At 44.7% G+C, this 71,834-nt stretch overlaps 2 protein-coding genes across 18 annotated transcripts; both read right to left on the bottom strand.

Moving 5' to 3' along the window:
- Positions 1-33,272: 33,272 nt before the first annotated feature.
- On the bottom strand, positions 33,273-50,890 carry LOC140627325 (melanoma-associated antigen 8-like). 15 transcript variants are annotated; one of them, XM_072815512.1, is made up of 3 exons: positions 50,867-50,890; positions 35,070-35,144; positions 33,273-34,889 (listed from the first exon to the last, which is right to left on the bottom strand). In XM_072815512.1, exon 3 carries the CDS (start codon positions 34,867-34,869, stop codon positions 33,784-33,786), a length of 1,086 nt encoding a protein of 361 aa, XP_072671613.1. In that variant the 5' UTR covers positions 34,870-34,889; positions 35,070-35,144; positions 50,867-50,890; the 3' UTR covers positions 33,273-33,783. The 15 variants fall into 15 exon arrangements, with proteins under 15 accessions (XP_072671613.1, XP_072671612.1, XP_072671616.1 ...); XM_072815511.1 differs by lacking the exon at positions 50,867-50,890 and adding an exon at positions 40,542-40,566; XM_072815515.1 differs by lacking the exon at positions 50,867-50,890 and adding an exon at positions 40,049-40,141 and having other exon boundaries at positions 35,051-35,144.
- Positions 44,158-50,937, bottom strand: LOC140627324 (uncharacterized). 3 transcript variants are annotated; one of them, XM_072815502.1, is made up of 3 exons: positions 50,801-50,937; positions 46,232-46,304; positions 44,158-46,070 (listed from the first exon to the last, which is right to left on the bottom strand). In XM_072815502.1, exon 3 carries the CDS (start codon positions 46,048-46,050, stop codon positions 44,626-44,628), a length of 1,425 nt encoding a protein of 474 aa, XP_072671603.1. In that variant the 5' UTR covers positions 46,051-46,070; positions 46,232-46,304; positions 50,801-50,937; the 3' UTR covers positions 44,158-44,625. The 3 variants fall into 3 exon arrangements, with proteins under 3 accessions (XP_072671603.1, XP_072671602.1, XP_072671604.1); XM_072815501.1 differs by lacking the exon at positions 50,801-50,937 and adding an exon at positions 49,591-49,702; XM_072815503.1 differs by lacking the exon at positions 50,801-50,937 and adding an exon at positions 49,539-49,697.
- Positions 50,938-71,834: the final 20,897 nt, after the last annotated feature.

The raw sequence follows: 71,834 nt of genomic DNA, 5'->3' as shown, positions 1-71,834 counted from the left end.
TTTCTCCACTGTCTTAACTTTGTAGCTTTATTGAAAATCAGTTGTCCTTACATATGTAAGGGTTTATTTCTAGACTCTTCAGCTCCATTGACTTGGTTGTCAATACTGATGCTAACGATACACTGTCTTGATTGCTTTTGCTTTATAATAAATCTTGAAATTGGAAAGTGCAAGTCTTCTTTGTTCTTCTTCATCAAAATTATTTTGGCTACTCCAGGTAATTTGTGTTTCCATATGAATTTTAGAATTAGCTTGTCAAGTCTGCAAAAAAAAAAATGCTTACTGTCATTTTGATTTGAATTGTAGTAAATCTATAGAACAATTTGGGAAAATTAATATCTTATCGATATTTTGTCTTGAGACCTACCAGCAGAATATATTTCTCCATTATGTAGGTCTTTTTTAATTTATCTCGACAATGTTTTAGAGTTTTCAGTATATATGTCTTTTTTTTTAAGATTTTATTTATTTATCTGACAGAGAGAGAGAGCACAAGTAGGCACTGTGGCAGGTAGAGGGAGAGGGAGAAGCAGGCTCCCTGCTGAGCAGAAAGCCAAATGTGGGGCTTCATCCCAGGACCCTGAGATTGTGACCTGAGCCCAAGGCAGGCGCTTAACCAACTGAGCCACCCAGGTGCCCTTTTTCAGTATATATATCTTGTCCATACTTTGTGATATTTTCCCCCAAATGTTTCATAATTTGATTTGTTGTAATTAATATTATATTTGTACATTTCAATTTCTGATTGTTAATTAGTAGTACATAGAAATAAAATATATTTTTGTAATGGTATTATATCTTGCAATCTTGCCAAACTTATGTTTTACTTATAGTAACAGTTTTAAAGATTTCATCAGATTATAAGAGTAGGGATGCCTGGGTGGCTCAGTGGTTGAGGATCTGCCTTCAGCTCAGGGTGGGATCCCAGGGTCCAGGGATCAAGTCGCACATCAGGTTCCCTGAAGGGAGCCTGCTTCTGCCTCTGTCTATGTCTCTGCCTCTTTCTCTGTGTCTCTCATGAATAAACAAATAAAATCTTTTTTTAAAAAAGATTATAAGCGTAGATGATTATGTTTTCTGTGAATACAGTTGTATTATTTCCTTTCAAAAATGGATGCCTTTCATTTCTTTTTCTTGCTTATTTGGCAGAGGTAGAACCTTCAGTACAATGTTAATTAGAAGTGGTGAGAGTGGATGTCCTTGCTTTGTTCCTGATCTTAGAAGGAAACCATTCAGTCTTTCACCATTAAGTATTATGGGCTTTTCAGAGATGGTCATCATCCAATTGAGGAAGTTTCCTCTTCTATTCCTAGTTTGTAGAATGTTTTTATCATAAAAGAATGTTAAATTTCTCAAATATTCTTTTCTTTTCTAGCGAGAGGGCTATACCACCTTTCATTTTGTCGTTAATATGGAGACTTATTTGATTTTCAAATGTTGAATCAACTTTGCATCTCTGACATAAATCAAGGTTGTACCAGGTCTATTATTATTTTTTATGTTGTTGAATTCAATTTGTTAAAATGTTGTTTCAAATCAGTGCACTGGGACTCCTGAGTGGCTCAGTGGTTGTGCGTCTGCCTTTGGCTCAGGGCATGATCCCAGTCTGGGGATTGAGTCCCACATCGGGTTCCCTGCAAGGATCCTGCTTCTCCCTCTGCCTATGTCTCTGCCTCTTTCTGTGTCTCTCATGGCTAAATAAATTCTTTTAAAAAAAAGAAATCAGTGCACCGATGTTAATAAAGGACATATGTCAATAGATTCCTTTTCTTGTAATGTCTTTTTCTGTTTGGGGCAAGGAGAGTTTAATATAATGAGATGGAAAGTATTTTCTTCTCATCAATTTTCTGTAAGAATTTTTGTGAAAGTGCTATTATTTTTCTAACAACTGTTTGATAAAATTCATCAGTAGAACCATCTATACCTGAAAGAGTTAAACCACAGTTATGTACTTTGGACAGAAGACCACAGAGATAAAGTGCCATAGTCATCACATCCTATCAAGGGTACATATTATCAACATGACTTGATATTAACTTTCATCATCTGGCTAAGGTAATGGTTGTCAGATTTCTCCACTATGAAATTATTCTTGTTTTCCCCTTCCCAGACTTTGAAAGGAAGCCACTATTCACAGCCCATACTTAGGGAATGAGGATTTATACTCCCTCTCCTTGAGGTTGAAATATCTACAAATATTCTTTGGAATTCTTCTGCAAGGATTATTTATCTCTTCTCTCCCACCTATTTATTTATTCAATAACTTATATCAATATGGACTCATTAAAACTTATTTTATGCTTTAGGTTATAATCTAATACTAGCTTATTTTGTTGTTCAAATAGTAGCCTTGAACATTGGGAGCTCTTTCAGTTGGCTAATTTGTTCCTTTGACATACCCTTATCAATGTAGATTTATTTACTTATTTTTTAATATTTTATTTAAGTTCAATTTGCCAACATATAGTATAACACCCAGTGCTCATCTCATCATGTGTCCTCCTTAATGCCTGTCACCCAGTTACTTCATCCCCCCACCAACCTCCCCTTCTGCAACCCTTTGTGTGTTTCCCAGAGTTAGGAGTCTTTCAGGGTATGCCTTCCTCTCTGAATTTTCTCCACTCAGTTTTCCTCCATTCCCTTATGGTCCCTTTTACTATTTCTTATATTGCACATATGAGTGAAACCATATGGTAATTGTCCTTCTCTGATTGACTTATTTCACTCAGCATACTACCCTCCAGCTTCATCCACATTGAAGCGAATGGTAGGTATTCATCCTTTCTGATGGTTAAGTAATATTCCATTATGTATATATGCCACATCCTTATCCATTCATTTGTGGAAGGACATTGTGGCTCTTATTGTGGACATTGCTGCTATGAACATTGGGATGCAGATGTTTTGTTGTTTCACTACATCTGTGTCTTTGGGGTAAATATCCAGTAGTGCAATTGCTGGGTTGTAGGGTGCTCTATGTTCTACTTTTTGAGGAACCTCCACACTGGTTTAAAAAGTGGCTGAACCATTTTGCATCCCCACCAACAGCGTAGGAGGGTTCCCCTTTCTCCACATCCTCTCCAACATTTGTTGTTTCCTGTCTTGTTAATTTTCACCATTCTCCCTGGTATGAGGTGGTATCTCATTGTGGTTTTGATTTGTATTTCCCTGATGGCAAGTGATGTGGAGCATTTTCTCATGTGTTTTGGCCATGTGTTATGTCTTCTTTGGTGGAATTTCTGTTCATGTATTCTGCCCATTTCATGATTGGATTTTTTGTTTCTTGGGTGTTGAGTTTGATAAGTTCTTTATAGATCTTGGATACTAGCCCTTTGTCTGATATGTCATTTGCAAATATCTTCTCCCATTCTGTAGGTTGTACTTTAGGTTTGTTGACTGTTTCTTTTGCTGTGAAGAAGCTTTTTATCTTTATTAGATCCCAATAATTCATTTTTGCTTTTGTTTCCCTTGCCTTCATGGATGTATCTTGCAAGAAGTTGCTATGGCCAAGTTCAAAAAGGGTGTTGCCTGTGTTCTCCTCTAGGATTTTGATGGATTCTCACATTCAGACCTTTCATCCATTTTGAGTTTATCTTTGTGTATGGTGTAAGAGAATGGTCTAGTTTCATTCTCCTGAACATGGCTGTCCAATTTTCCCAGCACTATTTATTTGTTTTTTTTTGGTTTATTTATTTATTTATTTATTTATTTTTTTAGTTGCATCCCACATGTTTATTTATTTATTTTTATTTATTTATTTATTTATTTTATTGGTGTTCAATTTACTAACATACAGAATAACCCCCAGTGCCCGTCACCCATTCACTCCCACCCCCCGCCCTCCTCCCCTTCCAACACCCCTAGTTCGTTTCCCAGAGTTAGGAGTCTTTACGTTCTGTCTCCCTTTCTGATATTTCCCACACATTTCTTCTCCCTTCCCTTATATTCCCTTTCACTATTATTTATATTCCCCAAACGAATGAGAACATATAATGTTTGTCCTTCTCCGACTGGCTTACTTCACTCAGCATAATACCCTCCAGTTCCATCCACGTTGAAGCAAATGGTGGGTATTTGTCATTTCTAATAGCTGAGTAATATTCCATTGTATACATAAACCACATCTTATTTATTTATTTATTTATTTATTTATTTATTTATTTATTTTTATTTTTTGCAAACACACGAGGGTTTATTTACAAGCTCGAGCTTGGGCCCAAGTGTACCCGACACAGCGGAGCAGGGACTTGGACCCCGAGGTGGGTTTCAGCTTAGTTTTAAGGGCTGGTCTAGGGGACCCCCAGAAGGGGTGGAGGAATTTCTCAAGTTCTGTTTACATTCTGATATGGGGGTTTCAAGTGCATTGAGCTCTGTTCTTATTCTAATAGGGGCTTCCTGCCCTTGGCTTGGGGTGTTTTTATTCTAATATGAGGCTTTCTAGGACATTAAGCTGTAAGCTGTTTTCTTCCTGTAACTGAAGTAAGGTAAAGTTCAGTGCTTATTCCCAGGGGCCTGGGATGGCTGTACTTGTGCTAACGCTGAACTTAAAGTGGAATGGCCTTAATTTTCTCAGCCCCACATTTCCCCCTCTCAGAGGAACCTAAGGAAGGACCCAATCATGGGTCCAGGTTGCTCTCAGAGTGAGCCAGGGGGAATGATTAAACCTGGATTCTAACCAACCTTGTTGCTGTTCTCGCTCCCATTTACATTCCAGTGAAGAAGCAACATCCTAGTTTAAGGCAGCACATAACCCCCCCCACCCTTTGTTGTAAGAAGACTAAGTCTAATCCCCTTTTATTTTGAAGGACAACCTCAGACTAGGGAGTCTTGGAGGTGGGAAATAAGTGAGAACGGCGCAGTCTTAGCTTTAGGGGATTGTCCTTGTTCAGTTGGCTTTTCCATTCTGGAGCAAAGTCCTCGAAAACGGCGTGTGGGTCAGCTGGCCTGATGTAGGTGTAGTGGACCCAGGGAGTAATCCCGTTAACCTTGAGAGTGATGGGAGTGGTCAGATTGGAAATTACATTGTGCATATAGGCTCCAAAGCTCAGGACAGGTAGAGAGGATGAACAGAACATTAAAGGAGACCTAAACTAAATTAGCCCTGGAGACTGGAGGAGACTGGGTGACTCTCCTCCCCTTCACCCTATATAGGGTGAGGAATTCCCCATATAAGATGGGACTGACTCCCTATGAGATCATGTTCGGTCTTCCTCCACCTATTATCCCCAATTTAAAACCTGAGGTGCTTGCTGAGTTTGATGATCACCAACTTCTTTTCTCCCTCCAAATGTTACAACGAACCTATGAGCAGGTGTGGCCTAAGCTGAGGGCCCTCTATGAGACTGGGCCACCCTCGGATCCCCATTGATATCAGCCAGGTGACTGGGTGTACCTGCGGAGATACCAACACCAGACACTTCAACCTCGCTGGAAAGGGACCTTACATCGTGATTCTGACCACTCCCATCACTCTCAAGGTCGACGGGATTACTCCCTGGGTCCACTACACCCACGTCCAGCCAGCTGACCCAGCACTATTTACTGAAGAGACTGTCCTTTTTCCAGTGGATAGTCTTTCCTGCTTTGTCGAATATTAGTTGACCATAGAGTTGAGGCCCATTTCCGGATTCTCTATTCTGTTCCATTGATCTATGTGTCTGTTTTTGTGCCAGTACCACACTGTCTTGATGATCACAGCTTTGTAATACAGATTGAAGTCAGGCATTGTGATGCCCCCAGCTTTGGTTTTCTTTTTCAACATTCCTCTGGCTATTCAGGGTATTTTCTGGTTCCATACAAATCTTAGGATTATTTGTTCCAACTCTGTGAAGAAAGTTATTGGTATTTTGACAGAGATTGCATTAAATGTGTACATTGCTCTGGGTAGCATTGACATATTCACAATATATATTCTTCCAATCCATGAGCATGGAAATTTTTTCATCTCCTTGCATCTTCCTTGATTTTTTCATAAGTGTTCTGTAGTTTTTAGAGTATAAATCATTTATCTCTTCAGTTCGATTTATTCTTAGGTATCTTATGGGTTTTGGGTGCAATTGCAAATGGGTTTGATTCCTTAATTTCTCTTTTTTCAGTCTCATTGTCAGTGTGTAAAAATGCGACAGACTTCTGTTCATTGACTTTGTATCCTGCCACATTGTTAAATTGCTGTATGAGTTCTAGAAATTTGGGGGCAGAGTCTTTTGGGTTTTCTATATACAATAGCATATCATCTGCAAAGAGGAGAGTTTTTCTTCGTCTTTGCCGATTTGAATGCCTTTTATTTATTTTTTTGTCTGATTGCTGATGCTGAGACTTCTAGTACTATGTTGAACAAAAGTGGTGAGAGTGGGCATCCCTATTATGTTCCTGACCTAAGGGGAACAGCTTGCAGTTTTTTGCCATTGAGAATGATAATCGCTGTGGGCTTTTCATAGTTGGCTTTTATGATATAGAGATATGTTCCATCTATCCCTAAACTTTGTAGTTTTAATCAGGAATGGGTGCTGTATTTTGTCAAATGCTTTTTCTATGCATCTATTAAGAGGATCATATGGTTCTTGTCTTTTCTTTTATTTTTTTAATTTTTATTTATTTATGATAGTTACAGAGAGAGAGAGAGAGAGGCAGAGACACAGGCAGAGGGAGAAGCAGGCTCCATGCACCGGGAGCCTGATATGGGATTCGATCCCAGGTCTCCAGGATCGCGCCCTGGGCCAAAGGCAGGCGCCAAACCGCTGCGCCACCCAGGGATCCCTGTCTTTTCTTTTATTGATGTGATCTATCATGTTGATTGTTTTATGAATGTTGAACCACCCTTGAATCCCAGGTATAAATCCCACTTGGTAAATAATCATTTTAATGTACTGTTGGATCCTACTGGCTACTATCTTGGTGAGAATTTTTGCATCCATGCTCATCAGGGATTTTGGTCTATAATTCTCCTTTATGGTGGGGTCTTTGGTTTTGGGATCAGGTTAATCGTTGCCTCATAGAACGAGTTTGGAAGTATTCCTTGCATTTCTATCCTTTGAAACAGCTTTAGTAGAAGAGGGATTATTTCTTCTTTAAATGTTTGGTAGAATTCCCCATGGAAAGCCATCCGGCCCTGGAATTTTGTTTCTCGGGAGGTATTTGATGACTGCTTCAATTTCTTCGCTGATTATTGGTCTGTTCAGATTTTCTATTTCTTTGTGTTTCAGTTTTGGTAATTTATAGGTTTCGAGCAATGCATCCATTTCTTCCAGATTGCCTAATTTGTTGGCATATAGCTGCTCATAATACATTTTTATTTTATTTTTTAAAGATTTTATTTATTCATTCATGAGAGACACACACACACACACACACAGAGGCAGAGACACAGGCAGAGGGAGAAACAGGCTCCATGCAGGGAGCCCGATGTGGGACTCGATCCTGGGACTCCAGAATCATGCCCTGGGCCAAAGGCAGGCGCTAAACTGCTGAGCCACCCCGGGATCCCCTCATAATACATTTTTAAAATCGTTTGTATTCACTTGGTATCAATTGTGATCTCTCCTCTTTCATTTATGATTTTATCAATTTGAGTCTTTTTTCTTTTAAGTAAGTCTGGCTAGGGGTTTATCTAATTAATTCTTTCAAAGAACCAGCTCCTGGTTTTGTTGATCTGTTCTACAGTTCTTCTGGTCTCTATTTCATTGATTTCTGCTCAAATCTTTATTATCTCCCTTCTTCCTCCTGGTGTAGGTTTTACTTGCTGTTCTTTCTCCACTTCATTTAAGTGTAAGCTTAGCTTGTGTATTTGAGATTTTTCCAATTTTTTGAAGGAGTCTTTTATAGAGATGTATTTTACTCTTAGGACTGCCTTTGCTGTATCCTAAAGATTTTGAACAGTTGTGCTTTCATTTCATTAGTTTCCATAAATCTTTTAAATTCTTCTCTAATTTCCTGGTTGATCCATTCATCTTTTAGTAGGATGCTCTTTAACCACCATGTGTTTGAGTTCCTTCAAGTTTCTTCTTGTGATTGAGTTCTAGTTTCAAAGCATTGTGGTCTGAAGACATGCAAGGAATAGCCCCAATCTTTTGGTATAGGGTGAGCCCTGATCTGTGACCCAGTATGTGGTCTATTCTGGAGAAAGTTCCATATGCACTAGAATGTGTATTCAGTTGCATTAGGATGGAATGTTCTGTATATATCTGTGAAATCCATTTGGCTCAGTGTGTCATTCAAAGCTCTTGTTTCTTTGATGATCTTCTGCTTAGAAGATATGTCCTTTGCTAAGAGTGCCATGTTGAAGACTCCTATTATTAATGTATTATCTATGTGTCTCTTTACTTTGGTTATTAATTGGTTGATATAATTGGCTGCTCCCACATTAGGGGCATAAATATGCACAGTTGTTAGATCCTCTTGTTGGATAAATCCTTAAAGTATAATACAGTGTCCCTCTTCATCTCTTATTGCAATCTTTGGTTTAAATCCAAATTTATCTGATATGAGGATTGCTACCCCAGCTTTCTTTTGAGGACCATTTGAGTGGTAAATGGTACTCCACCCCCTCATTTTCAGTCTCAAGGTGTCTTTAGTTCTAAAACGAGTCTCTTGTAGATAGCATATAGATGGGTCTTGTTTTTTTTTATCCAGTCTGATACCCTGTCTTTTTACTGGATCATTTAGCCCATTCACGTTCAGAGTAACTATTGAAAGATATGAATTTAGTGTCTTACTATTACCTATACAGTCCCTGTTTCTTCAGATTATTTCCTTTTTTAAAAAATATGTTATTTATTCATAAGAGACACACACAGAGAGAGGCAGAGACACAGGCAGAGAGAGAAGCAGGCTCCATGCAGGGAGCCTGATGTGGAACTTGATCCCTGGACTCCAGGATCACACCCTGGGCTAAAGGCAGGTGCTCAACAGCTGAGCCACCCAGGCGTCCCTCTTCAGATTATTTATTTGGGTTCCCTCTTTACTTACAGGGTGCTCATTAATATTTCTTCCAGTGTCGGTTTGGTGGTGGTTCTTTCAGTTTCTGTCTATCCTAGAAGCTCTTTACCTCTCATTCTATTCTGAATAACAGGCTTGCTGCATAAAGTATTCTTGGCTGCATATCTTTTTCATTTGGTACCTTGAAGATATCATGCCAGTCCTTCTGGCCTGCCAGGTCTCTGTGGATGATGGATCTGCTTTTTATCTGATATTTCTTCCTATGTAAGTTAGGAATCTCTTGTCTCAAGCTGCTTTTAGGATTTTCTCTTTATCTCTGAAATTCGCAAGCTTCACTATTATATGTTGGGGTGTTGATCGGTTTTTGTTGATTTTGGGAGGTTGGGAGGAGTCCTCTCTATCTCTTGGATATGAATGCCTGTTTTCTTCCCCAGATGAAGGAAGTTCTCCGCTATGATTTGTTCAAACACACTTTCTGGTCCAGTCTCTCTCTCCACAGCCTCACGAATCCCAATGAGATGAATATTATTCTTTCTCAAACTATCACTTAACTCCCAGAGTCTCTCCTCCTGGTTCTTTTTATTTTTCTTTTTAGTATTACTTTTTTAACTTTATTTTTTTAAGATTTTGTTTATTTCTTTTTTTATTGGAGTTCAATTTGCCAACATATAACATAACACCCAGTGCTCATCCCGTCAAGTGCCCCCGTCAGTGCCCATCACCCAGTCACCCCAACCCCCCACCTACCTCCCTTTCCACCACCCCTTGTTCATTTCTCAGAGTTAGGTGTCTCTCATGTTCTGTCACCCTCACTGATATTTCCCACTCATTTTCTCTCCTTTCCCCTTTATTCCCTTTCACTATTTTTTATATTCCCCAAATGAATGAGACCATATAATGTTTGTCCTTCTCTGATTGACTTACTTCACTCAGCATAATACCCTCCAGCTCCATCCACGTTGAAGCAAATGGTGGGTATTTGTCATTTCTAATGGCTGAGTAATATTCCATTGTATACATAGACCACAGCTTCTTTATCCTCAAAGAGTTAAAAATAGAGCTGCCCTAGGACCCAGCAATTGCACTGCTGGGGATTTACCCCAAAGATAGAGATGCAGTGAAATGCCGGGACACCTGCACCCCAATGTTTATAGCAGCAATGTCCACAATAGCCAAACTGTGGAAGGAGCCTCCGTGTCCATCTCCTCCTGATTCTTAATTGTTTTTCTCTGTTTTCCTCAGTTTCTTTCCTTTCCATCAACTTTTCTTCTATGTCAGTCACTCTCTCTTCTGCCTCATTAACACTGGCTGTTAGAGCATCCAGTTTAAACTGCATCTCAGTTAAAGTACTTATAATTTCGGCCTGATTTGATCTCAATTCTGCAGTAAGAGAATCTCTAGAGTCTTTTATGCTTTTTTCAAGAGCCACTAGTAATTTTATAATTGTAATCCTGAATTCTATCTCCAAGATTTTACTTAAATCCATACCATTAGATCTGTGGCAGAGAGTATTTCTTCTGGTTCTTTCTTTTGTGGTGAATTCTTCCTTCTAGTTTTCTCCAGTACAAAATGGCTGTATGAGTGAGCAGAGTCAAAAATATCTACAACCTAAATAAAATACTCCCTAGACAATTCTGAAGAGTCTAGGGACAAGAAAATAAAAGTGAAAAACAAATTTTAAAAAAGTAGTAAAAAATTTTTAAATGTGGTGGTGGGGGTGGGAAAATGGTGAGAGACAGAGCATATAGTCTCACATAATGAACCAAGATGGTGATCCTCTTGGTTCTGAGTGTATTTTGGTCCATATGTTAGAAGATACTAAATTCCAAATTTATATAAAAAAACAAAACTTATAGAGGAAACAAGAAAACAAAAGACGAGGCAGAATGGGAAGGAAGAGAGAATATATTCTCACAGAGTGGACCAACATGACACTCCACTTGGTTCTGAGTGTATTTTGGTCCATATGTTAGAAGGTACTAAATTCCAAAAGTATAAAATAAAACAAAACAAACCCCCCCAAACCCAAAAGCTTATGTATCTACAAAAATTAAATTGAATATGTTGAAAGGAAGCCAAAAATGAAGAATATATCTATGACATGTAATTGTAAAAATATGAAAGTCAAAATTTAAAAAAAACACCTTAAAAACAAAGAGTTGATTAAAATATTGTAGTTAAGACAGGAAAAAAGAAAGCATATTGGAAATTTTTAACCTGAAAGATAATGAATCATAAGGAAAAACCCTCGAGTTCTATTCTATTTTCCCTCAGTCCTGGAGCTTTTCAGTGCTGCTTGGTCAGTAAACCTGCTGTTCCTTTGTTCTTCCAGCTGTTCTTCTGGGGGAGGGACCTGCTGCACTGATTCTCAGGTGCCTGTGCCTGGGTGGAAATGCCCCGCCCCTTGCCAGGTGGCTGGGCTCAGTGTGAATCTGTTTGCCCTATAAGACCTTTGTTTTCTAGAGGCCATACCTCTCCAGGGTGAAAGGGGAAAAAATGGCCACAGCCAGATCTCCAGCCCCAGAGCCAACAGCTTCCAGTGAGTACCGAACTGTAGTCTCTTAGTGTGCACTGGTTCAGATCTTCCTGGGGGCAAGCGTGGGGGCACTGATTTCTACAATTTGAAGGATACCTGGTAGAGGGAGAGCTTTTACCGTCTTGTGCACTCTCTGCCTCTCCTGGAGGGAACAGAGGTTAGCCTGCTTCTGTCGGCCGCCAGGCCCTGGGGCAGAGAGCCTTCACCCTCTCCAGTGTGCACCACTCTACCTCTCCCAGGTGCTTGCAGAGGGTTGCTGTGTTCCAGTCCTTTACTGGGACCTAGGACGTCGTCAGTCCCCCAATCCAACTGCAGTTTGTGGTTTATAGCACAATTGAGCTTTCTTCTCGGTGCCCCTGTTCTTTCTGTGTCTCCGGGAATATTGAGACTTCACTGCCCCTCCTGCAATTCTGCCCTATTTCACCACTGAGCCCTTTTCAGGCAGAGAAGACTCCATCGGGAGCAGATTTCTAAAGGTCCCAATTGTGCACTATATCACTATCCTGCAGCCAGCTTACAAAGGCTACCTCTTCCCTGCAATTTATCTTCCAATATATACCCTCCATTTCTCTTCACACTTCTACCTTGTAAGAAGTGATCACTTTTCTCTCTGTAGTGTTCCATCTGTTCTTTCTTTCCATCTCAGGTTGAATTCATAGGTGTTTAGGCTGGATTGAATGTTATCTAGCTAAATTTGGAGGACCAGATGAAACAAAGACCCCTACTCTTCCACCATTTCACCTCCTCTCAATGTAGATTTATTTTTAATCACTTCATTATTTTCTAGCATTATAAGATGCTCTGGATTATTGTGTATGTTAACTGTCTCAGTCCTAGAATCATTTCTTCAAGGATCCGAGGTTAATTTACTAGAGAGAGATTTTAGAAACCTAAATTCAACTGCTTGATGTGCTTTTTGCTACTGGGGATTCATTGTTTCTAGTTCCTCTAAGCTAACAGAACAAGGACATATATGTGTCTATTAATCTCTGTATATACACATGTCTATAAATATTTAATATATGAAACCATCTGTATTTTTTGAGCTGAATGTGAGTTCAAATTAATGTTTCTAATTCTAAATCATTATAATTATTACCACAAGATAGCCTCTTCCCTTGCTTACCCTTAATAAGTGAGAGATTTGGCTCACTTATTGTATCTCTCAATCAGTGAGAGACTTGGCTCTCTGATCTGCCATTCATTTACTTAATTGTTTAATTACAACATACATATATAACAGTATAGAATTTCTGGCCTTTAATCCCAAGGAACACAACTTTATCAACTAGAGTACAACACTTATATGCAGTTTCTTTTGATTTCTTACAGATATTTCTCATTTCCAAAGTTATTTAACATAGCATCTTCCCCCCAACCCTTTTACTGTGATTGTTTTATACAAGTATAAAACAGGTAATCTTGTCATAATCCCTTTCTGACCATCTAAGTGATTTTTAAAAATTTGCATACATTGGGACACCTGGGTGGCTCAGTTGGTTAAGCATCCAACTTTTGGGTTTGGCTCAGGTCATGATCTCAGGGTCATGAGATAGAGCTCTGTGGTGAGCCCTGAATTGAGTCCCATGTTGGGCTCCATGCTCAGTGCAGAGTCTGCTTGTCCCTCTCTCTCTACCTCTGCCCCTTCCCCCGCTCATGCATGCTCTCTCTCTCTTTCTCAAATAAATAAAAAAATCGTGTACATTGTGATTCATTCTTTGTGCTGTAAAATTCTATCATAAAGAAATGCATAACATTACATACTAGCATTGAAGTATCATACATATTATTTTTACCATTCTAAAAATTGCCTGTGTTTCAGCTAGTCAACACTCCTTCAGTAGCCTAAATTCTTGGCAACTACTTATCTTTTTACTGGCTCTATTGTTTTGCCTTTTCCCCAGAAGGTTATAAAATTGAGATCATACATTATGTTGCCTTTTCATACTGCCTTTTTTAACTTAACAATGTGTATTAAATGTTCATCCAGATCTTTTCATAGCTCAGTAGCTAATTTATTTTTATAGCTAAATAATATTCCAATGAATGTACTATAGTTTATTTATTCATTCACCTACTTAAGGGCATCTCAGTTGTTTTCAGTTTCTGGTTATTATGAATAAAGTTGCTATACATTCATGTGCATGTTTTGTGTGAACATACATTTTCAAATTGGTTTTGGAAACATCTAGGATCATAAGTGCCAAGTCATATATATATAGCTTTATAAGATTATGTTAGCTTTTTAAGAAACTGCCAAACTGTCTTCCAAAGTGGCTGCATCATTTTACATTCTTATAAGCAATGAATGGAAATTCCAGTTGCCCTGTATTCAAAAGTATTTAGTATTATAGTTTTTGGTTTTTAGCCATTTTAGTAGGTGAGTAGAGGTAGCATATAGTTGTAATTTGTAATTCCCTAATCACAAATGGTGTTGAGCATCTTTTCCTGTGCTTATTTGACATATGCATATCTTCTTTGGTGTGGTGTTAAAAAAAAAGAGATTTTTATCTCTTTTTAATCTGGTTCTATGTTTTGTTTTGCCTTTTTTTTTTTTTTACTATTTCTAAGCTTTAAATGTTCTTTTTTTATATTTTGGACAGAAGTCTTTTATCATATATGTGTTGTTGAAAGTATTTTCTCCCAGTCGGTAGCTTGTATTTTCATTCTTTTAACAGGTATTTTTGCAGAGCAGAATATTTTAGTTTTAATCAAATCCAACTTAATTTTTTCTTTCATAAATCATGTTTTTGGTGTTGAACCTAAAAATTCATTGCCAAAGTAAAAGTCACTTCAAGGCTTGTAATCATAAAAATACAAGAATTAAGACAGTGTGGTGCTTGTTCAAGTACCAAATAAATTGATGGGATCTGATGGATATCACAGAAATAGGTCCATATATATGTAGATATATGTTTTATGACAAAAGTGGCATTGCTGAACAGTAAGGATAGATGGTTCAATCAGCAAATCTTATTCAGGCAAATGAAGAGCCATATGAAAAAAACAAATTTGACCTTTACCTCACAACCTACACAAAAATCTATTCCAATATTGATCATAAGTCTAAATGAGAAAAGAAAATCAATAAAACTTCTGGAAGGTATTACAGATGAATATTTTGTGACTTTAGGTAGATAATGACTTAACTAACTATAATGCACTAATAATAAATGAAAAGATTGATAAATGGAACTGCACTAAAATTAAGAACTTTGGTTATTATTTTTAAAAGCATTAAAACAATGAAAAGGCAAGCCACACTGCAATGATTTGAATGTTTGTGTCCCCCCAAAATTCATATGTTGAAACCTAATGCTCAGTGTGTTGATATTAGGTGAGAGACCTTTGGAAATTGATTAGGTAATGACAGTGGAGCCTTCATGAATGGGATTAATGCTCTTATAAAGAGATCCTGCAGAGCTCCCTAGCCCCTTCCATCATGTGAGCATAAAAGAGAATTCTGCAACCCAGGGGGAAACTCTCACTTCACCATACTGGTACCCTAATCTTAGACTTTGAGCCTCCAGAACTGTGATCAATACATTTCTACTGTTTATAAGCCATCCATTCTGTGGTATTTTGTTATAGCAGCCCAAACAGACTAAGATATACATTGTAATAGAAGACATTGTAACAAAAAATAAACCAAAGCCTCCCATCTAGAATGTATAAATAACTGTTACAAATCAATTCTTAAAAGGTAGCATGAAAAAAAAAGGTAGCATGATATAAAAAATGTGCAAGAGACATGAAAAGAAACTTCACAAAAAAAGATACACAAACAGCCCACAAGCATATAAAACATTGATCAACCTATTTGTTAAACACAGGAATGCAAATTTATTCCACCATAAGATACTACAACATACTCACCACAACTGATAAAATAACTGTATAAACCAAATTCCGGTAAGAACGTAAAACAATAGGAACCCTCAAACTCTGTTGGTGGGAGTGTAAATTGCTATAAGCACTTGAGAAAGCAATAGGTCATTATTCACTATATTTGAAGAAATGATTATACTATATATCTCAGCAATTCCTGTGGGACATGTAAATGAATTTTCGTGGTAGAATTATTCATAATGGCTTCAAACTGGAAAAACTCCACTAGTAAGCTGGGTTTTAAAATTACAGATTATTAATAAAATAGAATACTATGTAGTAATAAGAATGAACAAATGAATGCTAAATCACCAACATGAATGAATCTCATAGACATAAGATTGCATTAGAGAAAGAAACTCTACACAGAAGAATGTATACTGTATGATTCCATATATATAGCTCAAAAATAAGAAAAACTAGAACATTACCCAACAACAAAAAGGAACAGACTGCCTATACACATAATGATATTGCTGAAACATAAAACTATCATGATGAAAAAGAAGCCAAATACAAAATAATATAAATTATTGATTCTATTTAAATAAAATTTTAGAAAAGAAAAAAACCTAATCTATAGTACCAAAAAAGCAGATAAGTAAGTTGCCTGGGTTCAGAGGTTGTGGCAGATTGTAAAAGGATATAAGGAAAATTCTTAAGGTAACAGAAATGTTCTATATTTTGATTATGGTAGCAGTAACACAGTTATATACATTTGTCAAAATTCATTGAACTGTGTGTATAAAATGGGTAAATTTTATTAAAAGTAAAACATTTCTTAATACAGTTGATATTTTAAGATTTTATTTATTATTTATTCATTTATTTATTTATCTATTTATTTATTTGAGAGAGAGCACATGTATGGGTGGAAGGGGAGGGGCAGAGGGAGAGAATCTGAAGCAGACTCTGCACTGTGCATAGAGCATGATGCAGGGCTTGATCTCAGGATCCTGACATCAGGACCTGAGTCCAAACCAAGAATCAGAGACTTAACAAACTGAGCCACCCAGGCACCTCTTAATAAAGTTGATTTTTAAACAAAAAGTAAACATTAGTAATTTACGGTGATTGAAGTTAGAATAGTGCCTATTGCTGGGGGATTAATGACTGACAGACAGATCATAAGGGAGACTTCTGGGGTGCTGATAGTTATTGAAATATGGTTGACACACAATGTTATCTTATTTTCAGGTGTACAACATTGATTTAACAATTCTATACCTTACTCAGTGTTCACTACAGTAAGGAGAGTTACCATCTGTCACCATACAATGTTATTACATTAACATTGATTATATTCCCTATGCTATACTTTTCATCTCTGTGACTTATTTTTTTAATAAATTTATTTTTATTGGTGTTCAATTTACCAACATACAGAATAACACCCAGTGCTCATCCTGTCAAGTGTCCCCCCCAGTGCCCATCACCGATTCACCCCCACCCCCTGCCCTCCTCCCCTTCCACCACCCCTAGTTCGTTTCCCAGAGTTAGGAGTCTTTATGTTCTGTCTCCCTTTCTGATATTTCCCACACATTTCTTCTCCCTTCCCTTATATTCCCTTTCACTATTATTTATATTCCCCAAATGAATGAGAACATATAATGTTTGTCTTTCTCCGATTGACTTACTTTATAACCAGAAGTTTGTACGTCTTAATTCCCTTGACATATTTTATCCATTCTCCCTCCCTCTCCCCTCTGGAAACCACCAGTTTGTTCTTTATATTTAGGAGTGTGTTTCTGTTTTGTTTTGTTTTTTAGATTCCACATGTAAGTAAAATCACATGGTTGATTTTATCTCCTCCATGTTATCACAAATGGCAAGATTTCATTCTTTTTTATGGCTGAATAATATTTGTGTGTGTGTGTACCACATCTTCTTTATCCATTCATCTACCAATGGACACTTAGGTTTCTTCCATATCTTGACTATTGTAAATTATGCTGCAATAAACATAGAGGTGTATATATCTTTTCAAATCAGTGTTTTCATTTTCCTTGGAAAAATATACAGTGGAATTACTGGGCATTTCTGTTTTTAATTTTTTGGAGGAAACTCCTTATTGTTTTTCACAGTGGTTGCACCAATCTACATTCTTACCAACAGTGTATGAGGGTTCCCCTTTCTCCACATTTTTGCCAACACTTGTTTTTCCTTATCTTTTTGATACTGGCCATGCTGATTGGTGTGAGGTGATGTTTCATTGTAGTTTTGATTTGCATTTCCCTGGGGATTAGTGATGTTGAACATCTTTTCATGTGTACAAATAATAAAATTTGTATGGAACCATGAAAGACCCCCAATAGCCAAAGCAATCTTGAGAAGAGAACAAAATTAGAGGTATCCAAATTCCAGATTTCAAGATACACTACAAATCTATAGTGATTAAAGCAGTATGGAACCAGGACAAAAATTAACAAATAGATCAAGGAAGTAGGATAGAGACCCCAGAAATAAACCCTACCTATAAGGTCAATTAACTACAACAAAGGAGGCAAGAATAAATATACAATAGAGAAAGGACAGTCTCTTCAATAATGGTGCTAAGAAAACTAGTCAGCTACATGCAAAGGAATGAAACTGGACCACTTTCTTATAGCATACACAAAAAATAAACTCAAGATGGACTAAAGACCTAAGTGTAGGACCTTAAACCATAAAATTCCTAAAAGAAAATATAGCCAGCAATCTCTTGGACATTGACCTTAGCAACATTTTCATGGTATGTCTTCTCAGGCAAGGGAAACAAAGGAACAAAGAAATAAAAAAGTAAACTATTGAGATTACACCAAAATAACAAGCTTTTGCACAGTGAATAAAACCATCAATAAAATGAAAAAGCAACCTAGTGAATGGAAAAAGACATTTTCAAATGATATATACAATAATGGGGTGATGTTCAAAATATATAAAGAACTCATACAACTCAATACTAAAAAACCAAAAACAAATAAATCTAATTTAAAAATGGGCAGATATGGGCAGTCCGGGTGGTTCAGTGGTTTAGTGCCTGCCTTCAGCCCAGGGCGTGGTCCTGCAGACCCGGGTTCAAGTCCCACGTTGGGCTCCCTCCATGGAGCCTGCTTCTCCCTCTGCCTGTGTCTCTGCCTTCTCTCTGTGTGTCTCTCATGAATAAATGGATAAAATCTTTATTAAAAAATAAAAATGGACAGATAACCTGAATTAACATTTTTTCCAAAAAAGACATAGGTGGCTAACATACACTTCTTATTTGTGCTCTTCTCTATATGTACATTTCTATAAGAAATTTATATTAAAGTTGTCAATGAAAATATTAGCAAAGATGTGAAGTGAAATGAATTCTCATAAGCTCAGAGTACAATATAAATTATAACCACTTTGGAAAACAGGGTAACAAGTTATGTGTCTATCAACTAACTGTATAATGGATGAATTATTTGAGGTATAGTCCTATAATATCATATTGTGCACCAATGAAGCTAGGAAACTAGAGTTACATTAACAATATGGACAAATGTCATAAATATAATATTGAGTGAAATTGGCCAGATTGAAAAACAAGTATATACTTTATGGTTTTATGTATATAGAGGTCAAAATCTAGGTTGCCCAAATTCTGCTTCTGTTTATGAGGTAAAAAATTACAAGAGAATATCACACTCATTCAAACAATGAGAAGAATCCGGATATTCTATAAAATCATAACTTTTCTCAAACCATTCAGAGTTGGTGTTACAAGGCAATTGAGAGAATTGAATTCCAAAGGATGGTGATCTCCTCCAAGGAGAGACAGAACACATGAATTCTTTCAAGTTTGGAAGAGCACGAGAGTAAGAGGCATCAAAGAATCAGGTAAGAAGAAATCAGCTAAACTCGAGATATCACAACACACATCTGAGAAAGACTAAAATTAAAAAAAATACTAACATTACTAAGTTCTACCAAGGATGAAGAAAAACTTGAACTTTTGTACATAAGTAGCGGAAATATAAAAATGCAGCCTCTATGGAACGCGATTTGGTAATTTCTTATAAACGTACATTTTCCATATGAGTCAGAAAAGCCACTCCAGGGAGAAATAAAAACTTATATTCATACAAAAACCTACATATGAATATTTATATCAGTTCCATTCATATAGGCCAAAATCAGGAAACAATCCAAATTGTTGTCCTTCCATGAGTGTTGTCCTTCCATGAGTGAATGGATAAACAAACTGTGATGTGTCTGTACAATGGATTACCACTGAGCAATAATAAAAAGGAATGAACTCTTAATAACACACAACTTGGATAAACCTCAAAGGCATTTTCCTGAGTAAAAGTGCTTCAAAGAGTTACTTAGTCTTCCATTTAAACGACATTGATGAAAAGACAAAGCTACAATGATGCAAGACAGTTGAGTGGCTGTCAAAATTAGGCAAGAGAGGATGGCAAAACTATAAAGGAATAGCATATGGGAGTTTTTGTCTCTGTAAGCCTGAGTTAGAGGAAAGTTATGGAACTATTTTAAATCATGATCGTGATTGTGCTTACATGAATCTATATATGGGCTTTAAATGTATAACAAAATAAAAAAGATGATTTTATTATTTAATAATTTAAGAAGATTAAAGTAAGAAATAAAACACTTGGAATGACTACATTGATATCACAAAAAAACTATTTCATTGGAAAAATTATTATGGAAAAATAATATTATAGAACATTATATAAGAATTCTTCAAGAACATACAACAATCTTAAGTGTGTATACACCTAAAAGCAGAGCTTCAAAATGCGTGAAACAAAAATTAATTGAACTGAAAGGACAAATAGTCAAATCTACAATTATATTTGGGGAATATGGCACTTTTCTCTGAGTAAATGATAGGAAAAGTGGATAGAAAGGACATTGAAGAACCCAAACAGCACTCTCAAACAACTTCATCTAATTAGCATTTGCAGAATACTCCACACAACAGAAAAATATACATTATTTTCAAGTACACATGGAATATTCACCAACATAGTCCATAAAACAACTCTTAACAAATGTAAAAGAATTTAAATCCTGCAAAGTATATTCTCTACTCATAATGGAATTAAAGAATACAACAAGAGATATCTGCAAATTCCCCAAATATTTGGAGATTGAACAACATCTTGTTTTGACTAACTCATGTTTCAAGAGAATTTTTTTCAAATCTTTTTTTTAAAAGATTTTATTTATTTATTCGAGAGAGAGAGAGAGAGAGAGAGAGGCAGAGACACAGGCAGAGGGAGAAGCAGGCTCCATGCAGGGAGCCTGATGTGAGAGACTTGATTCTGGGACTCCAGGATCACACTCCGGGGTGAAGGTGGTGCTAAACCGCTGAGCCACCTGGGCTGCCTTCAAATCTTGATTTAAATTCTAGTTAGTTAGCATATAGGGAGGGTAACGTTGGTTTCAGGAATAGAATTTAGTGATTCATCACTTACATATAACACCCAATGTTCATCATAAGAAGTGCCCTCTTTAATACCCATCATCCATCTAGCCCATCTCCTACCCACTTCCCTTATTAACACTCACTTTGTTCTTTTTTTTTTTAATTTATTTTTTATTGGTGTTCAATTTACTAACATACAGAATAACCCCCAGTGCCCGTCACCCATTCACTCCCACCCCCCGCCCTTCTCCCCTTCCACCACCCCTAGTTCGTTTCCCAGAGTTAGCAGTCTTTACGTTCTGTCTCCCTTTCTGATATTTCCCACACATTTCTTCTCCCTTCCCTTATATTCCCTTTCACTATTATTTATATTCCCCAAATGAATGAGAACATATAATGTTTGTCCTTCACCGACTGACTTACTTCACTCAGCATAATACCCTCCAATTCCATCCACGTTGAAGCAAATGGTGGGTATTTGTCATTTCTAATAGCTGAGTAATATTCCATTGTATACATAAACCACATCTTCTTTATCCATTCATCTTTCGTTGGACACCGAGGCTCCTTCCACAGTTTGGCTATCGTGGCCATTGCTGCTATAAACATCGGGGTGCAGGTGTCCCGGCGTTTCATTGCATTTGTATCTTTGGGGTAAATCCCCAACAGTGCAATTGCTGGGTCGTAGGGCAGGTATATTTTTAACTGTTTGAGGAACCTCACTTTGTTCTCTATCATTAAGAGTCTCTTACGATTTGTTTCTCTTTTCCCCCTCCCATACATTCATCTGTTTTGTTTCTTCAATTTCACATATAACTGAAATCATATAGTATTTGTCTTTCTTTGAGTGACTTATTTCACTTAGTACACTATAGCTCCTTCTACATCATTGCAAATGGCAAGATTTCATTCTTCTTGACGGCTAATACCACATTGTGTATATATACATCTTCTTTATCCATTCATCAGTCGATGGACATTTGGGCTCTCTCCATAATTTGGCTATTGTTAATACTGCTATAAACATCAGGGTGCATGTACCCCTTCAAATCCGTATTTTTGTATCCTTTGAGTAAATATGTAGTAGTGTAATTGCTGGGTCATACATAGGATAGTTCTATTCTTAACTTTTTGAAGCATCTCTACACTGTTTTCCACAGTGGCTGCACCATTTTGCATTCCCACCAATAGTGTAAGGGGGTTCCCCTTCCCCCATCCTTCCCAACATCTGTTGTTTCCTGCCTTGTTAATTTTAGCCATGCTCACTGGTGTAAAGTGGTATCTCATTGTGGTTTTGATTGTATTTCCCTGATAATGAGTGATGTTGAGCATCTTTTCATGTGTCTGTTAGCCATCTGGATTTCATCTTTGGAAAAGTGTCTATTCATTTCTTCTGCCCTTTGCTTAACTGGATTATTTGTTTTGGGGTGTTGGGTTTGATAAGTTCTTTGTAGATCACAGATACTAACCCTTTATCAGATCTGTCATTTGCAAATATCTGCTTCCATTCTATAGGCTTCCTTTTAGTTTTGTTGATTATTTCCTTTGCTGTGCAGAAGTTTTTAATCTTGTTGATGTCCCAGTAGTCGATTTTTACTTTTTTAATCTTTTGTCTCTGGTGATGTGTCTACTAAGAAGTTGGTGGGGCTGAGGTCAAAGAGGTTGCTGCCTGTGTTCTTCTCTAGCTTGGTTTCCTGTCTCACATTAAATCTTTCATCGATTTTGAATTTATTTTTGTGTCTGGTGTAAGAAAGTGGTCCAGTTGCATTCTTCTGCACATGGCTATGCAGTTTTCCCAATACCATTTGTTGAAGAGACTGTCTTTTTTCCATCAGGTATTCTTTCCTGCTTTGTTGGAGATTAGTTGACTATAGAGTTGAAGGTTCATTTCTGGGTTTTCTATTCTGTTCCATTGATCTATGTGTCTGATTTTGTGACAGTACAATACTGTCTTGGTGATCAGAACTTTGTAATACAGCTTGAAATCTGGCATTGTGATGTCTCCAGTTTTTTTTTTTTTCCAGGATTGCTTTGGCTATTCGAGGTCATTTCTGGTTCCATACAAATTTTAGGATGGTTTGTTCTAGCTCTGTAGAAAAATGCTGCTGGTATTTTGTTAGGAATTGCATTAAATGAGTAGATTGCTTTGGGTATTTTAACAATATTTGTTCTTCCAATTCATAAGCATAGCATTTTTCCCATTTCTTTGTGTCATCTTCAATTTCTTTCATAAGTGTTCTATAGTTTTCAGAGTACAGATCTTTCACCTCTTGGTTAAGTTTATGATGGAATTGTAAATGGGATTGATTCCTTGATATCTTTTCCTGCTGCTTCTTCATTGCTGTATATAAATGCAACCGATATCTGTATGTTGATTTTCTATCCAGTGACTTTGTGGAACTCATGTATGAGTTCTAGTAGATTTTTGATGGAGTCATTTGGGTTTTCTGCATAGAGTGTCATGTCTTCTGCAAATAGTGAAAGTATGTCTTCTTCCTTGCCAATTTGGATGCCTTTTATTTCTTTTTGTTGCCTGATTGCTGAAGCTGAGACTTCTAAAACTATGTTAAATAGTAATGGTGAGAGTGGACATCCCTGTTATGTTCCTGATCCTAGAGGAAAAGCTCCCAGTTTTTCTCCACTGAGGATGATATTAGCTGTGGGTCTTTTGTATATAGCCTTTATGATGTTGAGGTATGTTCCATCTATCTTTACTTTGTTGAGAGTTTTATCAAGAATGGATGCTGTACTTTTTATAATGGTTTTTCTGTATCTATTGAGAGGATCATATGGTTCTTATCATTTCTTTCATTAATGTGGTGTATCATATTGAGTGATTTGCAAATTTTGAAACACCCTTGCAGCCCACCTGATCTTGGTGAATAATTCTTTTAATATACTGTTTGGATTTGATTTGCTGATAATTTGTTGAGAATTTTTGCATCCATGTTCATCATGGATATTGGTCTGTAATTCTCCTTTTTAGTGAGGTCTCTGTCTGGTTTTGGATTCAAGGTAATGCTGGCCTCATTGAAGGAGTCTGGAAATTTTCCTTCCGTTTCTATTTTTTGGAACAGTTTGAGAAGGATAGGCATTAACTCTTCTTCAAATGTCTGGTAGAATTTCTCTGGAAAGCCATTTACCACCCCCACCCCCACCCCAGACTTTGGTTTGTTGGGAGGTTTTTGATTACTGATTCAATTTCTTTGCTGGTTATGGGTCTTTTCAAATTTTCTAATTTTTTTCCTATCAGTTTTGGTAGTTTATTTGTTTCTAGGATTTATCCATTTCTTCCAGGTTGCCCAGTTGAATGGCATATGATTTTTCATAATATTCTATTATTATTTTTATTTTTGTAGTGTTGTTTGTGATCTTTCCTCTTTCATTTGTAATTTTATTTATTTAGGACCTTTCTCTGTTCTTTTTGATAAGTCTGGCCAGGGCTTTATCAATTTCATTACTTCTTTTGAAGAATCAGTTCGTAGTTTTATTGATCTGTTCTACTGGGTTTTGTTTCTATATAACTTATTTATGCTCCAATCTTTATTATTTCCCTTCTTCTGCTGGACATGGGCTTTATTTGCTGTTCCTTTTCTAGCTCCTTTAGGTGTAAGACTAGGTTGTGTATTTGAGAATTTTCTGTTTCTTGAGGTAGGCCTGTATCACAATATACTTCCCTCTTAGCACTGCCTTTGCTTCATTTTAAAGGTTTTGGACTATTCTGTTTTCATTTTTATTTGCTTCTATGTACTTTTTAATTCCATCTTTATTTTCCTGTCTAAGTATTCATTCTTTAGTAGGATATTCTTTAACCTCCATGTGTTTGTGATCTTTCCAAAATTTTTGGTGGTTGAAGTTTCATAGTGTTGTGGTATGAAAATATGCATGGTACAATCTCAATATTTGGTACTTGTTGAGGCCTGATTTGTGACCCAGTATGTGATATATTCTGGAAAATGTTCCAAGTGACCTTGAAAAGAATGTGTATGCTGCTGCTTTAGAATGAAATGTTCTTAATATATCTCTGAGGTCCATCTGATCCAGTGTGTCATTTAAAACCATTGTTTCCTTTTTGATTTTTTGCTTAGGTGATCTGTCCATTGCTATAAATGTGATGTTAAATTCCCCTACTCTTATTGTATTATTATCAATGAGTTTATTTGTTTATTATTAATTGATTTATATATTTGTGTCCTCCCAAACTGAGGGTATAAATATTTATAATTTTTAGATCTTCTTGATGAATAGACACCTTAAGTACAATATAATCCCTTCTTAATCTCTTGTTACAGTGTTTGTTTTAAAACCTAGTTTGTCTGATATTTAACTGTGGCTACTGAAGGTTTCTTTAGATGTCCATTAGCATGGTAGATGGTTCTCATCCTCTAACTTTTAATCCGCAGGTGTCTTTAGGTCTAAAGTGAGTCTGCTGTAGGCAGCAGATAGATGAGTCTTGTTTTTTTTTTTTTTAACACATTCTAATAGCCTATGTCTTTTGATTGGATCATTTAGTCCATTTACAGTCACAGTAATTATTGAAAGTTATGAATCTAGTGTCATTGTGTTACCTATAGAGTTGGTATTTCTGGTGATGTTCTCTGTTACTTTCTCGTCTGTTGCTTTTGTGTTTTTCTCCCCCACTCAGAGTCCCTTTTAATATTTTTTTTTTTACAGGGCTGGTTTAGTAATCATGAACTTCTTTAGTTTTTGTTTGTCTGGGAAACTCTTTATCTCTCCTATGGTGAATGACAGCCTTACTAGATAACTGGGTAAAGTATTCTTGGCTGCATATTTTCCCCATTCAGTACATTGACTATTTCCTGCCACTTTCTTCTGGTCTGCTACATTTCTGTTGATAGATCTCCTGCAAATCTGATCGTCTTCTTTTGTAGAGTAAGGACTTCCTTCCCTTGTTCCTTTCAGGAAGGAGTATTTTGTAAATTTGTGTATTTTGTAAATTTGACTGTGATATGCCTTGGTGATGGCCAGCTTTTGCTCAATTTAATGAGAGCTTTCTGTGTTTCTTGGATTTTGATATCTGTGTCCTTTAGATTAGGGTAGTTTTCATTTGTAATTTGCTCAAATAAACCTTTTGCCCTTTTTTCTCATTCTTCATCTTCTGGGACTCCTATGATATGAAAGTTATTATGTTTTTAAAAAATTATTTATTTATTCATGAGTGACAGAGAGAGAGGCAGAGACAGGCTGAGGGAAGAAGCAGGCTCCCTACAGGGAGCCTGATGAAGGACTCAATCCCAGGATCCTGGGATCATGACCTGAGCCAAAGACAGATGCTCAACCACTGAACCACCCGGGTGCCCCTGAATGTTATTATGTTTTAATAAGTCACTGAGTTCCTTAAGTCTACCTTTGTAACCCATTACCTCTCATTCTCTCTTCTTTTCAGCTTTTTTTTTTCCATAATTTTATCTTCTATATCACTGATTCATGCCTGGGATTTGTCTGTCCTCATTGTCATGGGATCCATTTGGGTGCCATCTAGGTTATAGCATTTTTAATTTCAACCTGATTCTATTTACCTCTTTTATCTCTGCAGTAAGGGATTCTCTAGTGTCCTCTATGCTTTTTTCAAGCTCTGCTAGTATCCTTATAATTGTTGTTTTAAATTCTAGTTCAGATATCTTACTTATATCTGTATTGATTAAATCCCTGGCTGTTAGTTCTACTTCTCATTCTTTCTTTTGGGGTGAATTTCTCCATCTTGTCATTTTGTCCAGAAAAAAAAACAAACTAGGTTCTGAGTGTGTTTTGGTGTGCTTGTTAAAAGAAGCTGGATGCAAAAATTTTAAAAAATAAAATAAAATAAAATAAAATAAAAGGAAGCTAAATCCTATTTCCCCTGTAGCTGAATCTTTATAGCACTCGATGAATCAGTAGACTTCATGCCTAGGAGGTGTTTATGCTGGTCTTCTGAAGGAGGGTCCTGCTACACTGATTCTCAGGCTGACTTGTTTCAGTGGAAATGTGCCTCCAGGATGCAGGGGGGGCAGGCTTGGTGTAAGTAGCTCTAGGCTCCACCAGGTGGTGCTGTTTTGCTCCCTGAAGGCTTTCAGTGCTGATGGGTAGGATGAATATGGCCCTGCCATAGTCTCTAGTCCTGGAGCTGAAAGTTCACACTTGCTTCTCTTCAGGGAACCCTCACAGAAGAGCAATCAATTGCCCTTCTTTTGTCCCCAGCTCCCATCAGATCCCTACCTTCATCTTGCCTGTGTCTGAGCTGTTTTAGCTTGGTTTCAAGACACCAAATTTTAGGAACTCTTAAGGTGCAGACCTGCACTGATCCTCTGGGGGAGGGTCTTGTGGCACTTTTGCCATTTGCCACCCGTGCCAAGAAAGCAGTTGTACAACCACGTGGCAGTTCAGAGTTTATGGGAAAGTGGAACAGGGAACCAGCACCCAGGCTCAATGCCCTCAGCCAGAGTCCCTGCTCCTATGCCTGGGAGCAATACAGCACATTGGCACCTCCTGTTTTTGCAACCCAGGGGATCCTCAGACCACACTGTCTGCTCCCAGGTCTCCACCCTCTTTCCGCACCCGAGCACCTTTAGCCAGGCATGATCCCAGTGGTGGCAGACTTCCAAAAGTTCAGATTTTGCACTCCACTGTTTATAACACTTTGTAGTAGTCTCCATAAGCAGGGCTCCCTCCCCTCCACATCACCCACTGCTATTATCTCCCCCAAATCAACTCTCTATACCTCCTACCTTCCAGAAGATGGTTGCTTTTTTTTTTTTTTTATGGTTGCTTTTCTAATTGTAGACTTGCAATTTTGTTCTCTCAGACCTCAATTGATTTCCTGGGTGTTCAGGATGATTTGATAATTATCTAGCTGTGTTTGAGGAACAAGGTATCCCCCACACCATCTTAACTCCTCCCCCTAGAGAAAGTTTAAATAACAATTATTTTATTACAGGCTGTTACAAGAGACATATAAACAACCTTTGACAAGGCACATATAAACAACACTCAATAATTCAAGTAATTGTGATAATTCCTTCTGTCATTATTGTCTATATACAATCCTGCCCATAAATATTAGATCTGATACCATGCCTTTGGGAAAATCACTTAAATATAATTTCACTTCTAAAAAATGTGATTTATTTTTCTGGAGAAATGGTATTTAAAAACTATATAGATCCTTAACTGTGAAGCATTGTATTTGAAAGTCTGAGAGAAATTAAATGACTGCACATAGTCTACTAATTAGATTTTAAAGTTTTTTTGTTTGTTTGTTTCTTTATAGTTACGTAATCAGCAAGTATGGTAGGGGCTGGAAGAATCCAGCAAGAGGTTGGAGAATATTACAACAAAACATCCAGATGATGAGTGCTTATTTTTGGTAGTCTAAATCACATTTTTAAATATTTACAGTATTCTGTTATTACAATGGTAATTTTTATGTGTCTTAGAAGTGTTTGAAATATTGAAGGACAAACATTATATGTTCTCATTCATTTGGGGAATATAAATAATAGTGAAAGGGAATATAAGGGAAGGGAGAAGAAATGTGTGGGAAATATCAGAAAGGGAGACAGAACGTAAAGACTGCTAACTCTGGGAAATGAACTAGGGGTGGTAGAAGGGGAGGAGGGCGGGGGTGGGAGTGAATGGGTGACGGGCACTGGGGGTTATTCTGTATGTTAGTAAATTGAACACCAATAAAAAATAAATTAAAAAAAAAGAAAGCATAAATAAGAGAATAAAAATTGCTTATATTTCCACAAGCAGGAGGAAAGTATCATTGCTATTTTATTGTATATACTCCCAGTTTGTATGTATGTCTATATTAACATTTATACATGTCCTACAGTCTTTCAATCTGGCTATCTCCCTGAGTTGAGAAGGTGCAGCTGGCAGCCTTGGGATGTCAGGTGGCTAGAGCTTGCAGGATAAAATTCCAGAGAGAAGAGAGCCCCACAGATATAACTCTCTAGATATCATGTAGGTTTGGGAATTATTGTTGCTGCCATTGGAATGGAAAAACCTCATAATTCATGGGAATCAGAATACACAGAATGGTTTTGCCTTAGAAGTGAGGAAATATTAGCCATAGTCTAAAAACTGCTTTTATCTCACCTAACAAAGTTTAAAAGCAAGACCAAAAAGGATAATACTGTTTCAGGTAATTTAATTGTGTCCCAGAACAAAGCTCAAGAATATTTCTATATAGAAACACAAAAATACCAAGTACTTAACAAGGTAAAATTCACAATTTCTGACATATAATAAAAATTACCAGCCACTCAAAGAAGCAGGAAAGTAAGATCGACAATAAGAAAAAATAAATTAAAGCTGACCTAGAAATGAAGTGGATAACAGAATTAGTAGACAAGGACATTAAAATAGTATTATATATAACTATGTTCTGGATGGTCAAAAGATAAGAGGAAGGTTAAACATGCGAGAAACAGACATGGAAGATACAAAAAAAAAGACAACAAACTTTGCGATATGAAAGCTACAATGTTGAGTAGAAAAAATATACTGGTTTGGATTAATGCAGATTTGACATGTAAGAAGAAAAGACTAGTGAACTTGATAATATAGCAATAAAACTTTCCAGAATAAAACACACACAGAGAAAACCATGCTGGAAACAATGAATAGATTATTGCTGAGTTGTGAAGCAACTTCAAGTGGCCTATGCACATACATCTGGACCCCAAAGGAGAGGGAAAGGGAAAGATAGAAAAATTATTTGAATGAAAAACCTGCAAAGTTGATGAAAACTATAAACCCACAGATTCCTAAAGCTGAAGGTGTACCAGGAACAGAAAAGCTGAAGAAAACCATACAAAGGCCCATAATAATCAAAACTACTTAAAATTAGTACTAAAGAGAAAATCTTAAAAATGCCTAGAGATAAAAGACACTTTACTACAGAGGAACAAAGATAACCATAAGTGTATATTTCTTGTCGAAACCAATGAAAGCAAGAGGAGAGTGGAAAAACATATTTAAAGTACTAAAAAATTGAACTGTCAACTTAGAATTCTATTTGCTGTGAAAATGTATTACAAAAACAAAGGTGAAATACAGACTTTTTCTAAAATACAAAACCTTAAAGAATTAATCACCAAGAGATATGCACTACAAAAAATGTTAAAGAATGTTTAAAAGAACTGTTAAAGTCCTCCAGGCAGACAGTAAGACACCAGATAGAAACCTAGATAAACACAAAAGAATGAAAAACATTAGGAATTTCAACTTCATGGGTAAACATAAAGATGATTTTCTTATTTATTTAAATGTTTTTAAGAGATAACTATTTTAAAGTTTTTTTTAATTTTTATTTATTTACGATAGTCACGCAGAGAGAGAGAGAGAAAGAGAGAGGCAGAGACACAGGCAGAGGGAGAAGCAGGCTCCATGCACCGGGAGCCTGACGTGGGATTCGATTCCAGGTCTCCAGGATCGCGCCCCGGGCCAAAGGCAGGCGCTAAACCGCTGCGCCACCCAGGGATCCCTAAGAGATAACTATTTTAACAGAAATATATGGTGGGAAAAAAAGAAATGTATGGTGGAGTTTTAACATAGGTAGTAAAATGTATATATTTTCTTACTTATGTAAATGTCTTTAAAGGATAATTCACTATACTATTTTGTTTTTATTGAATTTCTATTTTATAACTGACTATTAACAACCATGTATGGTGGAGTTTTTAAATATGTAACAGTACAATGTATGCCAACAGTAGAGGAAAGGCTAAGGTGGAGAAATGGAAGTATACTGTTGTTTTTAGTATTTATTGTGAGATACAGTGGGTATGGCCAACTATAGCCTTTTTGTACCCAAAGCCTTACCACAGTGACCAGAAAAGCACACATATAACAGGCCCAAAACTGAACGCACCCTTTAAATGTGAATACAATGTGACTAGAAGAGTTGCTGTTAACTGCACATCCAAATTTTTATTTGCTCTCTGTTGAATAAAGGACCTTTATTGAAACCACCTTCCCTGTGTTCTTAAAGAGGATTAAGCTACACAGCTTTAACAGATTCTGGTTGAGATTAGGGAATATGAATATCAGTCATGTGGACTGTGTGCTCTGTTGTGAGCACAGGCAACGGGTAAAAGCAAAAGGAACCAAAATCCACATTCTTATGGAGAATACTTGAACATGATTTAAGAATAATTTCAAAATATGGAAGCACAGGTGGAAAGTTAGAGGGGAACTACACAGTGTTGAGAGGCTACTAGATCAGGGAGAGAACTCTTGCCCAGAGAAAGTTTGAAGCAGACCCAGGTCTGGGAAGGTAGAGCCAGAGATTGGTGTTAGCAGAGGAGCCTGTGCAAAACACAGAGGGTGGGGGGCAGCAGGGAATCGGAGGGAGAATAGCCAGTCCTGTGCTGAGAACAGAGAAAGGTAGGCAGGAGGATGGTGTGTGTCTTATGTGTACCTAGGTTAGGGGGGTGGTTGATGAGAATTTAGGGAAGCAAGAAAGGGGTTGGTAGTGTGCTAGTATGCAGAGGAAACGTGGTCTATCAGGAGATTCCCCAGCCCATGCATGTGCCTTCTCCTGCACTGGAGCCCACCCTTCCTCACCAGTTGAATAAGAAAAGGCACCATCTCCACAGGATTCCCACCCACCCCGCAAGCATGTGCACCTTGGGCCAGTCCTGGTGACACAGGCCAGCGGAGCAGCACGTGACTGCACGCCACTGCTGTGATATGCCACAGCACGTGACTCGCGCCCCTGCTAAACCACAACCTCAGAACCTCCGGGAGGCCTCCTGAGCCAGGGACACTATCGTTACACAGTAGGTGCTCAACCAAATGCAACTATATGATTTGTTATGACAACTGACTTTATCGCTGGGAGGAGTTTCTGAGGTCACATTTGCCTTGGAATTCTTTGAACTTTTTCAAGCATCTCTTGTGTGACACCTACTTCCAAATACTTCCAAATACAGGACCACGTCTAGTTTTCAAATGATTCTGTAATCTCAGCGGGGACGATTCGCTTTATGCATTTAATGGCCAGAGGCTACTACAGAGTAAGGTTCTGTGTCGGGGGAGAGAAGGTGATTCCTACCTGTTCTACACGGACCAGTGATGACTCATTAGCGGGCCAGGTCCAAGGGGTAGACAGAAGAACACGAGGGGAAAACCAGGGGAAGGCGCTGTCATTTGGGAAAGTGCTAAGTCTGGAAACATTGCCAGCACCTGGGCAGCCAGTTCCTGAAGACCTCTGAGGCTCAGACAGAAGAACTTTAGGTTAACGAGCCCACAGACATGGTGGTTTCAAGCCGCCCCGCCCCGTCGGACAGCAGGAATGTGTGTTGGGGACAGGAAGCACCTTGAGCAGCGCCTGGCATATATTGGAACCTGGATGAACGGCAGCTATGTTGAATGCTGTCCTGTCCTGACCCCGGGGCCTCCCACGCTCTCCTCTGGGATAGGTTTTGTTAGCCCGGCCAGAGTTAGAGTACCTGCAGCTCAACCTGACCTGGAACAGCTAATCGGCCAGAGAGGGTGCTTCAAATATGAAACTCAATCCATTTTCTAAATCAGGGGCTGTATGTGGGCTATAGGAGGCTATGTGTGGAACTTGGGTGCGGGGAGTTGTCCCAGCTGGATACAACACAGAGGTGCGACAAGCCTACAGTTCGAGTCAAAGACCGACTCCTTCCCTCCCTCCCGGCTGCCCTTGCACCCAAACCACTGCTTTCCTTCAATTCTCCCCACCCAAACCTAGACCTTGCTGACGTACAGCTCTCCCAGTGACACCCAAGATAACCAAATTAAATGTCTTTTTGATGCCGTGGGTTCTGACTATCCATGGTCAGGAACAAGAGTCAGTCGAGAGTCTTCGGGGCTCCACTTCAAGGAATATAGGACTGTGTTCCCCCGGAAATCCTTGCACAGGATGCATATAAAACACCTACCTAGTCTGTGCACTGTGTTCCACTGCCCTGGGACCAGAGTGCAGGACAGCTTCCTCTCCTGCCCCTGGAAGACATAACTCTCTCTGGTTTGTCCATGATCCAGAAGGAAATTCTCAGAGCAATTGACCATGTTAGACTTTGCTCCCACCCCTACGGCACCCTGTCTCCATGTACGGGCGTGTCACCCCTCAACATCACGGTCATCAGCTGCACACAAGGAGTACTGTGACGAGAGAACTCCAGCCACGGGGGCCTTGGCCCCTGCAGAGCCTGGCCCAGGAGCCACCCCACCCCCTCATCCTTCTGCCACTTGGGGCTGGCAGGCTGGCCCAGGTCTCAGGGCACCCCTCCCCGCCTTTTTGCAGGACAGCGGCCGCTAGACACAGTCCCCAAAGGCTGCGTGGCCCCGGGGTCCTCGTGTCCTCACTGCTCACACACAGGGCCTTGCAGGGAGCAGAGTTCAGCCGCTGTGTGGCCGTGAGGGAGCCGCCAGCAGAGTTCCCCTGGCCTCAGGACCCTTCTCTCACGTTCCCGAAAAACCAAGTGAATGCATGACTGCACATCACGTTACTTTGGAAAAATGACACACGGCACGGGAAAGAAGCTAAAGTGAACAAGGTTTATTTTCCTATTTGCACACTCCAGCTGTTGCCTGCTCCACTTTTGCCCTTTCCAACAGGTTCCAACGCCAATGCCCTGTGATTTCATCCAGAACCCAAACAAAGAGGGAAGGTCTCCCAACTTCTTTACAGGACATGACAAAACTCTTAATTCTTGAACTGGGGAAGTAAGAACGCTAAGGGGGGAGGGGAGGTGCATGTCACTCACACACTGGGCTGAGAAAACCTTGTATCCCAAGGAACAAACATTAGAGAGCTTCATCAAAGACACCAAGCTCTGTATTTCAGAGTGATTGCAGAGCCCAGGCCCCCAGAGAGGCTCTCGGCCATGCTCTCCCCCAACCTGCCCTGGCCCTAACGCCCAGGACTTTCTCTTTACACACCCAACAGGACAACACCGGGAGGAAGCACCCTAAGGCCTTCCTTCATGCCGGCCCCACCAAGCTTGGAAAGGGCCTGGCCGCCTCTGGGGCTGTGGCCCCCTCTTCCTTATCTCAGAATCTGTTCACACAGGGCCAGGGAGGAAACCACGAGGCTGCTACTGACTTGGAACACGTAGTCCATGACCTGCAACTTGCTGGTTTCCTCGTAGGCCCTGGGCCCCCACAGGAACTCGTAGCGGACAGGGTCGCTGCCCGCCACCAGCCGGCACTCCAGGTAGCCTTCCTGCACCCAGACATTGGTGAGGAGGTCCCTGGGCTCCCCATAGACGATGTGCTCCTGGCCATCATACACCCCCATGACCCCCAGGGTCTCCCACACCTCCTCCTCGGGGGCACAGTCATCCTCCAGGACGATCAACCCCAGGACCAGCACCAGGAGGCTGGTCTTGGGCAGGTCCCCCTGACCGCTCAGCGTCCCATCCCAGGTGAGGCCCAGGACGATGTTGAGGTCGTAGGAGTCCTCCCTGGGATCCACTTCAGTCACGTCTAGGCCAAGGACCAGGCGCAAGCATATGGACGCTTCGCTCAAGATGATAAGGAAGTCGTCCTGGAATGCTGGGGTGATGACCTCCAGCATCTCTGCCTTGCTGGTGGGCTGTTTGGTGCGATACTTGAGGAGCAGGAACATCACCAGGGCAGCCGTCTTCACGTGAAAAGTGCCCTGGGGCTGCTCATCTTCCTGCTCTTCAGGTGGGTTTGACCCCACCATCCCTGGGCCATTGGGGCCAGCAGGCTGGGGCTGGCCAAGGCTAATGGATGCCCAGCCACAGGGGTATGGGTCAGCATCTTCCTGCCCTTCACTTCCACTTGAGCCCACCTCCCCTGGGCTATAGGGGCCGGCAGGCTGGGGCTGGCCAAGGCCCCTGGCTGCCCCATCATAGGGGGAGGTGATGGCACTCTGAGAGCTCTGGAGAGGACTTGGGGACCCCTCAGTAGTAGACCCCTCCTCTGGGGGGCCAAGGAGGCCATAGAAAGAAAAGGAAGGGGAGGAAGAGGACAGAGAGGGAAGAGACCAGGGAGATGGAACCTGCCCCTCCTCCTCAGCCCTGGACTGCAGGGCATCCAGCAGGCCCTGGGCTTTGTCCGGGTCTTCTCCCAGCTCCCAAAGCTCATTGCTCTTCCCGAGGGACATGGTGTCAGATTCGGGCTGACCTGAGGAGACAGGAGGGAAGGCCTGTCAGGGGGCAGCCCAGCCAGGACACCCCGAGTGCCAGGGCTGACAGGGGGCCGTGCCCGGCTCCCCTGCAGAGGGCTCCCCTGTGTTGGGCTGGGAGAGCCCCTAACACCAGGCTCAGAGAGAGCATGCCCCTCACCTGGACAAGTGGCACTGACCTGTGCCTCCTCAGCTTTGTGTCCTGAGGGACCCCCGCCTCAGACCGAGGCCTCTGCTGCCAGTTCTTGAAGTCTCTGCAGGACGGAAGGAGGAGGCACCTCAGGGTGCAGACTGCCAGCCCAGCCCTGGGCCCCAGTGTGGATAGGAGGGCTGGCTCGCACTCTGGGAGGTCCCCAGCAGGCCAGGTGCGGGGGTCCCCTCCTTTGCCTCTCAAGGGACTTCCCTGGCCCTGTCTCTCTCAGGCAAAGTGTCCCTGCAAGACCACAGGGCCCCGACACTCCACAAAAGGAAGCCAGGGGCCCGGCTGTGGCCACACGTGCCAAAGTCTCCAGTACTGGTCCTGGATCATGCACAAGGGATGGGCCAGCTCTGGCTTACATCTGGGCTGGGATGGGGCGCCTCTCACTCTTCACCTGTACCCCACGCAAGGCCTGGGAAGACTCCCCAGCTGTCCCTGAGGCCTGGTCCCTAGGGATCCTGATGTGGAAGGCATTCCCTCATTCCCCTCATTTCTCACCTCGACCCCTGCCAGGACCGGGATCAGGGCCAGGGCAGGGCACCTGCCTCCTCTGCTGACCTGAGTCCAGACCCTCAGGCCCAGGCCCTCCCCTCCCTGAGCCCAGGGAACTGGAGAAGAGAAGGGGCTCCATGGCACAGGCCCCGCCCCAAGTTCCATTCCCAGTGCTGCCAGGGAGGGGCACCCAGATTTCTGGGACATCCCCTCCTGGGCCTGAGGGCTGGCTTGGGAGCCACTCACTCCTTCAATATAGGGTGGGCGGGCTGAATCTTGGCAGGCCCTAGGACTCTTGGGTATCTATCCCCCAGGTGAGCCTCCTCCCAAGCCCTGACTGGGACCTCTCCCAGTGGGGTCCTCACCTCCCTGAGAACTGGGAGAGGAGCAGGAGGAGGTACCCTGTTGTGTCCCGTGTCCCCATCCAGGTGGGTCACAGCCGCATAACCCCCCGCCCCCAAGTCCCCCAGCAAGATCAGGAAGGGCAGGCCTGGATTCCGGCCCCTCTGCCTGGGGCGCGAATGCCCTCAGGCTCCCGGGAGGGTCCTCAGCATTATCCTGCCAGGGCCTGCTCTTTCTCCAGGCCCCCAACCTCCCATAGAGGACACGTGCCCCTCACACCAAGACCTCACCCTCCCCAGGTCAGCCCACCTTCCTGTCGCCCACCCGCCCCAGGGACAGCATGCCACTGAGGGCCAGTGCTCTCCCATCCTCCATGGGCTGCCCATGGGGCAGGGACCCACTCTGTTGCACTGGCTTCTTTGCTCTCGGGCCAGGTGGGGCAAGCCAGGGTGTCCCCAAGGTCCTCACACTGACTCCCCGCAGGCTGCGTGCCCTCCACACACACCCTCACCAAGCACCTTGGAGGCCCTGTTCCTTTTTTTTTTTTTAGGCCCTGCTCCTTTGAAGCACAAGCCCTCAGGCTCTAACACCCACAGGTGGACATCAGGACGGCAGCATGGGCTTATCCTACAACAGGGCCTCCTGCCTCCTGCCTCCCTGGACTGCACGTGCTAGGGCCCAGGGTCCATCAGTCCTCCCTCTGGTCCTCACCTTCAATCACACCAGGCCCTGGGCTGGCCCCCAGCCTGCTCCTTCCACCAAGCCCCCAGGCTCTAGGAGACCTGGCTGGCAAGCCAGGGCATGCCCCAGGTGATCATCGGGCCCCGGGGACCCCCAGGACCCAGTCTAGTGTGTGTCCCTAGGGCTGCAGTACCCTGTGGTCCTGGACTTGGCCGCCAGCCACATGTGGGCCATTGCCTCCCACCCCACCCGACCCGACCCCACCCGCCCACACCCTGGAGGCAGTGCTCCAGCTCAATGGCCACAGTGTGGGAGGCCCTGTCGCACCAGGCAGCTCGGGACTTGTCCACCCCCGCCCCCGGCAGCCTCCCGAGGCTGAAGCAGGGGCAGGGCCGTGGTGCTGGGGGCTCCCTGGGGACGGACACCCTCGGGGGGACTCAGTCCCCCAGGGGTCCTCGCCTCCAGCCCTAGCAGACCCCAGGCACCTTGGGCAGCCATCCCGAGGCCGGGCCGCTAACACCCAGGTCCTCCCCTCCGCCCGGACCCCACCGGGGACAGGGAGTGACCGTCTTTCCATCAGGACGGCGACCCAGCCCGGGGGGCTTCCCAGGGCTCACAGAGGGGATGAGCTGGGGGGCGGGGGACAGGCTCCCTGGGCCCTTCTTCCCCACCCCTGCTGGCGGGGCTCCCTGCATGCCTGGGCCTCTGCCTGGCTCCACTATCTGCTGGCCCATCGGCTCCCAGACACGGACACGAGGGGCGGCAGACCTTCGGGGACCCGGATGCGCCACACGTGCCAAAGTCTCCAGTACTGGTCCCGGTCGGGATATGCACACAGACACGTGGTGTGGCCCCGTCCCGCACTCGGCCTGCCTCCCGGGACTGACTCTGGGCTGGGGTGCGGGGTCCGTCCGTCCTCCATGGACATCCTCGCCAGGAACCCAGCAGGACCTGGCCCACCCTCTGCCCCCTCAGGGAGGCCCTGCTCTGAACACCAGCCCCCTGGTCTCTCAGAGCCCGGATGCGGAAGTGGGGCCTCACCACGTGTTCCCAACCCCACCCACGACCTTCCCGGGACCAACTCTGGGCTGGGGTGCGGGGTCCCCCGCGCCTCTTCCGCATCCTCACGGGGATTCCCAGCAGCACCCGGGGCCCTCCCCTCTGTCCACGTGTCCTAGGCCCTGCTCCTGACGCCAGGAGCCCCGTGTCTCGGGAGGCCCGGATGTGGAAGACTGGTCATGCTGCCGCCGGGCTGCCCACCCAAGGGCGGGTCCCGGTCCCCCCGCCCCCCCGCGAAGGGCCTCACAAACCTTGAGACTCTCCAAGGGTTCCCTCTGACCCAAAAGGTCCCTCCCTCCCTTCCCCTTAGCCCCTGGACCCTCCCTCCGCCCCCCTCAGCGACTGCTCCCGCCACACCAGGCCTCAGGCTCTCGGGTACCCGGATGTCCCAGGCCTGCCTCACCCGCCGCCACCATCCGGCCCCATCCCGCTCCCCCGCGGCCTTTCCGGGCTCACCTTGGGCCTTGCCCTCCGCCGGGTCCCCTCTGTCCCCCTCAGGGTCCATCCCTCGCCTCCCCTTAGCCCCGGGACCCTCCCCTCAGCGTCTGCTCCCGCCACACCAGGCCCCAGGCTCTCGGGTACCCGGATGTGCCAGGCCTGCCGCACCCGCCGCCACCATCCGGCCCCATCCCGCTCCCCCGCGGCCTTCCCGGGCTGACCGTGGGCCCTGCCCTCCGCCAGGTCCCCTCTGTCCTCCCTCGGGGTTCGTACCTCGCCTCCCCTTAGCTCCTCAGCCGGGGACTCTGAGCACCTAAGAGCCGCTCCTAGTGCCAAGTCTCTCAGAGACCCGGATGTGGTTTTGGGCCCTCATCACGTGTTTGATACCCCATCACCCCCCCCTCACCTTCCGGGGACTGACCCCCTGGAGTCTAGGGTTCCGCATCCCGCCCCTCCTCCCCATGCTCACCGGAAATCCCAGCGGAGCCTGGGTCCCCCCGCCCCCCTCTGCCCCAGGCCCCCGTTCCTGACGCCAAGGAACCCCCAGTCTCTTAGGGACCCAGACGGGAAAGTCTGACTGGCACCTGCACAACAGAAGATCTCCAGTCGGCCCGGGATTGGGGGGCATGCTCCCATCACAGGAGACCCTCCGCCGGGTCCCTTCTGTCCCCCTTAGAATGCATCCTTCGCCTCCCCTTAGCCTCTGGACCCTCCCTCCACCCCCCTCAGCGTCTGCTCCCGCCACACCAGGCCCCACGCTCTCGGGTACCCGGATGTGCCAGGCCTGCCGCACCCGCCGCCACCATCTGGCCCCGTCCCGCTCCTCCGCGGCCTTCCCGGGCTCACCGTGGGCCCTGACCTCCGCCGGGTCCCCTCTGTCCTCCCTCGGGGTTCGTACCTTGCCTCCCCTTAGCTCCTCAGCCGTGGACTCTGAGCACCTAAGAGCCGCTCTTAACGCTAAGTCTCTCAGAAACCCGGATGCGGAATTGGGCCCTCATCACGTGTTGATGCCCCATCAACCCCCCGCCCCCCACCTTCCGGGGACTGTCCCCCTGGAGTCTAGGGTTCCGTATCCCGCCCCTCCTCCCCATGCTCACCGGAAATCCCTGCGGCGCCTGGGTCCCCCCACCCCCCTCTGCCCACCGTCCAGACCCCGCTCCTGACGCCAAGGAACCCCAGTCTCTTATGGACTCAGACAGGAAAGTCTGGTTGTCCGGCACCTGCCCAATGGAAGACCTTCAGTCAGCCCAAGGTGGCAGGGGCTGCCATCCCTGGACCCTCCGCCGGGTCCCCTCTGTCCTCAGGATCCATCCCTCGCCTCCCCTTAGCCCCGGGACCCTCCCCTCCCCCCTCAGCGTCTGCTCCCGCCACACCAGGCCCCAGGCTCTCGGGTACCCGAATGTCCCAGGCCTGCCGCACCCACCGCCACCATCTGGCCTCATCCTGCTCCCCCGCGGCCTTCCCGGGCTCACCGTGGGCCCTGACCTCCGCCAGGTCCCCTCTGTCCTCCCTCAGGGTCCATCCCTCGCCTCCCCTTAGCCCCTGGACCCTCCCCTCCCCCCTCAGCGTCTGCTCCTGCCACTCCAGGCCTCAGGCTCTCAGGTACCCGGATGTGCCAGGCCTGCCGCACCCGCCGCCACCATCCGGCCCCGTCCCGCTCCCCCGCGGCCTTCCCGGGCTCACCGTGGGCCCTGACCTCCGCCGGGTCCCCTCTGTCCCCCTCAGGGTCCATCCCTCGCCTCCCCTTAGCCCCGGGACCCTCCCTCCAGCACCCTCAGCGTCTGCTCCCGCCACACCAGGCCCCACGCTCTCGGGTACCCGGATGTGCCAGGCCTGCCGCACCCGCCGCCACCATCCGGCCCCATCCCGCTCCCCCGCGGCCTTCCCGGGCTGACCGTGGGCCCTGCCCTCCGCCGGGTGCCCTCTGTCCTCCCTCGGGGTTTGTACCTTGCCTCCCCTTAGCTCCTCAGCCGGGGACTCTGAGCACCTAAGAGCCGCTCCTAGTGCCAAGTCTCAAAGAGACCCGGATGCGGAATTGGGCCCTCATCACGTGTTTGATGCCACATTAACCCCCCCCCCACCTTCCGGGGACTGACCCCCCCTGGAGTCCAGGGTTCCGCATCCCGCCCCTCCTCCCCATGCTCACGGGAAATCCCTGCGGCGCCTGGGGCCCTCCCCCCGCCCCCCTCTGCCCACCGTTCAGGCCCCGCTCCTGACGCCAAGGAACCCCAGTTTCTTAGGGACCCAGGTGGGAAAGTCTGACTGGCACCTGCACAACGGAAGATTCCAGTGGGCCTGGGGTTGGAGGGCTCCCATCCCTGCAGACCTGCTGAGTCCTCTCTGTCCTGCTCAGGGTCCATCCCTCAGTCACCTTAGCCCGGGACCCTCCCTCCCCCCTCAGCGTTGCTCCCGCCACACCAGGCCCCAGTCTCCCGGGTACCTGGATGTGCCAGGCCTGCTGCACCTGTCGCCTCCATCTGGCCCCATCCCACTCCTGCACGGCCTTCCCGGGCTCACCGTGGGACCTGCCCTCTGCCGGGTCCCCTCTGTCTCCCTCAGGGTCCATCCCTCAGTCCCCCTAGCCCCGGGACCCTCCCTCCACCCTCAGCGTCTGCTCCCGCCACACCAGGCCTCAGGCTCTCGGGTACCCGGATGTGCCAGGCCTGCCGCACCTGCCGCCTCCATCTGGCCCCATCCCACTCCTGCGCGGCCTTCCCGGGCTGACGTTTCTGAAGTCCCGAGTCCCTCCATCATCCCTCCATATCCTCACCAGGAGGAACTGGTTCCACGCTCTGTCCACCTGAGGGACACCCTGCTTCTGAATCCAAGGGCCGTCAGTCTCTCGGGAAACCTGGATGTGGAAATCTGGCTGTGCTGCCCCCTCCCTGCGGTTCCCCCTCCCAGCACAGGGGCCCTGCAGGCCTGACATCGCTGATGGCCTTCTGCTGGGGTTCCCTCTGTCCTCCCTCCGGGTTCATCCCTTGCCTTCTCTCCTGATACCCGCAGGACCCTCACCTCTCCTGCCTGAACATCTGCTCCTGCCACCAGGCCCACAGGCTCTCTGGGACCTGGATGCAGAAGTCACACTTGACCTTGTCCCCATGCAGCCCTGGGGTCTTTTGGGCTGACCCTGGGGCCTGACCCCTGTGAGGTCCCCTCTGTCCTCCCTGCATCATGGACATTTTCCACTTAGGTAAAGGGCGTTAGGACAGATTCATGGAAAGCTACCTCCTGGACCCAAAGTTGTCCTTGCTCTGTTTTTCATGAGTACTTTTAGTTACTGCAGAGCTTCCAGCTGCCTGATGCAAGGTTAGAGGAAGTAAATATTGAATACTGGTGGACCTATGCCCAGCCTTAACACGGATGTCAGGAGCAGAGTATTAAAAGTAACCCAAAATGATAAAAAAAAAAAGTAACCCAAAATGGCATATATATGCCTGTACTCAACCAGAAATCCACCTATCAGAGGAATTTTTCCATGTTTCCTTAAAAATTACATATATACATACATACATATAGATATGCATATGTGAATCAAGTTGCCATAGGTCATTCACTGACACAGAATGTGAAGCGTACCCCCTGCCTGGGCCTTCCACCTTCATGGATAAAACTCACAGTTCTCCAATTGCTCACATACGCGAGAATTCCAAGGGAAACTAATATTGAGGGTATCACCATGGACGTCTCTTCCCAGGTCCAAACACCATCTTGGAGGTGGGGATGCTCTCAACAGGATGATCCACGGTGCTTCCTTCCTAGGAAACGTCTATCAGGAGATTCCCCAGCCCATGCATGCGCCTTCTCCTGCCCTGGAACCCACCCTTCCTCACCAGTTGAATAAGAAAAGGCGCCATCTCCATAGGATGCCCACCCACCCCGCAAACACGTGCACCTTGGGCCAGTCCTGGTGACACAGGCCAGCCATCATGCCACAGCACGTGACTCGCGCCCCTGCTACGCCACGACCTCAAAAGCCCCGGGAGGCCTCCTGAGCCAGGGACACTATCATTACACAGTAGGTGCTCAACCAAACGCGACTACATGATTTGTTATGACAACTGACTTTATCGCTGGGAGGAGTTTCTGAGGTCACATTTGCCTTGGAATTCTTTGAACTTTTTCAAGCATCTCTTGTGTGACACCTACTTCCAAATACTTCCAAATACAGGACCACGTCTAGTTTTCAAATGATTCTGTAATCTCAGCGGGGACGATTCGCTTTATGCATTTAATGGCCAGAGGCTACTACAGAGTAAGGTTCTGTGTTGGGGGAGAGAAGGTGATTCCTACCTGTTCTACACGGACCAGTGATGACTCATTAGCGGGCCAGGTCCAAGAGGTAGACAGAAGAACACGAGGGGAAAACCAGGGGAAGGCGCTGTCATTCGGGAAAGTGCTAAGTCTGGAAACATTGCCAGCACCTGGGCAGCCAGTTCCCGAAGACCACGGAGGCTCAGACAGAAGAACTCTAGGTTAACGAGCCCACAGACACGACCCAAATCCTGTTTGATTCTCATTGTCACCTGCCTTCCGTAACCCAGGTCTCAGAAGCATCGACACGGCAACCTTCCTTTTGTCACCTGGGAGACACCACGCTGTCCTCACTCCGGATGTAGGAGTCAGAAGGCTGGCCACATGCTGGGCAGGGAGAGGACAGCGTGGACTCGACATGGCTTCACACCAGGGTTCTAGTCTCTGCCTCGTCACTCACCAGCCATGTGATGCTGGGAAAAGGACCAACCCTGAGAGCCTCGGGGTTGTCACTGGTGAAGTACGTGATTTGGAGCCGCCCCACCCTGTCGGACGACAGCAATGTGTGTTTTGGGGACGGGAAGCACCTTGCACAGCGCCTGGCATATATTGGAACCTGGATGAATGGCAGCTATGTTGAATGCTGTCCTGACCCCGGGGCCTCCCGCACTCTCCTCTGGGATAGGTTTTGTTAGCCCGGCCAGAGTTAGAGTACCTGCAGCTCAACCTGACCTGGAACAGCTAATCGGCCAGAGAGGGTGCTTCAAATATGAAACTCAATCCATTTTCTAAATCAGGGGCTGTATGTGGGCTATAGGAGGCTATGTGTGGATCTTGGGTGCGGGGAGTTGTCCCAGCTGGATACAACACAGAGGTGCGACAAGCCTACAGTTCGAGTCAAAGACCGACTCCTTCCCTCCCTCCCGGCTGCTCTTACACCCAAACCACTGCTTTCCTTCAATTCTCCCCACCCAAACCTAGACCTTGCTGACGTACAGCTCTCCCAGTGACACCCAAGATAACCAAATTAAATGTCTTTTTGATGCCGTGGGTTCTGACTATCCATGGTCAGGAACAAGAGTCAGTCGAGAGTCTTCGGGGCTCCACTTCAAGGAATATAGGACTGTGTTCCCCCGGAAATCCTTGCACAGGATGCATATAAAACACCTACCTAGTCTGTGCACTGTGTTCCACTGCCCTGGGACCAGAGTGCAGGACAGCTTCCTCTCCTGCCCCTGGAAGACATAACTCTCTCTGGTTTGTCCATGATCCAGAAGGAAATTCTCAGAGCAATTGACCATGTTAGACTTTGCTCCCACCCCTACGGCACCCTGTCTCCATGTACGGGCGTGTCACCCCTCAACATCACGGTCATCAGCTGCACACAAGGAGTACTGTGACGAGAGAACTCCAGCCACGGGGGCCTTGGCCCCTGCAGAGCCTGGCCCAGGAGCCACCCCACCCCCTCATCCTTCTGCCACTTGGGGCTGGCAGGCTGGCCCAGGTCTCAGGGCACCCCTCCCCGCCTTTTTGCAGGACAGCGGCCGCTAGACACAGTCCCCAAAGGCTGCGTGGCCCCGGGGTCCTCGTGTCCTCACTGCTCACACACAGGGCCTTGCAGGGAGCAGAGCTCAGCCGCTGTGTGGCCATGAGGGAGCCGCAAGCAGAGCTCCCCTGGCCTCAGTACCCTTCTCTCACGTTCCCGAAAAACCAAGTGAATGCACGAGCGCACATCACGTTACTGTGGAAAAATGACACACGGTACGGGAAAGAAGCTAAAGTGAACAAGGTTTATTTTCCTATTTGCACACTCTGGCTCTTGCCTGCTCCACTTTTGCCCTTTCCAACAGATTCCAACGCCAATGCTCTGTGATTTCATCCACAACCCAAAGAAAGAGAGAAGGTCTCCCAACTTCTTTACAGGACATGACAAAACTGTTAACTCTTGAACTGGGAAGTACGAACGCAAAGGGGTGTGTGTCACTCATACACTGGGCTGAGGAAACCTTGTATCCCAAGGAACAAAAATTAGAGAGCTTCCTCAAGGACACTAAGCTCTGTATTTCAGGGTGATTGCAGAACCCAGGCCCCCAGAGAGGCTCTTGGCCATGCTCTCCCCCAACCTGCCCTGGCTCTAACGCCCAGGACTTTCTCTTTACTCACCCAACAGGACAACACCGGGACGAAGCACCCTAAGGCCTCCCTTCATGCCGGCCCCACAAAAGCTCGGAAGGGGCCTGGCCGCCTCTAGGGCTGTGGCCCCCTCTTCCTTATCTCAGAATCTGTTCACACAGGGCCAGGGAGGAAACCACCAGGCTGCTACTGACTTGGAACGCGTAGTCCATGACCTGAAACTTGCTGGTTTCCACATGGGCCCTGGGCCCCCACAGGAACTCGTAGCGGACAGGGTCGCTGCCCGCCACCAGCCGGCACTCCAGGTAGCCTTCCTGCACCCAGACATTGGTGAGGAGGTCTCTGGGCTCCCCATAGATGATGTGCTCCTGGCCATCGTATACCTCCATGACCCTTAGTGCCTCCCACACCTCCTCTTCGGGGGCACAGTCGTCCTCCAGGACGATCAACCCTAGGACCAGCCCCAGGAGGCTGGTCTTGGGCAGGCCCCCCTGACCGCTCACCATCCCATCCCAGGTGAGGCCCAGGATGATGTTGAGGTGATAGCAGTGCTCGCTGGGATCCACTTCTATCACGTCTAGGCCAAGGACCAGCCGCAAGCAGCGGGACGCTTGGCTCAAGATGATGGGGAAGTCGTCCTGGAATTCTGGGGTGATGACCTCCAGCATCTGTGCCTTGCTGATGGGCTGTTTGGTGCGATACTTGAGGAGCAGGAACATCACCAGCTCAGCTGTCTTCATGTGGAAACTGCCCTCGGGCTGCTCATCTTCCTGCTGTTCAGGTGGGGATGACCCCACCTCCTCTGGGCTATAGGGACCAGCAGGCTGGGCCTGGCCAAGGCCACCGGATGCCCCACCACAGGGGTACGGGTCAGCATCTTCCTGCCCTTCACTTCCCCTTGTGACCACCTCCCCTGAGCTGTAGAGGTCAGCAGGCTGGGGCTGGCCAAGGCCACTGGCTGCCCCACCACAGGGGTACGGGTCAGCATCTTCCTGCCCTTCACTTCCCCTTGTGACCACCTCCCCTGGGCTGTAGGGGTCAGCAGGCTGCGGTTGGCCAAGGCCACTGGCTGCCCCACCACAGGGGTACGGGTCAGCATCTTCCTGCCCTTCACTTCCCCTTGGGACCACCTCCCCTGGTGTGTAGGAGCCAGCAGGCTTGGGCTGGCCAAGGCCAATGGCTGCCCCATCATAGGGGGAGGAGACAACATCTTCCTGCCCTTCACCTCCACTTGAGCCCACCTGCCCTGGGCTGTTGGGGCCGGTAGGGTGGGGCTGGCCAAGGCCCCTGGCTGCCCTGCCACTGGGGGAGGAGTTGGCACTCTGAGAGCTCTGGGGAGGACTCGGGGACCCCTCAGTAGCAGACCCCTCTTCTGTGGGGCCAAGGAGGCCATATAAGGATAAGGAAGGGGATGAAGAGGACAGAGAGGGAAGAGACCAGGGAGATGGAACCTGCCCCTCCTCCTCCTCCTCAGCTGTGGACTGCAGGGCATTCAGCAGGCCCTGGGCCTCTTCCGGGTCGTCTCCCAGCTCCCAAAGCTCATTGCTCTTCCCTAGGGACATGGTGTCAGATTCTGGCTGACCTGAGGAGACAGGAGGGAAGGCCTGTCAGGGGGCAGCCCGGCTAAGACACCCCAAGGTGCCAGGGCTGACAGGGGGCCGTGCTGGGCTCCCTGGAGAGGGCTCCCTTCTGTTGGGCTGGGAGAGCCCCTGACACCAGGCTCGGAGAGAGCGTGCACCTCACCTGCACAAGTGGCTCTGGCCACGCCTCCTCAGCTCTGTGTCCTGAGGGACCCCGCTGCCAGTTCTTGAAGTCCCTGCAGGAGGGAAGGAGGAGGTGCCTCAGGGTGCAGACTGCCAGCCCATCTCTGGGCCCCAGTGTGGACAGGAGGGCTGGCTCGCACTCTGGGAGGTCCCTTGCAGTCCAGGTGGGGTGGTCTCCTCCTTGGCCTCTCAAGGGACTTTCCTGACCCTGTCCCTTTCAGGCCAAAGTGTCCCTGCAAGACCACAGGGCCCCGAGACTCTACAGAGGGAAGCCAGGGGCCCAGCTGTGGCCACACGTGCCAAAGTCTCCAGGACTCATCCTGGATCATGCACAAGGGATGGGCCAGCTCTGGCTTCCATCTGGGCTGGGAGGGGGCACCTCTTACTCTTCACCTAGAACCCCATGTAACCCTGGGAAGACTCTCCGGCTACCCCTGAGGCCACCCTCCTTGCACCTTCCTTGCAAGGCCCCCTGACACGACCTGCCACCAGCCAAAGTCCAGAGAAATCAGTCGGCTCACCCGTCCCGCCTCTCCCCATGGCCCACAAAAGCGGTAAGGGCGGCCTGAGCCCTAGGGATTCTGCTGTGGGAGGCATCCCCTCATTTCTCACCTTGACCCCCAGCAGGGCCAGGACCAGGGCCATGTCAGGGCACCCGCCTTCTCTGCTGACCTGAGTCCAGACCCTCAGGCCCAGGCCCTCCCTTCCCTGAGCCCAGAGATCTGGAGAAGAGAAGGGGCTCCATGGGAGAGGCCCCACCCCGGGTTCCCTTCCCAGGGCTACCAGGGAGAGCACCCAGATTTCTGGGCCATTCCCTCCTGGGCCTGAGGGCTGGCTTGGGAGCCCCTCACCCCTTCAATGAGGGGTAGGTGGGGGGGGAGGGCCCACGCTGATTGTTGGCAGGCACCTGGGTCTCCTGGGTATCATTCCCCAGGTGGGCTTCCTTCCAAGCCCTGACGGGACCTCTCCCATTGGGGTCCTCAACTCTCTGAGAACTTGGAGAGGAGCAAGCGGAGATACCTTGTCGTATCCTGTGTCCCTGTCCTGTCCTGTGTCTCTGTCTAGGCTGGTCACAGCCACAACCCCACCCCCAACACCCAGTCCCCCAGCAAGATCAGGAAGGGCAGGCCTGGATTCCGGCCCCTCTGCCTGGGGCGCGAATGCCCTCAGGCTCCCGGGTGGGTCCTCAGCATTATCCTGCCAGGGCCTGCTCTTCCTCCAGGCCCCCAACCTCCCATAGAGGACATGTGCCCCTCACACCAAGACCTCACCTTCACCATGTCAGCCCACTTTCCTGCCGCCCACCCGCCTCAGGGACAAGTGAGCATGCCACTGAGCGCCAGCGCTCTCCCATCCTCCATGGGCAGCCCACGGGGCAGGGACCCACTCTGTTGCTCTGGCTTCCTTGCTCACGGGCCGGGTGGGGCGAGCCAGGGTGTCCCCAAGGTCCTCACTCTGACTCCCCCCAGGTCGTGTGTCCTCCACACACACCCTCACCCCAACCACCCCCAAGGCCCTGCTCCTTTGAAGCACAAGCCCTCAGGCCCTAACACCCAGGTGTGGACATCAGGACCGTAGCATGGGCTCATCCTGCATGGGGGCCTCCGGCCTCCCTGGACTGCACGTGCTAGGGCCCAGGGTCCATCAGTCCTCCCTCTGGTCCTCACCTTTAATCCCACCAGGCCCCGGGCTGGCCCCCAGCCTGCTCCTTCCACCAAGCCCCCAGGCTCTAGGAGACTTGGCTGGCAAACCAGAGCATGCCCCAGGTGGTCACTGGGCCCCCAGGACCCAGTCTAGTGTGTGTCCCTAGGGCTGCAGTGCCCCTATGGTCCTGGCCTTGGCCGCCAGCCACACGTGGGCCATTGCCCCCCACTCCACCCGACCCCACCGCCGCCCACACCCTGGAGGCAGTGCTCCAGCCCAACCGCCACAGGTGTGGGAGGCCCTGTCACATAAGCGTCCGCGCAGCTCGGGACTGGTCCAACCCCCGGCAGCCTCCCGAGGCTGAAGCAGGGGCAGGGCCGTGGTGCTCGGGGCTCCCTGGGAACCCACTCCCTCGGAGGTCTCAGTCCCTCGGGGATCCTCGCCTCCAGCCCTAGCTGACCCTGGGCCCCTCGGGCAGACTACCGGAGTCCAGGGCGCTCACACCCAGGCCCTCCCCTCCTCCCAGACCCCACCGGGGACAGGGAGTGACCATCTTTCCATCAGGACCATGACCCAGCCTGGGGACTTCCCAGGGCTCACAGAGGGGGCTGAGCTGGGGGGCGGGGGACAGGCTCCCTGGGCCCTTCTTTCCCCCTTGCTGGCGGGGCTCCCTGCATGCCTGGGCCTCTGCCTGGCTCCACTGTCTGCTGGCCCATCGGCTCCCAGACACGGACACGAGGGGCGGGCAGAGCTTCGGGGACCCGGATGCGCCGGTCGGGATATGCACACAGACACGCAGCGTGGCCCCGTCCCGCACTCGGCCTGCCTCCCGGGACTGACTCTGGGCTGGGGTGCAGGGTCCGTCCGTCCTCCATGGACATCCTCGCCAGGAACCCAGCAGGACCTGGGCCCACCGTCTGCCCCCTCAGGGAGGCCCTGCTCTGAACACCAGCCTGCTGGTCTCTCAGAGCCCGGATTCGGAAGTGGGGCCTCACCACGTGTTCCCAACCCCACCCACGACCTTCCCGGGACCAACTCTGGGTTGGGGTGCGGGGTCCCCCGGGGCTCCTCCGCATCCTCACGGGGATTCCCAGCAGCACCCGGGGCCCTCCCCTCTGCCCACGTGTCCTAGGCCCTGCTCCTGACGTGAGGGTCCCCAGTGTCTCGGGAGGCCCGGATGTGGAAGTCTGAGCACCCATACTCCCACGTGAGAGCAGGTACCCATCCCCACGGGGGCCTCACAGCCCTGGGGACCCTGTCAATGGTCCATCCCTCGGTCCCCTTAGCCCCTGGACCCTCCCTCCACCTCCCTCAGCGTCTGCTCCCGCCACACCAAGCCCCACGCTCTCGGGTACCTGGATGTGCCAGGCCTGCCGCACCCGCCGCCACCATCTGGCCCCGTCCCGCTCCTCTGCGGCCTTCCCGGGCTGACCTGGGCCCTGACCTCCGCCGGGTCCCCTCTGTCCCCCTTAGGGTCCGTCCCTCGCCTCCCCTTAGCCCCTGGACCCTCCCTCCGCCCCCCTCAGCGTCTGCTCCCGCCACACCAGGCCCCACGCTCTCGGGTACCCGGATGTGCCAGGCCTGCCGCACCCGCCGCCACCATCCGGCCCCGTCCCGCTCCTCCGCGGCCTTCCCGGGCTGACCGTGGGCCCTGCCCTCCTCCGGGTCCACTCTGTCCTCCCTCGGGGTTTGTACCTTGCCTCCCCTTAGCTCCTCAGCCGTGGACTCTGAGCACCTAAGAGCCGCTCCTAGTGCCAAGTCTCTCAGAGACCCGGATGCGGAATTGGGCCCTCATCACGTGTTTGATGCCACACCAACCCCCCCCCCACCTTCCGGGGACTGACCCCCTGGAGTCTAGGGTTCCGCATCCCGCCCCTCCTCCCCATGCTCACCGGAAATCCCTGCGGCGCCTGGGTCCCCCCACCCCCCTCTGCCCACCGTCTAGGCCCCGCTCCTGACGCCAAGGAACCCCAGTCTCTTAGGGACCCAGACGGGAAAGTCTGACTGGCACCTGCACAACGGAAGATCTCCAGTCGGCCCGGGATTGGGGGGCATGCTCCCATCACAGGAGACCCTCCGCCGGGTCCCTTCTGTCCCCCTCAGGGTCCATCCCTCGCCTCCCCTTAGCCCCGGGACCCTCCCCTCAGCCCTCAGCGTCTGCTCCCGCCACACCAGGCCCCAGGCTCTCGGGTACCCGGATGTGCCAGGCCTGCCGCACCCGCCGCCTCCATCCGGCCCCATCCCGCTCCTCCGCAGCCTTCCCGGGCTCACCGTGGGCCCTGACCTCCGCCGGGTCCCCTCTGTCCCCCTCAGGGTCCATCCCTCGCCTCCCCTTAGCCCCGGGACCCTCCCCTCCGCCCTCAGCGTCTGCTCCCGCCACACCAGGCCTCAGGCTCTCGGGTTCCCGGATGTGCCAGGCCTGCCGCACCCGCCGCCTCCATCCGGCCCCATCCCGCTCCTCCGCGGCCTTCCCGGGCTCACCGTGGGCCCTGACCTCCGCTGGGTCCCCTCTGTCCCCCTCAGGGTCCATCCCTCGCCTCCCCTTAGCCCCTGGACCCTCCCCTCCCCCCTCAGCGTCTGCTCCCGCCACACCAGGCCTCAGGCTCTCGGGTTCCCGGATGTGCCAGGCCTGCCACACCCGCTGCCACCATCTGGCCCCATCCCACTCCCCCACAGCCTTCCCGGGCGCACCGTGGGCCCTGACCTCCGCCGGGTCCCCTCTGTCCTCCCTCAGGGTCCATCCCTCGCCTCCCCTTAGCCCTTGGACCCTCCCTCCACCTCCCTCAGTGTCTGCTCCCGCCACACCAGGCCCCAGGCTCTCGGGTACCCGGATGTGCCAGGCCTGCCGCACCCGCCGCCACCATCCGGCCCCATCCCGCTCCTCCGCGGCCTTCCCCGGGCTCACCGTGGGCCCTGACATCCGCCGGGTCCCCTCTGTCCCCCTCAGGGTCCATCCCTTGACTCTCATTACCTTCTGGGGCAGCTTCTCTGAGGACCAGAGAGCTGCTCCTTATAGGACGCCCTTAGTCCTTTAGACATCAGAGGTGGAAGTTGGACTCCTCACGTGATCCCAGCACCCCCACAGCACTCCCACCCCCAGGAACCTTCCGGGACTGACTCTGGCCTGGGGTTCATGGCCCCTCCATCATCCCTCTGAATCCTCACCATGTAGCCTCTCATGACCTGGGAGTCACTCTGTCCACCTGAGGGGGAGCACTGCTCTTTACCCCTGGCCCTTAATCCCTCAGAGACTGGGATGGGGAAGTCTGGGCTTACCCTGTGTTCTCACCCCACACCCACACCCCAATGCATGTGGACCTTCTCGGACTGACTATTCTGAACTCCAGAGTCCCTCTGTCATCCCTCTGCATCCTCACAATGAATCCCATCAGGAACTGGGGGCCATTCTGCCCACCTCAGGGGGGGAGGCCTGGTGTTTATCCCAGGCCCTTAGTCCCTCAGAGGACCAATTACAGAAGTCTGGACTTGCTGTGTGTTCCCACCCTCCACCCCCCACCCCAACCCACTTGGATCTTCCCGGACTGACTCTATTCTAGTGTCCCTCAGTCATCCCTCTGCATCATCTCACCACGTGTCCCAGCACCTGGGGTCCCCTCTCTGCCCACCTAAGGGAGGCCCTGCTTCTTACATCAGGCCTCTGAACTCTCTAATACCCAGATGTACAGCATGTTTTATCCCACCCTGCCCAGGGCCATCCAGTGACTGACTCATTTTGGAAGTCCAGAAGCTCTTACTTCCTTTCTAGTCCTCTGAATCCTAACACCAACCGGGGCCTCCACTCTCTTGACCTGAGACCCTACTCCTTACACCTGGCCCACAGTGTTTCTGAGACCCAGATGTACAAGTCAGGTCTCAGTGCATGTCCCCATCCCCCCATGGGCTTTCCTGAACTGACACTAGTGCCTGTTGTCTGTGAAATGCCCTCTGTCCTGGGGTCCTGAGTCCTCTTCAGTCCTCCCTTAGTGTCTTTACTTACCTTCACATCTGGCCATGTCTGAGACTCCTCCCTGTGTTGGCCTGAGAGTGCACATCTGAGACCAACTGAAACCTCTTTAGGAATCACAAGGCAGAAGTGAAAATACAATACATCAGGCCAGATTGTCATGGGGCTTCCCACAACTGACAGCTAGAGTAGGGTTTTGTTGCTGGTGGGAGTTTCCTCTCTTGTGGCATGGAGAAGCCCCTCAATCTTCCCTCAGAATCTGCACCTTGATTACTGACAGGATGTGGGCCCTCCCTCTACTGACCTGTGTCCAGCTCCTTCAGATCAAGGCCTTTCCCTCCTTGAGATGCACCCTCTTGCCAGAAGAACTCAAAGGCTACCATATAGGGCTGTGTTTTCCTGGGGCCTCCCAGAGCCAATAGCAGGTTCAGGGTGGGTCTGATGACCCTTCTTTTCTGAAGTCAAGGGTCCTTTTAGTCCTTTATCAGGATCCTTTCTTAATTCCTGGCAGGTCCTGGTACACCTTTCTCTGCTGATCTTGTGAGACCTGTATCCCTCCTCTTCAGAAGGAATTCAGGGGCCTCTACATCTCTCTGAATTGGGTCCTCCAGGGAATGACCACAGGGACAGGGTGAAGCTGGGATCCATCTATTATGCTTTGGGAGGTTCCTTCAATGCTCCTTGAAGATCCTCACTCTGACTTCTGGAAGGGCCTTAGACTCCTCCCTCTACTGACCTGAGTCCCTTCCCCTTCTGGCCAAGGGTTTCATTGCTCTGGGACCCCTAAGGTAGAAAGAGGGGACCTCTCAGCCTGACAGTTCTACTGGGGTCTCCCAAGCCTGTCATCACATTTGGAACTGGATTCTCTGGGCCCTCTGGGGAGGGTGGACCCCCTCAGTCCATACTAGCAAGGGTCCTCATCTTAGCTCCTGGTTCTTTGATTAAATGCTAGTTGGGAATTGTCCCTTTCCTGTCATATCCAAGTATTTGCTCAGCTACAACCCATGCAGAGAATGACTCAGTGTCCCAGAATAGATACTAATGGACAGCTACAGCACCCATGACTCGTAGTGGAGGGTCAGAGAAGCACAATTTCCGGTGGTTTTTCTTTACCAAACAGGCTTCAGAAACATTTTGTTCTAAAAGATTTATTTTCCACGTGGAAGAAGCTGAGCTGCAGGATTTGAAGAGATCTTGCTGTTTTTAGGATATCTAACATTGTATCATGGAGTACAATGGTTCTCACTTTCTTAACCTTCATCCCTAGTTAAAATATATGTATTTTATATCTCTACAGAGCTTCTATTTAGCATACACATAAAATATCACGAAAGAATACCTATACTTACTGTGTGTGGATCGCTCTGACACTTCCTATTCTATTCCCAGTCCATTTTTTCCCCATCTCATGACTTATTTATTTTATAACTGGAAGTTTGTATTTTGTAATCCCCTTTACCTATGTCACCCACCCCACCATCCCCTCCTCTCTTGCCACTACCGTTTTGTTCTTTGTACTTATGAGTCTTTCCAGTCCAGTCTTCTATTAAAATAATTTTTTTTGAAAGGCTGGTTTTCGCTTGTCAAAAGTTCAAAAATGACAGAAGTAAAACCAATGAATCACCAAGGTAATAATTAGTAAAAGTTTATTGTGCACAAACCAAAAATACAGTGTGTGAACTGGGAGCACTCAAACCAAACATAGAATTGGCTCAGAGGTGTATTGTTATAAAGCAGTTTATATAGTAAGAAGGCAGAGGCTTTTTACTCCTCACAGTGATGTTATAATATCAGAATTTTCTCAAACAACAGGGAATTGGTTAGCAGTCACCTCATATCAGTTTTGGAAAAACAGTTTAAGTCTTTCTTATGATTTCCAGAGGCATAAGCAAGAAATGATTCAGCTTGCTAGTCTTGTAAAATAAGGTAAATTAAGCTTTGTTTGTATGGCTTAGCTGGTCTTGTCTGTTCAGGAAGTTTTCAAGGCTGGTCTGCATTTCTTTTTGATTGTTAACATGCTAAAATGATTTCAGGTAGGGGGATCCCTGGGTGGCTCAGCGGTTTGGCGCCTGCCTTCAGCCCAGGGCGCAATCCTGGAGTCCCGGGATCGAGTCCCACGTTGGGCTCCCTGCATGGAGCCTGCTTCTCCTTCTGCCCGTCTCTCTCTCTCTCTCTCTATCATGAATAAATAAAATCTTTAAAAAAATGATTTCAGGTATTTATTAACATTTTTTTTTGAGGGGGCCTTACTACCTTCAGGTATCCTTCTGTCCTGATATTACCCCAAGGTTGCTGGCGTCAGTGCTCTGAGGCCCTGCCTCATATTTCTTCAAGTAGAGGCAGAAGTTGAAAATCATTCCCCCACCAATTTACCCCAAAGATACAGATGCAGTGAAAAACCGAGACACCTGCACCCCAATGTTTATAGCAGCAATGTCCACAATAGCCAAACTGTGGAAGGAGCCTCGGTGTCCATCGACAGATGATGGATAAAGAAGATGTGGTCTATGTATACAATGGAATATTCCATATAACATTTTCCAAAAAAATCTAAACAAAACTGAGAAAGCCAGGAGTGGGGACCCTGAAAATTGCTGAGCTGGTGCTAGTGTCTGGGACAAGTGGGTGGGGAGAAGCCCGGAAGTTGGGAGGTGCTGTAGGCTGCCTAGATGGAGATGATAGGATAGGTGGGGGAATTATTTTCTTTTGTATATTTTTTATTGGAGTTCGATTTGCCAACACATAGTATAACACCCAGGGCTCATCCCGTCAAGTGCCTCCCCTCAGTGCCCGTCACTCGGTCACCCCCACCCCCCACCCACCTCCCCTTCCACCACCCCTAGTTTGTTTCCCAGAGTTAGCAGTCTCTCATGCTCTGTCTCCCTTTCTGATATTTCCCACTCATTTTCTCTCCTTTCCCCCTTTATTCCTTTTCACTGTTTTTTATATTCCCCAAATGAATGAGACCATATAATGTTTGTCCTTCTCCGATTGACTTATTTCACTCAGCATAATACCCTCCAGTTCCATCCATGTTGAAGCAAATGGTGGGTATTTGTCGTTTATAATGGCTGAGGAATACTCCATTATATACATATACCACAGCTTCTTTATCCATTCATCTTTCGATGGACACCGAGGCTCCTTCCACAGTTTAGCTATTGTGGACATTGCTGCTATAAACATCGGGGTGCAGGTGTCCCAGCATTTCATTGCATCTGTATCTTTGGAGTAAATCCCCAGCAATGCAATTGCTAGGTCCTAGAGCAGATATATTTTTAACTCTTTGAGGAACCTCCACACAGTTTTCCAGAGTGGCTGCACCATTTCACATTCCCACCAACGATGTAAGAGGGTTCCCCTTTCTCCACATTCTCTCCAACATTTGTGGTTTCCTGCCTTGTTAATTTTCCTCATTCTCACTGGTGTGAGGTGGTATCTCATTGTGGTTTTGATTTATATTTCCCTGATGGCAAGTGATGTTTTGTAACCTAATTTTCAATGAGTGGAATCATAGGGTATTTGTCTTTCACTGACTGACTTATTTCACTTAGTATAATACATTCTAGCTCTATCCATGTCCTTGTAAATGGCAAGATTTCATTCTTTTTGCCGAGTAATATTCCATTGTGTATATATATGTTTTATATATGTATATATAAAAATGTATATATACATACATATATGTATATATTTATATATATGCAAATATATGTATATATACACACAAATATATATATGTATATATGTGTATATATATATCAGAACTTCTTTATCCATTCATATATTGATGAACACTTGGGCTTTTTCCATGATTTAGGTATTTTTAAAAAGATTCTATTTATTTATTTATTCATGAGAGACATACAGAGAGAGAGAGAGAGAGGCAGACACATAGGCAGAGGAAGAAGCAGGCTCCCAGTGGGGAGCCTGATGCGGGACTCGATCCCAGGACCCCAGATCATGACCTGAGCCAAAGGCAGTTGCTCAACTACTCAGCCACCCAGGCACCCCCATAATTTAGCTATTGTTGATAATGATCCCATAAACATCAGGATGCTTGTGTCACTTTGAATCAGTATTTTTGTATCCTTTGGATAGATATCTCGTAGTACAATTGCTGAATTGTAGGGTAGTTCTATTTTTAATCTTTTGAGGAACCTCCATACGGTTTTCCAGAATTCCTGCACCAGTTTGCATTCTCACAAACAATGTAAGAGAGTTCCTTTTTCTCTGCATCCTCACCAACATCTGTTGTTACCTGTGTTGTTAATTTTAGCCATTCTGACTGGTGTAAGGTGATATCTCATGGTAGTTTTGATTTGTATTTTCGGATGGTCAGTGATGTGGAGCATCTTTTCATGCATCTGCAGGGCATGTATATTTTCTTTGAAAAATGTCTATTCATGTCCTCTGTCCATTTCTTAACTGGATTACTTGTTTTTTGGGTGTTGGGTGTGATAAGTTCTTTATATACTTTGGATACTAACCCTTTAACAGATATGTCATTGCAAATATCTTCTCCCATTCCATGGGCTGCCTTTCAGTTGTGTTGATTGTTTCCTCTGCTGTGCAGAAGCTGTTTATCTTGATGAAATCCCAATAGTTTATTTTTGCTTTTGTCTCCCTTGCCTCAGGAGATGTGTCTAGTAAGAAGGTGCTATAGCCATTGTCATTATTGGTGCATAGAAATGCAACAGATTTCTGTACGTTGATTTTGTATCCTGTGACTTGCTGAATTTGTGTATCGGTTTTAGCAATTTTTTGGTGGAGTCTTTTGGGTTTTCACTCCTTCCTTGCGGATTTGAATGCCTTTTATTTATTTTTGTTATCTGATTGCAGAGGAAGTACTTCTAGTACCACGTTAAGTAACAATGGTGAGAGTGGACATCCCTGTTTTGTTCCTGGTTCTAGAGGAAAAGCTCTCAGTTTTTCCTCATTGAAGATGCTATTAGCTGTGGGTCTTTTGTGTATGACCTTTATGATGTTGAGGTATGTTTCCTCTATCCCTACTTTGTTGAGGGTTTTTATCAAGAATGGACACTGTACTTTGTCAAGTGCTTTTTCTGCATCTATTGAAAGGATCATGTGGTCTTTATCCTTTCTTTTATTAATGTGGTATATGATGTTGATTTATTTGTGAATATTGAACCACCCTTGCAGCCCAGGAATAAATCTCGCTTGATCTTAGTGAATAATTGTTTTAATGTACTGGTGGATTTGATTTGCTGGTAATTTGTTGGAATATTTGCATCCATGTTCATCAGGTTTATTGGACTATAATTCTCTTTTTTTAGTTGAATGTCTGGTTTTATTTTGTTCTTTTTATTCTTTTTCTTTTTTCTTTTTTAAAATTTATTATTAGTATTATTATTTATTGGAGTTCAATTTGCCAACATATAGCATAACACTCAGTGCTCATCCCGCCAAGTGCCCACCTCAGTGCCTGTCACCCAGTCACCCCAACCCCCCGCCCACCTCCCTTTCCACTACCCCTTGTTCGTTTCCCAGAGTTAAGTATCTCTCATGTTTTGTCACCCTCACTGATATTTTCACTCATTTTCTCTCCTTTCCCCTTTATTCTCTTTCACTATTTTTTATATTCCCCAAATGAATGAGACCATATAATGTTTGTCCTTTTCCGATTGACTTATTTCACTCAGCATAATACCCTCCAGTCCCATCCACGTCGAAGCAAATGGTGGGTATTTGTCGTTTCTAATGGCTGAGTAATATTCCATTGTATACACAAACCACAGCTTCTTTATCCGTTCATCTTTCGATGGACACTGAGATTCCTTCCACAGTTTGGCTATTGTGGACATTGCTGCTATAAACATTGGGGTGCAGGTGTCCCGGCATTTCATTGCGTCTACATCTTTAGGGTAAATCCCCAGCAGTGCAATTTCTGGGTTGTAGGGAAGCTCTATTTTTAACTCTTTGAGGAACCTCCACACAGTTTTCCAGAGTGGCTGCACCAGGTCACATTCCCACCAACGTGCAAGAGGGTTCTCCTTTCTCCACATCCTCTTCAACATTTGTGGTTTCCTGCCTTGTTAATTTTCACCATTCTCACTGGGGGGAGGTGGGATCTCATTGTGGTTTTGATTTGTATTTCCCTGATGACCAGTGATGCGGAGCATTTTCTCATGTGCTTGTTGGCTATGTCTATGTCTTCCTCTGTGAAGTTTCTGTGCATATCTTTTGCCCATTTCATGATTGGATTGTTTGTTTCTTTGCTGTTGAGTTTAATAAGTTCTTTACAGATCTTGGATACTAGCCCTTTATCTGATAGGTCATTTGCAAATATCTTCTCCCATTCTCACATTCTGTCTTTTAGTTTTGTGTACTGTTTCTTTTGCTATGCAGAAACTTTTTATCTTGATTAAGTCCCAATAATTCATTTTTGCTTTTGTTTCTCTTGCTTTCATGGATGTATCTTGCAAGAAGTTCTGTCTGGTTTTAGAATCAAGATAATGCTGGCCTCGTAGAATGAGTTTGGAAGTTTTCCTTCCATTTTTATTTTTTGGAACACTTTGAGAAGAATAGGTAGAAATCCTTACCAAATCTTCTCTAAGTGTCTTAAAGAATTCCCCTGGGAAGCCATCTAGCCTTAGATTTTTTTTTGGGGGGGGGAGATTTTTGATTACTGATGCAATTTATTTGCTGGTTATTAGTCTGTTTAAGCTTTCTATTCTTTCCTGTTTCAGTTTTGGTAGTTTATGTTCCTAGGAATTTATCCATTTCTTCCAGATTGCCCAATTTATTAGCCTATAATTGCTCACAGTATTCTCTTTGTATTTCTCTAATGGTGTTATTTTTCCTCTCTGATTTGTGATTTTATTTGGGTCCTTTCTCTTTTCTTTTTGTAGGTCTAGTGAAGAGTTTATAAATTTTATTGATTTTTTTTTCCAAAGAAACAGCTTCTGGTTTCATTGATCTGTTCTCCTGGGTTTTTAAAATTTTATTTCTACATAATTTATTTTTGCTCTGATCTTTATTATTTCCCTTCTTCTGCTGACTTTAGGCTTCATTTGGTGTTCTTTTCCTAGCTCTGTTAGATGTAAGGTTAGGTTGTGTATTTGAGAGTTTTCTTGCTTCTTGATGTAGGCCTGTATTGCTATACACTTCCCTCTTAGGACCACTTTTGCTGTATGTCAAAGGCTTTGGATCATCATGTTTTCATTTCATTTGTTTCCATGTACTTTTTAAAATTTTCTTCTTTAATTTCCTAGTTGACCCATTCACTCTTTAGTAGAATATTCTTTAATCTCCATGTATTTGTGGTCTTTCCAAATTTTTTCTTGTGGTAACTTCAAGTTTCATAGAGTTGCGGTCAGAAAATAGGCATGGTATGATCTCAATCTTTTTGTACTTGTTTATATCTGATTTGTGACCCAATATGTGATCTGTTTTGGAGACTGTCCCGTGTGCATGTGAGAAAAATGTGTAATCTACTGTTTTAGGATGAAATGTTCTGAGTATATTAAATCCATCTGGTCCAGTGTGTCATTCAAAGCCACTGTTTCCTTGTTGATCTGTTTAAATGATCTGCCCATTGCTGTAAGTGGGGTATTGAAGTCCCCTACTATTATTGTATTATTATGAATGAGTTCCTTTATGTTTGTTGTTTTGTATATATTTGAGTGCTACAACATTGGGAGCATAAATATTGACAATTGTTACATCTTCTTGTTGGACAGACCCTTTTATTATGATATCATGGCCTTCCTCATCTTTTGTTACAGTCTTTGGAATAAAATCTAGTTTGTCTGATATAACTATGGCTACTGAAGGTTTCTTTTGATGTCCATTAGTATGGCAGATAGTTATCTATCCCCTCACTTTTAACCTGCAGTTGTCTTTAGGTCTAAAATAAGTCTGTTGTAGGCAGCAGATAGATGGGTCTTATTTTTTAACCCATTCTAACAGTGTATGTCTTTTGATTGGAGCATTTAGTCCATTTACATTCAGAGTGACTATTGATAGATACGAATTTAGTGCCATTGTATTACCTGTAAAGTCATTTCTGGAGATTTTCTCTATTCCTTTCTAGTCTTTGTTGCCTTTGGTTTTTCTTTCCCACTCAAAGACTTCCTTTTAATATATTTTTTAGGGACTGCTTAGTGGTCACAAACTCCTTTAGTTTATCTGGGAAACTCTATCTCTCCATCTGTTCTGAGTGACAGCCTTGCTAGATAGAGTATTCTTGGCTGCAGATTTTTCCCTTTCAGCACGTTGAATATATCATGCCACTTTCTTCTGGCTTATCAAGTTTCTGCAGAGAGGCCTGTTGCTAACTTTATTTGTCTTCCCTTGTAAATTAGGGAGGGACTTTTCTCTTGCTGCTTTTAGGATTTTTATCTCTAGACTTTGCCAATTTAACTATGATATGTCTTGGTGTTGGCCTGCTTTTGTTGATTTTGATAGGAGTCATCTGTGCCTCCTGGATTTAGATATATGTATCCTTCCCCAGATTATGGATGTTTTCAGCTATAATTTCCTCAAGTAAACTTGCCCCCCTTTTTCTCCCTCTCTTATTCTTTTGGGATTCCTATGCTACAAATGTTATCATACTTTGTGGAGTTGTTGAGTTCCTTAAGTCTATATTCATGATCCAATATTTTTCTTTCCCTCTTCTTTTTAGCTTCACTATTTTCCATAATCTAATCTTCTATATCACTGATTCATTCCTCTGCTTCTTCCATCTTTGTGGTCATTACATCCAGTCACTTTCACAACTTGGTTATTGCATTTTTATTTCAGCCTGACTAGTTTTTAGGTCTTTTGTCTCTGTAGTAAGAGCCTCCCTAGTGTCTTCTATGCTTTTCTCAAGCCCAGCTAATATGCTTATAATTATTGTTTTAAATTCTGGATTAGGCCCATTACCTATATCTCTTTTGATGAGATCCCTGGCCATGACCATTCTTTCTTTTGGGATGAATTCTTCCTTCTTGGCATTCTGTCTAGATCTCTGTATTCTATGTGTTAGGAATGCCTGTTAAGTTTCCTGCTCCTGAGAATGTTGGATTTATTAAGAAGAGGTCATATACTGTCCAGGACTTGGCACTTCACAAAGTGTTACTGGTGTATGCTGTGTACACTTCTGCTGCTGTATTTTGGCTGCTCTTTCCCTCATGTCAGTCCTCTGCAGAATTTCTCCTTGCATACAGTGGGGAGTTTTTGGACTTTGTCAATGGTATGGCAAGTTATAACTAGGTGTGCTCTGATCTACTTGTTAAGGCAAACCTGATGCTATTTCCATGAGAGTTGAAGCTTTACAGCACTCTATGGTCAGTCAACATGATATGTTCGGGGGGGTTGTTATATATGATCTCAGGGGGAGGGACCCACTGCTCTGGTTCTCAGGCATGCATACCCTAGAAAAGCATCATTTATAGAGCACAGGGTGTGGGGCTTGGTGTAAGCAGTTTATGCCTCCACTGTTAGTGTTGTGCTGCTTCATGAGGTTACTTCATACTAAGGGGCAGGGAAGAGAAATAGTGCCAGTCCCCTCTGACATCCATGGAAAGGGGGTTCATGCCCACAGCAGTCTGGGAAGCCTTCACAAAAGAGCAAATAATCTCCCCTCGTGTGTTCTGAGTGTCCCTGAGATCCCTGCCTTCACCCTGCCTATATCTGGGCTCTCTACCCACGTGGGAGCACAGCACACCTGTTTTTTCCCAGTCAGACTGGCTGAGTTTTAAAACTCCAAACCTTAGGGACCTCCTGTGGTGCAGGCCCATGCTGGTCCTCTGAGGGTGGGTCTCACCTTGCTGGGGCTGGTGCAGGTTTTTCCCAGAAGGGCAGTCACACCAAAGAACAGGAGCTTGGAGATTGTAATAAAGTGCAACAAAAATCTGTCCCTCTCATTTTCCTAGTCAGTGGCTTTGGGGAGGTGTTTTCTTTGTGTGATCCCCTGTGCACTTCTCTGTCTCTCCTCTTTTTTCTCTCCTCCCTCTCCTCTTTCCATGATCAGGGTTCCCCTCTGTAGCACCTGTCATCCCTTTCTCTCCCAAATCATGTCTCTGAACCTCCTATTATCCATAATGTGGCTTCTTCTCTCCCTCGAGTGCAGTTTGTTCTGTCAGTCCTCAGATTGATTTCTTAGGTGTTCAGAATGATTTTATATGTATCTAGCTGTGTTTGAGGGAGGTGGCATGCCTAACGTCCTCCTACTACTCCCCCATCTTAGATAAACATATTTTATAGACAATATTGTCACCAAATGTTATCTTTCTTTTCAATATTCATATCTTATTTATTTTGATATTCATAGCTCTATGTGTTCCAGTGAAATTTTGAACAGTAGAGGAGAGAGCACACATTTTTGTTCCTTGATTTAATGGGAAATGTTCTTACATTTCACATTTAAGTGTGTTTGCTATAGAATTTAGGAATTTGAAGTTCTAGTCTAATGTTAGTTTACTTTTTTTTAAACCATGAACTTGTTTTGAATTTTTTTCAGAGACATTTTATGTACCCATTGACATGATCAAGTGGGTTTTTTCCCTCTAATTTGTATAGGGAATTATAATTGAAAGTATTTTCTAATGTAAAATCATATTTTTGTTCCTCAGGTACAGCCTATTTGTTCATTTAATTCACTGTTATGTTGAATATGCTATTAAGTTATTTAGAATATTTGCTGCTATGTGAGTGAGCTTAGCTCAGGTGTTCTTTTCATGGGGTGTTCTCATCTGGTTTTTGAATGAAAGAGCACTAGCAGGGCAAAATGAGTTGAATAATTGCCCATTTTATATGCTTTGGAAGAGTGTACATAAGATGGTAATTTGTTTTCCCTGAATATTTGGTAGAACTGGCCTCCCAAATTGCTGTGTCCTGGAACATTTGATGGCAGCTGGAGTTTTTAATATAGTTTCAGTTTTTTTATTGTTGATAAAACTTTTCAGCAGTCAATGTCCTTAGAATTTCAAATTTAATGGCATAATATTCTTAATAAAACCTTTTATTACAGAAATTATCAAAGAAAAAAACATCAATAAAGAGAATAATATAATGTGCCCAGTATACCTGACATTCAGCATCAACCATCTTCAATACAATATGGTTCCAATTATACCTTCACTTTCTTCCCTTTTTTTTTTTTTTTTTTTGCTATTGGAATAATTTGAAGCATATCCAAAATAGCATACGCTTTTTTCCTAAATATTTCACATACATTTATAAAACATATTTACCTTTTCATAAAATATAAATTTAATACAAGTATCTTTTCTAAAAATTTAAATAATCATTAAATGCCCAGGTAATTTTCATGTTTACCTAACAGATATATACTTTAAAAAAAAGTTTCTGATATTTCCCACACATCTCAGAAAGGGAGACAGAACATAAAGACTCCTAACTCCGGGAAACAAACTAGGGGTGGTGGAAGGGGAGGAGGGTGGGGGGTGGGGGGTGGGGGTGAGTGGGTGACAGGCACTGAGGGGGGCCCTTGACGGGATGAGCACTGGGTGTTATTCTATATGTTGGTAAATTGAACACCAATAAAAAATTAATTTATTAAAAAAATAAAAAAAAGTTTCTTTGAATCAGTGTCTGAATATGATCTAATCACTGCAATTGTTTTTATGTCACTTAAATCTTTTTTAATCTATGATTCCTTCCCTCATTAACTCTTTTTCCTTGAAACTATTATTATTTTTAAAAAACAGCATTTATGTTCTGTTCAGTTACCCACAGTATGGATTTTGCTGAATGCCATGTTTGTAATATCCCTTAACATGTTCTTCAGAAATTACTTTCTAACACTACAAGATAGCCCAGGTTCATTTTGGATATATACTGCCCCAGTCCTAGAATTACCATTTCTCCAAAGAGCCCTAGTTTCTTTGATTGGATTATAGTTAAAAAAAATCTAGATCTCAGTATAATGTATGCTTGTTGCTACTGGAGACTTGTTTCTTATAAGCCCTCTCAGGTAACAGCAATGAAATATGTGTATATTAACCCATATATATACATGTGTGTAAATACCTATATAGGTAACTATCTGTATCTACATTAAGTTGAACATGAGTTGAAGCTCATAATTGCAATTCTAATCCATTATCACAAAGATCATTTTAGGGGGCGGGGCAAGATGGCGGAAGAGTAGGGTCCTCAAGTCACCTATCCCCACCAACTTACCTAGATAACTTTCAAATCATCCTGAAAACCTATGAATTCGACCTGAGATTTAAAGAGAGAACAGCTGGAATGCTACAGAGAGAAGAGTTTGTGCTTCTAACAAGTACAACTCATTTTTAGCCACTCTGCACTGAGCAAAACGACTAGAAAGAAGAACTCACCACAAAAGAAAGAATCAGAAACAGTACTCTTTCCCACGGAGTTACAAAATTTGGATTACAATTCGATGTCAAAAAGCCAATCAGAAGCACAATTATAAAGCTACTGGTGGCGCTGGAAAAAAGCATAAAGGATTCAAGAGACTTCATGACTGCAGAATTGAGATCTAATCAGGCCAAAATTAAAAAAACAATTAAATGAGGTGCAATCCAAACTGGAGGTCCTAACCATGAGGGTTAATGAGGTAGAAGAACAAGTGAGTGACATAGAAGATAAGTTGATGGCAAGGAAGGAAGCTGAGGAAAGAAAAGAAAAACAATTAGACCACGAAAAAAGGTTAAGGGAAATAAATGACAGCCTCAGATGGAAAAAAGAAAATCTACGTTTAATTGGGGTTCCAGAGGGCCACAAAAGAGACAGAGGACCAGAAAGCGTATTTGAACAAATCATAGCAGAGAACTTCCCTAACGTGGAGAGGGAAACAGGCATTCAGATCCAGGAGATAGAGAGCCCCCCCCCCCAAAATCAATAAAAACCATTCAACACCTCAACATTTAATAGTGAAACTTGCAAATTTCAAAGATAAAGAGAAGATCCTTAAAGCACCAAGACACAAGAGATCCCTAACTTATAAGGGGAGAAATATTACATTAACAGCAGACCTCTCCACAGAGACCTGGCAGGCCAGAAAGGGCTGGCAGGATAGATTCAGGATCCTAAATGAGAAGAGCATGCAGCCAAGAATATCCAGCAAGGCTCTCATTCAGAATAGAAGGAGAGATAAAGAGCTTCCAAGATAGGCAGGAACTGAAAGAATATATGACCACCAAACCAGCTCTGCAAGAAATATTAAGGAGGGCTCTGTAAAAGAAAGAGAGGGCAACCCTGGTGGCTCAGCAGTTTAGCGCCACCTTCAGCCCAGGGTGTGATCCTGGAGACCTGGGATCAAGTCCCATGTTGGGCCCCCTGTATGGAGCCTGCTTCTCCCTTTGCCTGTGTCTTTGCCTCTCTCTGTGTGTGTGTCCCTCATGAATGAATGAATAAAATCTTAAAAAAAAAGAAAGAGGAAGCCCGAAGAAATAAGCCACAAAACAGGGACTGAATTAGTATTATGATGACATTAAATTCATATCTTTCTATAGTAACTCTGAATGTGAATGGGCTTAATGATCCCATCAAAAGACGCAGGGTTTCAGACTGGATAAAAAAGCAAGACCCATCTATTTGCTGTCTACTAGAGACTCATTTTAGACGTAAGGACACCTACAGCCTGAAAATGAAAGGTTGGAGAACCATTTACCATTCAAATGGTCCTCAAAAGAAAGCAGGGGTAGCAATCCTCATATTAGATAAACTAAAGTTTATCCCAAAGACTGTAGTAAGACATGAAGAGGGACACTATATCATATTTAAAGGATCTATCCAACAAGAGGACCTAACAATCATAAATATTTATGTCCTTAATGTGGGAGCTGCCAAGTATATCAATCAATTAATAACCAAAGTTAAGACATATTAGATAATAATACACTTATACTGGGAGACTTCAACATGGCGTTTTCTGCAAATTACAGATATTCTGAGCACAACATCTCCAAAGAAACAAGAGTTTTAAATGATACACTGGACCAGATGGATTTCACAGATATTTACAGAAGTTTACACCCAAATGCAACTGAATACATATTCTCAAGTGCATAAGGAACATTCTCCAGAATAGACCACATACTGGGTCACAAATCAGGTCTTAACTGATACCAAAAGATTGGGATTGTCCCCTGCATACCTTCAGACCATAATGCTTTGAAACGTGAACTCAATCGATTACAAGAAGAAATTTGGAAGAAATTCAAACACGTGGAGGTTAAAGACCATCCTGCTAAAAGATGAAAGGGTCAACCAGGAAATTAGAGAGGAATTAAAAAGATTCGTGGAAACTAATGAGAATGAAGATAGAACTGTTCAAAATCTTTGGGATACAGCAAAAGCCATCCTGAGAGGGAAATACATAGCAATACAGACGTCCCTCAAAAAATTGGAAGAAACTCAAATACATAAGCTAACCTTGCACCTAAAGGAACTGGAGAAAGAACAGCAAATAAAACCTACACCCAGCAGAAGAAGACAGTTAATAAAGATTCAAGCAGAACTCAATGAAATAGAGACCAGAAAAACCGTAGAACAGATCAACAAAACCAGGAGTTTGTTCTTTGAAAGAATTAATAAGATAGATAAACCATTAGCCAACCTGATTAAAAACAAAAGAGAAAAGACTCTAATTAATAAAATCATGAATGAAAAAAGAGAGATAACCGCCAATACCAAGCAAATACAAATGATTTAAAAAACATATTAGGAGCAGCTATACACCAATAAATTAGGCAATCTAGAAGAAATGGATGCATTTCTGGAAAACCACAAACTACCAAAACTGGAGCAAGAAGAAATAGAAAACATGAATAGGCCAATAACCAGGGAGGAAATTGAAGCAGTCATCAAAAGCCTCCCCAAACACAAAAGTTCAGGGCCAGATGGCTTCCCAGGGGAATTCTATCAAATGTTTAAAAAAGAAATGATACCTATTCTACTAAAGCTGTTCCGAAAGATAAAAAGGGATGGAATACTTCCAAATTCGTTGTATGAGGCCAGCATCACCTTAATTCCAAAACCAGACAAAGATCCCACCAAAAAAGAGAATTATAGACCAATATCCCTGATGAACATGGATGCAAAAATTCTCAACAAGATACTAGCTGATATTATCCAACAATACATTAAGAAGATTATTCACTATGACCATGTGGGATTTATCCCCAGGAGGCAAGGTTGGTTCAACACTCGTAAAGCAATCAACGTGATAGATCATATCAACAGGAGAAAAAACAAGAACCATATGATCCTCTCAATAGATGCAGAGAAAGCATTTGACAAAATACAGCATCCATTCCTGATCAAAACTCTTCAGAGTGTAGGGATAGAGGGAACATTCCTCAGCATCCTAAAACCCATCTACAAAAAGCCCACATCAAATATCATTCTCAATGGGGAAACACTGGCAGCCTTCAGGAACATGACAGGGATGTCCAGTCTCAACCTGCTATTCAACATGGTACTAGAAGTCCTAGCCTCAGCAATCAGGCAACAAAAAGAAATAAAAGGCATTCAAATTGGCAAAGAAGAAGTCAAACTCTCCCTCTTCGCAGATGACATGGTACTGTACATAGAAAACGCAAAAGACCCCACCCCAAGATTGCTAGAACTCATACAGCAATTCATCAGTGTGGCAGGATACAAAATCAATGCCCAGAAATCAGTGGCATTTCTATACACTAACAATGAGACTGAAGAAAGAGAAATTAAGGAGTCAATCTCATTTGCAATTGCACCCCAAAACATAAGATACCTAGGAATAAACTAAGCAAAGATCTATACCCTAAAAACTACCAAACACTTTTGGAAGAAATTGAGAAAGACACAAAGAGTTGGAAAATATTCCATGCTCATGGGTTGGAAGAATTAATATTCTGAATATGTCAATGCTACTCAGGGCAATTTACACATTTAATGCAATCCATATCAAAATACCATGGACTTTCTTCACAGAGTTGGAACAAATAATAATAATATTTATTTGGAATCAGAAAAGACTCTGAATAGCCAGGGGCATATTGAAAAAGAAAACCAGAGCTGGGGGCATCACAAGGCCAGATTTTAGGTTCTACTACAAAGCTGTGATCATCAAGACAGTGTGGTACTGACACAAAAACAGATACATAGATCAATGGAACAGAATAAAGAATCCAGAAATGGGCCCTCAACTGTATGGTCAACTAATATTCAACAAAGCAGGAAAGACTATCCACTGGGAAAAGGACAGTCTCTTCAATAAATGGTGCTGGGAAAATTGGACAGCCACGTGCAGAAGAATGAAACTGGACCATTCTCTTACACCAGACACTAAGATAAACTCAAAATGGATGAAAGATCTAAATGTGAGACAAGAATCCATCAAAATCCTAGAGGAGAACACAGGCAACACCCTTTTTGAACTTGGCCACAGCAACTTCTTGCAAGATACATCCATGAGGGCAAGAGAAAGAAAAGCAAAAATGAATTATTGGGACTCAATCAAGATAAAAAGTTTCTGCATAGTCAAAGAACAGTCAACAAAACTAAAAGACAACCTACAGAATGGGAGAAGATATTTGCAAAAGACCTATCAGATAAGGGCTAGTATCCAAGATCTATAAAGAACTTATTAAACTCAACAGCAATGAAAGAAACAATCCAATCATGAAATGGGCAAAAGACATGAACAGAAATCTCACAGAGGAAGACATAGACATGGCCAACAAGCACATGAGGAAATCCTCCGCATCACTGGCCATCAGGGAAATACAAATCAAACCACAATGAGATCCCACCTCACACCAGTGAGAATGGTTAAAATTAACAAGACAGGAAACAACACATGTTGGAGAGGGGAACCCTCTTGCGCTCTTGGTGGGAATGTGAACTGGTACAGCCACTCTGGAAAACTGTGTGGAGGTTCCTCAAAGAGTTAAAAATAGAGCTTCCCTACAACCCAGCAATTGCACTGCTGGGGATTTACCCCAAAGATACAGATGCAATGAAACGCCGGGACACCTGCATCCCGATGTTTCTAGCAGCAATGTCCACAATAGTCAAACTGTGGAAGGAGCCTCGGTGTCCATCGAAAGATGAAAAGATAAAGAAGCTGTGGTGTGTGTATACAATGGAATATTCCTCAGTCATTAGAAACGACAAATACCCACCATTTGCTTCTATGTGGATGGAACTGGAGGGCATTATGCTGAGTGAAGTAAGTCAATCAGAGAAGGAAAAACATTATATGGTCTTTCATTTGGAGAATATAAAAAATAGTGAAAGGAAATAAAGGAGAAAGGAGAGAAAATGAGTGGAAATATCAGAGAGGGTGACAGAGCATGGGAGACTCCTAACACTGGGAAATGAACAAGGGGTGGCAGAAAGGGTAGGTGGGGGGTTGGGGTAAATGGGTAAATGGGTGTCAGGCACTGTGGGGGCACTTGATGAAATGAGCACTGGTGTTATGCCATATGTTGGCAAATTGAACTCCAATAAAAAAATAGACAAAAAAAAAAAAAACCCAAAGATCATTTTAGCTTCTTCTCCATGCTTACTTGTAAAATCCCAATCAACAGTGAGAACCTGGCTCTTACATTTGCCAGTTCAATTAATTGTTCAATTCCAATATACACATATAGTTCCTTTTGACTTTAGTATTATAGCATTCATTTCCAAAGTTACTTAGGGTGGCAACTTTCCCTTTATATCCTTTGGGGAGGTTATTCCATCCTTTTTTTTTTTTTTCAGTTAGAATATTTTGCCACATTCTGCATTTCATTCCTAGTTTCCTTGACCTCCTAAATTATTTTTTTTCACTTTCATACATTAATGTTTCCTCTGTGTTGTCAAGTTGTCTTTTTTTGACATACATACTTCATGCATACTCCATTGCAGTATCATATAAAATAGCTTGTTGTCCTTATAAATCCCTTGTAATTAAACTATTTAAGCCTTTTTCTCTATGTTTACTATCTCTATGATTTTTCCCTTTCCAGCATGTCATATAAGTGTAATCAAATACTTTCCAGCCTTTTCCAACTGGCTTCTTTCGCTTAGCAACACACATTTAAGATTCATTCAAGACTTTGCGCATCTCATAGGTCACTATTTTTTATTGATGACTAGTGTCAAATGTAAGGTTGTGCCATAGTTTATCAATTCATCTATTGAAGAATCTCTTGGTTGCTTCCAGATTTTGGTGGTTATCAAATAAGCAACTATGAATATTCACATGTAAGTTTTTGTGTAGTCATAAGTTTCTAAATCAGTTGGGTAAAAATACCGAGGAGTGTGCTGGCTGGATCTCATGGTGAGACTGTGTTCAATTTTTAAAGAAAATGACAAACTAGCTTCTAAAGTGGATGTACCATTTTGCATTCCTACCAGAAGTGAATGAGAGGTCCTCTTGCTCGGCATTGTCATCAGCCATTGGATTGGTAAGTTATTTTCAATTTTAGACATTCCAGTAGGTAGGTAGAGGCATTTTGTTGTTGTTTAATTTGCAATTCCCTAATAACAAATAATATTCAGCATCTTTCCCTAAGCTTACTTGCTACCTGTATGTTTTTTTTCATGAGGTATCTGCTCAGATCTTCTATTTTTTAGCGAATTGTTTTGTACTGTTAAGTTCTGAGTTTTTTTGTATTTTATATGCAAGTCCTTTATTTTCTCCCTGTCTCTTTTGATTCTTTTAGTAGCATCTTTCACAGAGCACATATTTAGATTTTTTAAAGCAAAGTCCAACTTACCAATTTTTTCTTTAGTGGATCATGCTTTGGGTATTGGATTTAAAAACTCATCACTAGGGATGCCTGAGTGGCTCAGTGGTTGAGCATCTGCCTTCGGCTCAGGGCATGACCTGTGGGTCCGCATCTGGCTCTCTGCAGGGAGCCTGCTTCTCCCTCTGCCTATGTCTCTGCCTCTCTCTCTCTCTGTGTCTCTCATGAATAAATAAATAAGATCTTTAAAAAAAACTCATCACTGATTCTGAAGTTATGTAGATTTTCTCCTATGGGTTTTGTTTGTTTTTTGTTTTTCTAACAGATTTTGTAGTTTCTTCATTTCTCACTTAAGTCTACAAGCTATTTTGGGTTAATTTTTATAAAAGGTGTAAAATTTTGTCTAGGTTTATACCTAGGTTTTGTTAGCTTTACACTTAAGTATTTCATTTTGAAGGGAACATTGTAAATGGCATTTTTTACTTAAAATTCCATTTATCATTACTGCTATATACAAAAGCAATTGGCTTTTTTTAAGTTTTTTTTTTATTTATTTATGATAGTCAGAGAGAGAGAGAGAGAGAGAGAGGGAGGCAGAGACACAGGCAGAGGGAGAAGCAGGCTCCATGCACCAGGAGCCCAACGTGGGATTCGATCCTGGGTCTCCAGGATCGCGCCCTGGGCCAAAGGCAGGCGCTAAACCGCTGTGCCACCCAGGGATCCCAGCAATTGGCTTTTTAATATTAGTCTTGTTTTCTGTAACCTTGCTATGATTACATTTTATTTTTTTTTTTTAAGATTCACTTATTCACTTGAGAGAGAGCAGGGGGAGGGGCAGAATGAGAGGGGAAAAAAAGAACCCTAAGTAGATTCTGTACTGAGCACAGAGCCTGTTGTAGGCCTGATCCCATGACCCCAAGATCACAACCTGAGCTGAAATCAAGAGCTTGACACAACCAACTGCACCACCCAGGCACCTCTATAATTATACGTTAGTTCCAAGAGATTTTGTTGTTATCAGTTCCTTGGTGCTTTCTCCATAAACAAACTTTTCCTTGGTGAACCAAGCGAGCCATATTTTTCTTTCCCCAAATGTACGTATTTTATTTCTTTTTTTTTTATTGTACTAGATAAGACTTCCAGTACAATGTTGAATATGAGTTGTCAGAGGAGATATCCTTGCCTTTTTCCTGACCTTGGGTGGAAAGGATTGTGGAACTTCTATTCCCAGTTTACTGAAACTATTTTTTTTAAATCATGAATGTGTGTTGAATTTTATCAAATGCTTTTTCTCCATCAATTAATGTAATTTTTTT

The sequence above is a fragment of the Canis lupus genome, chromosome X (genome assembly GCF_048164855.1).
Source record: "Canis lupus baileyi chromosome X, mCanLup2.hap1, whole genome shotgun sequence".
Taxonomy (NCBI): Eukaryota; Metazoa; Chordata; class Mammalia; order Carnivora; family Canidae; genus Canis; species Canis lupus.
Note: the sequence above shows the minus strand (reverse complement) of the source record. Positions and strands in the feature narration are given on the sequence as shown.

What these genes read in the sequence shown, in the direction of transcription:
- LOC140627325 (XM_072815512.1), bottom strand. Translation starts at nt 34,869, where the DNA reads ATGTCCCTCGGGAAGAGCAATGAGCTTTGGGAGCTGGGAGAAGACCCG.
- LOC140627324 (XM_072815502.1), bottom strand. Translation starts at nt 46,050, where the DNA reads ATGTCCCTAGGGAAGAGCAATGAGCTTTGGGAGCTGGGAGACGACCCG.